The sequence below is a fragment of the Arthrobotrys flagrans genome (assembly GCF_004000055.1).
Source record: "Arthrobotrys flagrans strain CBS H-5679 chromosome Unknown unitig_9, whole genome shotgun sequence".
NCBI lineage: Eukaryota > Fungi > Ascomycota > Orbiliomycetes > Orbiliales > Orbiliaceae > Arthrobotrys > Arthrobotrys flagrans.
The window spans coordinates 1,425,949-1,482,995 of record NW_027137551.1 but is presented as its reverse complement, the minus strand read 5'-3'; the positions used below and the strand labels follow the sequence as shown (position 1 = coordinate 1,482,995).

At 40.5% G+C, this 57,047-nt stretch overlaps 8 protein-coding genes across 8 annotated transcripts; 3 read left to right on the top strand and 5 right to left on the bottom strand.

The window, feature by feature from the left end:
- Positions 1-5,844: 5,844 nt before the first annotated feature.
- DFL_005786 (uncharacterized protein) lies at positions 5,845-7,382 on the bottom strand (the record flags this gene model as incomplete). Its single annotated transcript, XM_067635097.1, has 2 exons — positions 5,845-6,970; positions 7,027-7,382. The coding sequence occupies 2 exons, from the start codon at positions 7,380-7,382 to the stop codon at positions 5,845-5,847; spliced, it is 1,482 nt and encodes a 493-aa protein (XP_067489563.1).
- A 1,334-nt stretch (positions 7,383-8,716) lies between these two features.
- On the bottom strand, positions 8,717-9,059 carry DFL_005785 (uncharacterized protein; the record flags this gene model as incomplete). The annotated part of the gene is made up of 3 exons (XM_067635096.1): positions 8,717-8,768; positions 8,826-8,912; positions 8,992-9,059. The coding sequence occupies 3 exons, from the start codon at positions 9,057-9,059 to the stop codon at positions 8,717-8,719; spliced, it is 207 nt and encodes a 68-aa protein (XP_067489562.1).
- An 8,984-nt stretch (positions 9,060-18,043) lies between these two features.
- DFL_005784 (uncharacterized protein) lies at positions 18,044-18,541 on the top strand (the record flags this gene model as incomplete). Its single annotated transcript, XM_067635095.1, has 1 exon — positions 18,044-18,541. The coding sequence occupies one exon, from the start codon at positions 18,044-18,046 to the stop codon at positions 18,539-18,541; it is 498 nt and encodes a 165-aa protein (XP_067489561.1).
- Positions 18,542-22,721: 4,180 nt separating this feature from the next.
- On the bottom strand, positions 22,722-23,417 carry DFL_005783 (uncharacterized protein; the record flags this gene model as incomplete). Its single annotated transcript, XM_067635094.1, has 1 exon — positions 22,722-23,417. One exon carries the CDS (start codon positions 23,415-23,417, stop codon positions 22,722-22,724), a length of 696 nt encoding a protein of 231 aa, XP_067489560.1.
- Positions 23,418-37,170: 13,753 nt separating this feature from the next.
- Positions 37,171-38,896, top strand: DFL_005782 (uncharacterized protein; the record flags this gene model as incomplete). The annotated part of the gene is made up of 3 exons (XM_067635093.1): positions 37,171-37,852; positions 37,943-38,578; positions 38,649-38,896. The coding sequence occupies 3 exons, from the start codon at positions 37,171-37,173 to the stop codon at positions 38,894-38,896; spliced, it is 1,566 nt and encodes a 521-aa protein (XP_067489559.1).
- A 347-nt stretch (positions 38,897-39,243) lies between these two features.
- DFL_005781 (uncharacterized protein) lies at positions 39,244-41,202 on the bottom strand (the record flags this gene model as incomplete). The annotated part of the gene is made up of 7 exons (XM_067635092.1): positions 39,244-39,501; positions 39,574-39,774; positions 39,840-40,097; positions 40,166-40,191; positions 40,277-40,440; positions 40,508-40,965; positions 41,137-41,202. 7 exons carry the CDS (start codon positions 41,200-41,202, stop codon positions 39,244-39,246), a joined length of 1,431 nt encoding a protein of 476 aa, XP_067489558.1.
- Positions 41,203-41,487: 285 nt separating this feature from the next.
- On the bottom strand, positions 41,488-46,187 carry DFL_005780 (uncharacterized protein; the record flags this gene model as incomplete). The annotated part of the gene is made up of 24 exons (XM_067635091.1): positions 41,488-41,506; positions 41,567-41,719; positions 41,786-41,801; positions 41,877-41,881; positions 41,981-42,018; positions 42,079-42,504; positions 42,579-42,615; positions 42,679-42,809; positions 42,873-43,069; positions 43,190-43,265; positions 43,339-43,566; positions 43,628-43,764; positions 43,868-43,977; positions 44,036-44,287; positions 44,357-44,492; positions 44,572-44,775; positions 44,831-44,936; positions 45,013-45,087; positions 45,161-45,216; positions 45,296-45,345; positions 45,415-45,539; positions 45,620-45,735; positions 45,811-46,047; positions 46,175-46,187. The coding sequence occupies 24 exons, from the start codon at positions 46,185-46,187 to the stop codon at positions 41,488-41,490; spliced, it is 2,943 nt and encodes a 980-aa protein (XP_067489557.1).
- A 3,067-nt stretch (positions 46,188-49,254) lies between these two features.
- DFL_005779 (uncharacterized protein) lies at positions 49,255-52,502 on the top strand (the record flags this gene model as incomplete). Its single annotated transcript, XM_067635089.1, has 10 exons — positions 49,255-49,622; positions 49,730-49,806; positions 49,878-50,376; positions 50,465-50,542; positions 50,616-50,818; positions 50,898-51,212; positions 51,290-51,382; positions 51,446-51,745; positions 51,830-52,087; positions 52,189-52,502. 10 exons carry the CDS (start codon positions 49,255-49,257, stop codon positions 52,500-52,502), a joined length of 2,505 nt encoding a protein of 834 aa, XP_067489556.1.
- Positions 52,503-57,047: the final 4,545 nt, after the last annotated feature.

Below are 57,047 nucleotides of genomic sequence, written 5' to 3'. Positions count from 1 at the left end.
CCATTTAATAAGAGTCTCTTCAGCGTCACGACGTAGAAAATATATGAAAGGGTAGCCGCCAGTAGAACGCCGAAAAATCTCAATACTCATAGAGTACTTATTACGAAGATCATCAAGATAGCTCTCAACGAGCTAAAGAAACATCTCAGCAGTCTTCCAACGATGCGAATAACCATCAAACGCCTTATATAATTCGGAGAGATATATCAGCTACGTTTTAACAACAAGAGTAAAGTCGGATTTATCAAGAATATCGCGGGAAATATTATTGAGCTATCGCTGAAACCAAATCATTAGTTTAACCTTCTCGATTCGTCCATCGCAAAGTCTTTAGAGGCCGTTGAATATAAAAGAAAATATATACTTAAATAAATAAATCATTAGACTGGATAATTTAAGAATTTTTAAGTAAATATCGCGGTATGCTTGAATAATCTCTAGCGATGTCGAGGTCTGACGAGAGAAAAGGATATGATAAACTTCCCGCCCTACAAGCCCTCCAAGACGGGCATATATCATCTGCACCGTCTGGAAGAGTAAGGCACGAGGTACCACAACGCGTAACAGCCTCCTGCCATCCGCAAGAATCGCAGCAGCCATCGGCATAATACAAGAAGTTTTCCCTATCACTACATTAATGACATATATAATACTTTAGAAGATAGGTGACATACCTTGCCCTATATTTATTTGTAACACAGAGTTATTTCCGCTTTCGGGCTAAATAGTGGCGTGAGTGATTTCGACTTAGTCTAAACAGATCAAAATATTGCCGTCAATTTCTAAATAGTCTGGGAATTCTAAGAGTTCCCAGTTCTGGTGCCTTATATTCTGCTCCTCCTCTATAAGTTTTTGATTTTTTTTCCTTTTTCGATATGTCTCAACTCGAATAAGCTGTTGGATTTCTGTGATCATTAGACCCAAAAGTATCAAGCTTTCTTGCATACCATGTCCAAAAGGTATTTTGTTACACAACCGAATTCCTTCGAGTAATAAAACAACGGTAGTACAAAGAAGCATATTACCCATTTTTAACCAATAACTAGTCCGTCTATCTCCTTCAATTACCTCTCGGATGCTCGAAAAATGAAAGTTCATTTGCTCGAGGCAATAAACAATCTCTAGCTCAATAGCAAAAGGGAATCTCTCAGCATTTCTTAAAGCTACAATACCAGAATTATTTTTAAAAGATCTTAAACTTTATCAAAGATCTTCGGCGTAACTTTTCCGAACAACGAAACCTATATAACCAGTATAATAAATAATACTCTCCAACTCTTGCATTTCCTTAGTATCTAGTTGCGGGTTGGGTAGTCTTAGCATATTTTCAATATTATAAGACATATTTTTATTTCATTTTGACCTAAGGAAAGCTTTAAAGTCCATAGAAGAGGCCGTAGGGCCCGGTAGCCGAAAACACTCAGCTAGGAACATACATAATTCGAACTTCGGGGTTTTCGTATTCCTTTCCAGTACTTTTAGAGCAAGCAAGCTTAGTGTCGGAGACTCTAACTATCTATTAAAGTTATTAAGAATATCTTAGACCTTTTAAATATAGTTTAATAGCCCAAGATTTAAGAATAGGCGAGACCATTCCGGACGAATAATAAGGAGAACTTGTGAGATATCAATAAAGTCATTATTGAATGTGAGTGTTATTGTAGAATAAGGACATGGCCATTAATTCAGAAGATGATCGATTAGTCTCGTAAGCTCAACATCAAGTAATGCGGCGAATTCCATTTCCGCAGTTTCCAATTTTTTCTGAAGTTTTGCGTCCGACCTGAAACTAGTAGATGCTTGAAAAACAGGCCTAGTATAAATCTTGCAGTACAGCTTAACGAGTACTCGAAAGATATCCGCTATAACATTTTCATTTCTATAGAAGTTATTGAAGGATGTCCCCATAGACAAGTCGCAAATTTTCAAAACCGAATTCGTCGTAAATAATATCAAAGTTCGAACTATATCCATATTAATTTTATCGTTGTACACTAGGGTTGCGAAAAGAAACATAAGCTTATATCTCTCTGCTTAATTGCTTGACTGACATAAAGATAGGAGAGATCTCCAGAAGAGCAGTAAATCGATGCTAAACTTATCACTGAAAAGACTTTTATCAAGAATGACTTTAAAGCCGCCGATATTCTGCCACTTTTCTAAAGTAGCTGCGAAATCGCTCTATAAAGGAAACGTATCACCCTAGTCATATAAATAATAAGTAGCTATATAGACGTTCTGACGTGCTATCCGGTCATCGGTTGACTATCCCCGAGTCTGGTATATAAGATTCTGATTAGACTCGGAGGGATCGTTAAAAAAAGTTCGCTCATATAGCCCTCGGCGTTGTTTGCTACGCCTATATAACTCTTCGTGCTTACGTTCGATATCAAGAGGTTTGGCTTTTTCTTTGCTGAACGGTTTCAGCTGCTCTAATTTCGCCATAATATCTTTAACAAAGAAGAAGAAATGCTCGTTTTGGGCATAGCTTCGAACATATTTGCTCCAAGTTACTTTTTGCATAACTTTGAGCTCAACAGGATAATACTCCCGGATCGGCGTAAAGCCCGCGATCAATTCTAAGAGTGGATAATAAGTTAGATTAATAGGTTACCAAGGTTGGGAATATCCCGATTTCAAGCAGTAAAGAGCCTCCTCAGTTCCTGTTCTCTTTGTTAAAGGGTCTAGAACTATAAAGGAAATATATACTGTGAGGTAGTGATATGGTCTCTAGGAGACTACCAGCTATCTAGCTGGCCCACCAGCTATACATAGGTAAATGGACGGTATAGAGCGGTGGGCGGTAGGCCCGCCTATAAGCCTGAGGGAACACAAGTGTCTATTGGAAGAAAGGCCTAAATAACAAGAGCTCGCGCTTGTGGATAAAACATAGAATACTGTAAACTGGTGAATGTTCGTCTGTATGTGTGTATGTATATGTCGTATGTAAGTAAGATGTCCCCCGACAGGACCCAGCATAGCAGATTACAATTTATAGACAAAACGAATGGGTGCGCCGTCGCCAAGCTGTGTTGAACAATAAAAAATACAACAAGTCAAGTCCACCACTCCTATACCACCTTCACCACAATACGTATATAAGTACCTTTATGTATAGTAAGCGCGGCTCGGGAGAACAGTCAACACGCCCCAAAATAGTATTTATTTAATAGCGGCCGTAAACTTCAGAGTTAAGTATATCGACTTCAACATAAGGCCCATCTAGACGGCAACATAGTATCTTCAGCGGAACTATGACACTCCTCAAACGATTATTATTACTATTTTTAAGTACAATCTTACTTCGCAGTCCATACCAGGATTCAGCGTCTTAGTCTCCGTCGATGTAGGCCTAAAGGGCTCTGCTTTCGAGCAACCCCATGTTGTTTATAACTCAGTTGAGTTCAAGTCTCTTGATTTCTATTTTAAGAGGCGTCGTTTTATGCTGAAAGACGATAAGATACTTATCTAACTTAAACTTGTTGAATATAGAAGAAACTTTCTTAAATAAAGGGCAGAATCGATCGACGAGTTTCGCTTCTCGGCGGAAGGCTTCTCTGGAGTTAAGGTTGATAGTCCAGTCGCTTTCTCTCCGCTTCCAACAGGCCGTCCGACAAAATAAAAGCCTTCTTTTGAGGTCTAGCCAGTGATAGCAGTCGTCTAAGAGCGGTGCAGGTAAATTATCGCCAATATTTTCGTCTCGGAAGACAGATACTGGTACATACTCGATAATATAGGTTTTATGTTGATAGTCTGTTGGGTCTCTCCATTCTGCTCGTACGATAACTTGACCCCCTCGGAGTCCGAGGTGGACAGAATTATGAGGAATAAGTACAAGTATTTTGTAAGTCATTTCCGATAATCTCAACAGCACAGTCAAGAGATTACGATTACCGAAGAGAGCTTGAAGAATCGGATTATTTCTGTGTTCCAGTAGGAGCTGACCTAAATGCTTTCCGTCAAGAAGTAGGTGGCCTTCTAGTAAATAGAAAAAAACTACCTGCGCTCTCTTCGTTCTTATTGCACAAATGTCTATCCTAACCCACTACTCGTTAGGACCCGAAAGCATCTTAGGTTCAGAGTAGCGAAGCTCGGGGCCTTCATCTTCTTCTTGGGCCCACGCCACTCCTACAGCGGATGAAAAACCTGTAGGGTGGTTCTTAATTGCGGTCCGAAGCAGCCCTTTGATACTATGCACGATCCTCAAATCACGTATCAGAGCATTCCTCAAATTCGAGGGTAAGGACGAAGGCTTTGATATAAGGCTGTGCTGTAACGTGACTGAGCACTCGACAAAGAATCTGAGCTAATTAGAGTCCAGTGGCAAATTTGTATGCTGCCCATTTACGAAGTACGTTGACCTTCCCAGTAAAGCTGCCCATAAAGAAAACTCGGAGAAATTCTGCGAGGAGTCCGTCGTCTCAACGGCATATATCTCAAGCTTTAAGGCGCACAGCCATAGCGAAATAGTATCTCGAACTTTAGATAATATCTTTATTGCCCGTTCGCGTTACTCTAGGCATTCAGAATAGAGTTGCCAAATATCAATAACTCTCAATAGCAGCATAATCAACATGTCCATTCCATAGACTTCCCGCCAATTTAAAGATATAAAATTCAAGCGGTATTCCAATTAATCGAATAGTTAAGATGAGAAGTAGGGCTCCCGAAAGATTTTGTGGACCATACAAAGGGGCTCCGCTAGAAAGGATGATCCAGCCTGATAAATAAAATAACGTACTAACAAAGTTATTACCTCTAAACTGAAGTTCAGACTCGAGGATGCAAGCTCCACTAAAATAGAAGAGTGCCTTCTATTCCAACCCCCAAGATTCCTTAGTAGGCAAAAAATTCGTGAACGTTCACTCCTACCGGGCAGCGAGTTTGGCTTGCAATAACATCGTACGATGAAGGGGGATTTACCGAATCTAATTCCTTACTAAGAACGAAGAAAAGCAAGCTTTCGAGTATTAAGAACGGAAAGTAGTAATAAAAACTAGTTGATAAGTTTAGACGCCCCAGCTAAAGCTTAGAAGCAGTATCAAAGTAATTCAAAGCTAAGCCATTTGGAAGGCAGATCTTCTCAAGGGTCGTGGGAAATAAAACGTTTACAAGATGTGTTTATAGAAATAATTTTTTAGTTAAAGCTAAAGTAACTACTGGGGCCGAGCTTTTAAAGAATGGAATAAGCTTAGAATACTGGTGGACGAGAAGGCGTAATTTACTTTAAGGATAATTCCCAGGTAAAGCGAGAGTTGAGATAATTCGCCAAGAGATATCTCGGTACGCTGCAAAAGCTAGTGGGTAGGCGAGCTTAAAAAGTATCGCGCGTAGGTGAGGTCCGTTCTTGGGAAGGGGGTATTCGTCGGCTTTAATTTTGATTCTTCTGGCTTTTCGCCCAAGACAGCATCTGGTGCAGTTCTTATCATCATGGTGCTGCACAGGTGGCGTGTCATTTGAGAGATAATACTGGCAAGTAAGGAGGAGTATTTGATTATTTAGACTCTCGTACTTATTACTCTTTTCTCTCCACTCGGCTTCCTTCCGAAGGCGAGCCGCTTCTGCTGCGGCCTCTATACGGCCTTGTAGCTCCTTGAAAATAGGCCCGGCGGCAGGTGAATCTATATATCTTTCAGCAAAGCACCCCTTTACTGGATCAATAAATATAGAAGTAAGGCCCGTAGCGCCTTGGACTCGACGCTGGAGATAATCCCCGATCTTTTGAAGTCTGTTTAAATTTCAAGCAGCTTTGATATAGAGAGAGTTAAGAGTTTTTGAAGTAATAACAGGATAGAATTGGGTCAAGAGAGGGAAAGCTTTGACTGTATATCTATCGATAGCTATCTAAAGCTCCAGAATGTTGAGAATTAAACCAGAAAAGGCTTCAGGCATGCCCTTATACAAGTCATTAACCTCATCAAGGTATTTTCCTAGCTGCTTAGAAATCTGGATGCACCTTTCCGCGATATTATCGGCTAAGCCTGTGTAAGTAGTGTCTACGTGCCGGAGAATATCCTCGAAAGCAAAGTATTTGTAATATTTGTCTGCGAATGCTGCAAAATCCCTCCTCGCGTCCTTTGGTACTTCGGGCAATCGATTCGATTTATAGACTACTTTAGTAGACGCGATATATATTCCAGGGTCACCCAGGATATTACTTAAATAACTGCCGCTGTTAGGTAGCCTGAGAGTGGTATCGTTGGAGTCGGCGTACCCGGGAAGAGGATCAACACGACGCTCAATACTCTGGCGGTACTGGCTCCAGACGCGTGCAATATGCTCATCAACCAGGTCGTTGACGCTGACAATCCTTTGATTTAGTTTATCGAAGAAGTAATCGTAAACTTTCTTAAGACTTTCCGGCGCTTGGGTTTTCGCCGCTTCTAGCTTCGCCATCCGACGACAAAGCTTTGCTTTAAGGATGGTGCTCCTTTCAGGGTGGGTTTTATACAGAATTTGACGAAGGAATGACTGTAGAAGAAAGCATTTCATGAACTTGTATTGAATCGTTCCGGCCTCGGCTCCGGAAAGGTATTGTAGGTGTTTTTGCAAAGCAACACGCAGGATCAGCCAAGTAGGATTCCTCCTCCAAGGATTTACACTGTCATTCCAGCACACGTCATCACGAACCCGTTTCCGAAGGATGCTAGGGGCTATCGCAGTACCGGTCGCTTCCAGTAGGGCCATCATTAAACAGGTAATGATACTCGGGTCAACCGTATCGCGGCTCTCCCATGCCTCAGAAGACGCCTTGTTGGTCACAGCGGCAAATCTTTTGATGGACTCTTTACTGGCTTGTTCAAGGAAAGATACAATTTCTTGCTGAAACCCAAGGGTACGGAATGTCGAATACGGGATGGATACCGCAATAATGGGAAAATCCCACTGTAGAGCAGATTCAGCCTCGAGAGCTTTCTGGGACGTAGGGGAAGTCTCGAATGCCTCGAAAATTATGGAGCCGCCCAAGGGTCTATCACTAGATTAGTATACCTGAGGAAGAGAAGATTTCAAGTGTTTTGACGTTACTCAAACTCGCGCCGAACAATTAAGGCAGCATTCTGACTCGTGACTTGGAGGACGAGCTGTTCTCCAAATCCTAGATGTTGAAATAGTTGAAGAAGGATTTTCTTGCTTAATATGCCGTCGATATACACTTTTCGGTAACTAGAAATGGATTTGTAGACTAAAGAGAACTCCTGAGAATACCGATTGTCGGTGAGACTTTGGAATTCGTGTATTGCTGTCGCTGTAATGTTAAGAAGAACGCTAGATATGGCATCTACGTCGCTATCCTCCTTTCCGGGAAGCTGGGCAGGAAGGACGATGTGATTGAAGACAGCCTCAAGGACGAATGGTTGGCTTTGACCTTGAACCTCTGTCATTGGGACGACAGTGATGATCAATAAGTCGTCGGAGTCTAGGTACGACTTCCAATTTAGTATATCTATTGTAACAAAAATTTCGAGATTGTCGTGATGCACCTTACAAGGATTGCGATATCGACGTCGACGTTAGTGAGGTTGGTTATTCAATTTGGTTGCTGGAGCTGAAGAGATTAGGGTTGATCAATGAAGGTTGAAGTGTAGAGTGGTTGGTGAAGTGAAGAGGGTAAATGAAGTAAATCAAAGTGGGGAGGGAAGCTACTCTGACGGAATGCCTTGGTAAATGTTGGAACCTTGGAACCGAGAAATTCCGCACTTCACCTAGTAGTATTAGATTGGAAGCGGTTCTCTAAGATCCTATTGGCTGTTTCTTACCACTGTGCAGCGATTTACGTGCTTGAACGAGCGTTTTAGGAGCTGTGTGGCACAGTACTCGGCGAAGCTGTCGACCTGCAGGGGAGGGATTATATATATAATTACCTAATATCGTGCCTGAAGTCTCGATTGTCTCGCCTAAGTACGCGAGTCGAAGGCTTCCAACACAATCGTTGTAGAGAGCCTTGATAGCTATATCAAGACAAAGCTGCCCAGGTTTTCACCAAGGTCAATACTCATCAACGTGTAAGACAACGCCAAGTCTCGCCCAGCCTCCCCAAATCGAGAGGATTCCTAAATCCGCTAAGGGCGATATCTCATGTCACACAAATTCTATCAGGGGGTCCCGATAATCTCAGATAAATATCAGAGTGTCCCCAATTTGGCGTATCATCTCAGCCTGGCTTCAACAACTTTCTTCTCCCAGGAGATGCGGTTCGTTGTCCTCAAGTTGGGCTCTTATCACTGCGACGCTTTTATCATTCAACGTAATTAGGGCAAGGTGCTGGAATTACCAAATTTAAAACTAGAAGAAGCCTGAAGCGATCATCAAAGCGTTTGAGCATAGGCTAGTTGTATATTCCCGTACTGCGTAAGCGTCTTGCTAATAGTGAGCATAGACCAACCGTCGACACGCTAATACAATACGCAAACTTGGATCGAGTGCCTTTTTTCGCTCAGTCCTCCATTATCGGGAAAGTGGATAAGAAAAACCGTATCAACATTAGCCACGGATTATGTTAAGCCCCTCCCACATCTCATTCTGGTTTTGGGTCCTCAGAACATTTACAGGAGGATTCAACATCGAGTTACCGTGGTGGGAGACATTGTGTTGTTTGTGACACTAGTATTGCGTCGTTCCCTGTTTTGGTGCTGGTGCTCAACAAACACCTCGCAGCAAGGCCTTCACGATACACAAGAACGCGAGATGCCACCCCAAGAGACTGCCCAATCTATCATTAATTGTCTCCGACTTCCTCGGCCAAGGCCCCGAAACGAACCAATGAATACCTATTAATATCAGCCATCTTAATCTCACTCTCATACATATTTATCCTAGGCACCTACGAGGCCGTCTCACCCTTCAAAGCGACAAATTTCCCCCATAACGACTTGTACAATGCGCACGGCGAACCGAGGTATGACTCCCTCGTTCTACAGCACAATCGTTAGGCCATCGCTTGAAAAATGCGGCGGATGTATTGGCGAACCTGATCTAGACTTTCTCATCTACCCGCTTGGGTTTGGTGGCCAGAATTGAGGTGGAGTGCTGAGTATGGCAGACATACGGTTGGGGAACATTGCCGCCAGAACGAGGATGATGCACTGGAGAAGATTGTAGAAGATGGTTAGATCCAGCGGGCAGCCGTCTTGACGACCCCCCACCAAAGCTAGGAAAACACACTAGGTATGGTCTCAAAGCTCACCCAATCACTTATTCGCCGCGACGTATCCATATACGTCGCTAACGCTTTGCCGTGACAAATTCGAAAAATCGAAGCTAGTGTTACGAAATACCCGGAAGTCAAATGATTTAATATTATAATACGACGTTATAGCCTCAAAGAACCAAGTAATGAGAAACAATATTATTAAAAAAAGTGTCGCTCGGCAATTAAATGTCCTATTCCAAAATAAATGTTTTCAGGCTAGACCTTGATTAGGCCGCCTTCTTGTCTAGTTATCCTTGATGCTAGACCCCAATGCGTAAGCTTTGTCAGTTGCGCAACAGGCGCTTCAAATCGATAATATACCGCTGTATGGATATGCGCTCTTCTCGTGTGAAAGGGTATTATGAGAATGAGGACTAGTGCACTCGATGGATGTATATCTTATTCCGAAGCTTCCTTAAATACATGAACTGGTTACACGACTACGCTAGCTATTGCCAACTGTCTCCCGGACGCCGTAGGTCACGTGCTTATATATTCACGTGATGTTTCCTGAGGGCTCACGCTTTATTTCGGCTATAAGGATGGAGCGTTAATTCCGATATATGCCGGATATAAGAACAGTCAAGACAAGAAGCCCGTAACGTAATCCACCCACCTGCGAGATGTACCCCAACGCGAGATGCTAACCGTGTTAAGATTGAGTAGTTCTCTTCGTCAACCCCTTATTCCCTCCGAAATTTCTATCTTCTTTCTGTAGATTCGTTCTTCTCTGTATTTACCATCAAAATTTATTAATTTTTGCTCAAAGCCTAAAAGTGGGTTCTTTAAATTTATCGAAAATACCACCGATTCGACGTCGTAATATCGATTTGAAGAAAGAAGAAAAAATTCATCTAACATTAAAAACATTAAAAACAAGAAAAGTATCATCCTTAAAGCATGCAGCAAAGAGTTATAGCGTATCAGTATCGATACTAAGATACCGATTTGCCGGCCAAACTGCCTGAGGAAACCGCCAGTTTCAGCATAAACAACTACTTATTTAGGCCGAAGAAACAGTTTTAGCGAAACATATAAAGAACTTATAAAAGTCTAAGTTTCCCTCCAACTACAACATTCTTTAAGCTATAACAGGGAAAATGATAGGTAGGCCAGTAAACATAAATTACTAGTATTATAAATTTCTAATATGTTATCCTCAATTGACAACAGTCCGCAGTCACTTATTAGAGTCAAAACATAAAAAGGCGAATAATATCGAATCAATACTACATTAGTTCTATCTTTATAACAAAATCATAAAAACTCATAAGATTTTGAACGAAAACATATAAAATATAGATAAAAAAAAGTTCATAATTAGATTTGAAAAGCCTGAAACCATTATAATACCCACATTCTACAGAAAGCAGCGATTCTATACTCATAACACTACTCGAGAAAGTATGATCATAATTGTTAAAGGTTCTACAGCTCGTAAGTACGCTGGAAAGTATGTAGGTCTGTGTATATATGATTGATGATCGATCGTCTAGATCTCAACACATTGTAGATCCGCTTGTATTTATAGAGTAGTACGTATAAACCCGGTATTATGCCTTATATAGTATATTGTAATACCCCAGCTCGTATATAGAACGTAGACGGTAAGAATCATTATATTACGATGTGTCTTATAACTTCGTATAATTACAATCTAGCAGGATCTACGGCATAAATTGTAGTAATTTTAATGCTCCGTTATATTCAACCTATTATAGTTTTATCTAATTGTAGTGCTTGCGCAGCTCGTAGTATAAAGCTACTTAATTATAAAAGGCGCGTAATTTCTTAATTATAAAGTATAGAATTGTTGTGTTTATAGCGGTACGCTTTAACGTCTTATAATGATATAACTGCTATAATGGCCTATAGAACCAATTGTTCCGTATGAATATTAGATTAGACTATACGCTTACTGGCGCTTGTTATATTAATGTAGATTTATGCTTTGTAGCGAATAGTTGTAAATTATTGTGTATATTATTGCATATAGAAATCTTTATGGCTCTAGAATCATTATCTAGAACGTATGTAGTTCTGGAATTATAAGGGCGTTTGTTGTAGTTATGCAATTTACTAGATTTTATGCTATATTTCTAGCTTAGAGTTATGCTGTATGGCTCTAAAATTAGTGTAGACATCTAGAGCTGTTCTGAAGAAAGAGAAGTACTTAACTAGCTGTTATTTGCCTTGTTTACTTTTTATTCTTTTATATTTTTAGCTTCGTTTATAGCCTTAGCTTACTTTATTATTACTATTATATTATTTTATATCTTTATAGCTTTATAATATTATTATGTCTGCTGTTGTTGCTAGTCACCTTGCTTATGCGAACGCTATTCTCGCTAATCTGGTATTATATATTTGTGCCGTACTTTGTTAGCGATGCTTCGATGACGGTTATTTATGTATTGTATCTTCAAATACCCGTAGTAATAAGTACAGTTCCTGTATAAAGGTAAACTCTTTATACACGTGGTATAAGTTCTGTAATCCTATACATTTAAGAGCGTAGATGTTAATTTGTATTAAGTATGGTGCGTTAAGACTTCTTGCGCTTCTGGGCCAAGACGCAGTTTTGTCGTTTGTAATCTGCTAGCGCTTATAATCGTTCTCAAAAATCCTGTCATGTATTAGACTACGGCTTCACAGACGCACAGGCACAGCGCTAATACGCTAAATGCCCTCTATGGCGTAGCTCTTAGTGGCCCTTCACCGTTATCAAATGACTGTATTGTTGCTGGAGCGGTATGGGGGCTAACATTGGCAGACGGCACGCCTATGCTCTAATTTACTTACCTTTCTGCTAACCTAGACGTACAAGACCTGCAGAACTAGCTGGCTGCAGTTAATACAGTTGTGACTATAGCTAATATAGCCTTAACTGCTTCTAATATAGCACTGGCAGCTGCTAATACGGCTCTAGCAGCGCACGGAGGAGGTGCAGGTGGTAGAGCTGGTGGAGTTAGTAGAGCTGGTGGAGCTGGTGGCGCTGGAGGAGTAGTAAGTAGAAGTGCTACCCATGCTTAGGTCATCGCTGCGGTTGACGCGGCACGAGGTATTCCAGGTGGTGCAGCTTCCCTGCCTACTTTGCAGGATATAATGGCGGAATTGGCCTATTTACGTGGCTGTACGGATGCGTAAGTTATAGCTTTAGTTCCTAGACGGTACGTTAGCTAATTTAAAATAAATTTAAGATGTAAAATTATATATAAGTGAAAGATGCTATTGCTGGAGGCGTAGCCTTTCTGCCTTAGTACCTTGAGGGTCTTATCTTTTGTTTGTTTATTCTACGCGGCTGTTTGTTTTATCTGAGATTTTATATAATATAAAGTAAAATAATATTCTCATTTTTTTAATCGAGTAAATTTATGCGCGTAAAATGATAGTTATGCGAACTGGCTGATAGAGATTTAGTTAACGTATTCGCTAGTAACTCCTTGGAGTTACGATACTTTAATTTGAAGATACTATTCCTTATCTTTTCTCTAATTTAGAAATATTGTAGATTGTAATGCTTTGTCTTCTGTTAGTTATTACTTGTTGTATTTACAGTTATAGCGGCAGTATTGTCTATATACAAAACTATAAGGGGTAGAGGGAGCGTTGTCTGTAGTTGAAGTAATACAAGAATTAAAAATAATAGTTTTTGAAGCTAAATTTCTTTAGTTTTTATATAATTAAAAGCTATTACTTCTGCTTCAGTTGAGGATTTCGTAATAACTAATTATAGTTTACTGTTTTATAAAATAATGCTATCTTTTAATAGGTATATGTAGTTAGATGTTAATTTTCGTGTAATATTCTCTAGTCTATAGATTTATACTTAATCTGAATTATTATACCTTTCTAGCAGTAGAGGTAGATTTTTCTTATTGATTATTTTATTATTATAATAGAGTAACTACCTGTAAGTGGTAGATAGATACTAGTAAGCTTATATTATTGTTTTTTAATGTTCTTCCGTAGGCGTATGAGTATATTGTCTTAACTTTGTAACTGTATATGCTAAGTCAGGTCGGCTATTTTGTACGGTGTAATTTAACGAGCTAATTATACTTCGGTAAATTTCGTGATTTTCTTTATTAAATATAAGTTAGAAAATATCCTTCGATAATCGTACATCAGAATTTATAGGGGTTTGTCTTGACTTATTATTAAGCATACTAAAACAATCTAGAATATTTTTATAGTATTTTTTTTAATTTATTTATAACGTTCTAGAAGTACGATTCCTTTATATTTGTAAGTCTAAAAATCGTTTAGCTTTATCTATATTCTTGATTTCGTATATTTTTATTAGATATGCTTTCGTCTGCTGTATTATAATTATATCTTTTAAGAAAATTAGAAAGTCATCAACGTATATGATTATAATTATACTTTTGTAAAAGTACAGGTATTCATCTACTTCGCTTCTTGTTATTTTATATGGAAACTCTTCGCCTATAAGTATATTATTCAAATCTTCGTTTTACAGATATGGAGCCTGTTTCAGGCTATATAATGACTTTAACAGAAGCAATATTATAATTCTAGTTAGCGCTTTATAACCTGCTAGTAGAGCGATAGATGTTCTCTCCTATAAAAATAAAGAAGCATTTAAAAACGTTGTTTTAACATTTAGCTAATAAACCTTTAAGTCCAAAATTGCAGTAATTACTAGTAAGGCTCGTATGATATGTAAGTTGACAACTAACGCATACGTTTCTATATAATAAATGCTATAACGCTATTTATAGTTTTTTATTATTAATCTGGTTTTATATAATATTCCCGAATCTGTATGTTTCTTAGTGAAGACCTAGCGTATATTTATTAGTTTAATATTGTACGGTATTTCTGAAAACGCAGTTTATGTTTTGTTATTAGTAAGCGATTTTATTTTTTTTTGAATTATAACTAGTTAGCTTTTTTTTTCTTTACTAGTTATAGTTTTATTATAAGATTATAGTAGATCGAGGTTAATTAAGGTATCTTCTGCAATTATAAAAGTAGTAACTTTGATAATTCTTACGTGTTATAAGTATCTGACCTTAAAAGATTAAGTAATTATAGTATATAATATACGTATCTTTTTTATCTTTCTTAGTTTTTTATTGTGTTATAGCGCGGTTTACTCTTTTACTTGTTTAGTCTTAGTAATTTTATTATTAATTATTTCGTTTACGATTATTGGGTTATCTGGCTTTCCTTATTATTAAGTAGATAAGGTATTAACTATTACTATAAAATTTGGCTTTTTAATAAGTTGGCCTTCTGGTAATATGGTGCTAATATACTATTAGTTGTCGTCGTATATTTCTCTGATGTTAAGTTTATTTTATAGCTTTATATTCTGCGGATTAGAAAGTATAGGTATTAATAAGACTGAGGCAACGTATGGCTTCTTCTAGTAGCTGAAATCTAGGAAGTATACTTTATAGCTTTCTCGTATGAGAGTAGAGTTATCGATGAATACTATATTTCTAACTATAGAAACGTACTTCTTTGAGATATTCTAGACTCTATATTGTTTTAAGATACGAGTGTATTCTAGAAATATGCCTTTCTATGCTTTATATTAATTGAGGATCTTTTTGCGTTTCTTCTTAAATACTGTAATATATACTAGACAGCTAAATAGATATATACGGGTATAATTGACAGGGTTTTTATTAAGCTGTTTTTCTAAAAATTTAGGCGTTTATTCTCCTTTCTTTTTGGGAGATATTAGCTTGTTGCTTGTGAAGTAGGCTGTAGATAGAACTTCTTGCCAGAATACTTTTAGTAAGTTAGATTCTATTAGAATTATAGTAGTAAGTTCTCATAGCGTCTGTATTGCTTTCTCAGTTATACCGTTCTACTTATGTGCGTATGAGGCGGAAGATTCAATTTCGATGTTGTATTCTGCGTAAAAAGTCTGTACTTCTTTTTATATAAACTCTTTTGTATTATTAAGGCGTATAGTTATTACTCTAAATTATCGACCGTATTTATGTTTTATTATCGTTACGAATTAAATAAAACGTACTTGATATTCTGAACGACTTATAAACATCAGGAAAAAAACATGTTTCCATCCTGCCATCCTAGCAGGGGAGTTTCCATCGCGCTCCATCCTGTGCCATCTCAGTATTTTTAAGCTATATAATTGGTTTAAAATTCGCTTATTTTTGTTGTGGTTTTTCTTGAACCAATCACATAGCAGAAAAAACCGCGATGGAAACCCCCCTGCTAGGATGGCAGGATGGAAAAATGTTTTTTTCCTGATGAAGGACCTTATCTATTTATAATGAGTAGTCTTGTTTACGATTATAAGCGTATACTTTGCTTATTAATATAGCTTAGCTATAGGATCTAAATGACGTTTATACAATAAAACTATTACAAATAACTCTACTATATCTATGTGTATACGCTTTAAAAAATATGACTTCTTGGAGGTAACAGGATCTAGATTTAGGCGTATATTAGCTTTAAATAAGAAGTATAGCTTGTAAGTTAAATTCCTCTGTTTTTTAAAAAGTACTTTAACCTCAGCTTAAGTTATACTTCTGTGAACTATTTTCTAACTGGTATGACTTAATTTCCTGTACTATTTTAATAATTCTGTAACTTCGGTTAGGAAGATATGATCTATAATTACTCGATGCGTTAATAGCGTTATAGCTTTTAAAATAAAGAATCTATCTTGTGCTTTCTCAGGCATGTAGTATTTATTACTATTTTTCAGTACGTAGAAGCTTATTTCTTTATCGAAAATTAGTTGTGCTATGATAAAATTGTCTTTCTTAAGAATATTATTTTAAGGCGTAAAATATATGCCTATTCCTTTTTTCTATAGTTTTTTGATAGAATATAGGTTTAGAGTTATCTGGGGCGCATATAGCACATCGTGTACTTTTAAGATAATAGTATTGGTTTTTATAATAAGAGTTTTGTATCTTTAAACAGGTATAATTAAATTATCTCCTAACCTTATCTTTCTTTTTATATTAAAAGAGACGTAGATTTTAGATATAAATAAATTATAATCCTTATAGATCTAGTTGTTTATGTCTAAGTCTATATGCTATGATTCTCCAGAAATACTTTTATAGGTATTTCTTTTGATATTAATTCTATATACTGTTGTTACGTTACAAGGTTTAAAAACTGTAGAATAGGAGGAAACGTTCTTCTTAATTCTCTAATTTAGAGATTTAAGTTTTGGATGCTTAATAAAGTAGCGTTTTTTTGGGTAGCTTGTGCCTCCATAGATGCCGTATGGAGGGTAGATTATCTTATTCTTTTTTTAAAGAATCATATTCCTAGCGCTAAAACCAGAACCTGCGTTTCTTTTGATATTAAAATGAATTTTTTTTTTTGTATTACCCTCCTTAGTTTTATTATCTTGATTAATTATGTGTTTAAACTTTCGTTTATTTCCCTTATATGCTGCTAAGCCGGTAGCGTTCGTAGTTAATAGTAGCATAAACGTAAAAAAGGCTTAAGGTTTAGTACTTTTTTTTTCTGACTTTCCATATTTATAAGTATTACGTCTATAGTGAAATAAGGTTATTTACTTAAGAATATAATCTCTCAAACGTTCGATTGTATATGTCGTTTTATTAGTAGTATTCGTCGTATAAAACCATATAACTGTATAAATATTTGTTAAAGGTTCTACAGCTCGTAAGTACGCTGGAAAGTATGTAGGTCTGTGTATGTATGATTGATGATCGATCGTCTAGATCCCAACACATCGTAGATCCGCCTGTATTTATAGAGCGGTACGTATAGACCCGGCACTACGCCTTATACGGTATATCGCAACACCTCAGCTCGTATATGGGGCGTAGACGGTAAGAATCACTGTATCACGATGTGTCTTGTAACTTCGCATAATTACAATCCAGCAGGATTTACGGCACAAACCGTAGTGATCTCAATGCCCCGTTGTATCCAACCTGTTGTAGTTTCATCTAATCGTAGTGCTTGCGCAGCTCGTAGTATGAAGCCACTTAGTTATAAGAGGCGCGTAATCTCTCAGTTATAGAGTATAGAATCGTTACGTTTACAGCGGTACGCTTCAACGTCTTATAATGGCATAACTACCATAGTAGCCTATAGAACCAACTGTTTCGTACAGATGTTGGATTAGGCTGTGCGCTTATTAGCGCTTGTTATATTAATGCAGATTTATGCTTTGCAGCGAACAGTTGTAAATCACTGTGCATATTGTTGCATATGAGAATCTTTATGGCTCTAGAATCATTATCTAGAACGTACATAGCTCTGGAGCTGTAGGAGCGTCTGTTGCAGTTATGCAATTTACCAGATTTTATGCTATATCCCCAGCTTAGAGCCATGCTGTACGGCTCTAAAATTAGTGTAGACATCTGGAGCTGTTCTGGAGAAAGAGAAGTACTTAACTAGCTGTTATTCGCCTTATTTGCTTTTTATTCTTTCATATTTTCAGCTTCGTTCATAGCCCCAGCTTACTTTATTATTACTATTATATTATTTTATACCTTTATAGCCTTATAACATCATTATGTCTGCTATTGTTGCCAGTCACTTTGCTCGTGCGAACGCTATTCTTGTTAATCCGGCATCATATATTTGTGCCGTATTTTGTCAGCGGTGCTTCGATGATGGTTATTTGTGTATTGTATCTTCGGATACCCGCAGTAATAAGTGCAGTTCCTGTACAAAGGTAAACTCTTTGTGTACGTGATATAAGTTCTGTAATTCTATGTATTTGAGAGTGTAGATACTAATTTGTATTAAGCACGGAGCGTTAGGGCTCCTCGCGCTTCTGGGCCGGGATGCAGTTTTGTCGTCTGTAACCCGCCAGCGCTTATAATCGTTCCCGGAGATCCTGTCATGTATCAGACTGCAGCTCCACAGGCACACAGGCACAGCGCTAATACGCCAAATGCCCTCCATGGCGTAGCTCTTGGTGGCCCTCCACCGTTATCAAATGACTGTATTGTCGCTGGAGCGGTATGGGGGCCAACATTGGCAGACGGCACGCCTATGCCCCAGCTTACCCACCTTCCTGCCAACCTAGACGTACGGGACCTGCAGAACCAGCTGGCTGCAGCCAACGCAGCTGTGACTACAGCTAATGCAGCCTTAACTGCTTCTAATACAGCACTGGCTGCTGCCAATGCGGCTCTAGCAGCGCACGGAGGAGGTGCAGGTGGTGGAGCTGGTGGAGCTGGTGGAGCTGGTGGAGCAGTAGGTGGGGGTGCTACCCATGCTCAGGTCATCGCTGCGGTTGACGCGGCACGAGGTATTCCGGGCGGTGCAGCTCCCCTGCCTACTTTACAGGATGTGATGGCGGAATTGGCCCATTTACGCGGCCGTGCGGATACGTAAGTTATAGCTCTAGTTCCTAGATAGTACGTCAGCTAATTTAAAATAAATTTAAGATGCAAAATTATATATAAGCGAAAGACACTGCCGCTAAAGACATAGCCTTTCCGCCTTAGTGCCTTAAAGGCCTTATCCTTTATTTATTTATTTTGCGCGGCTATTCGTTTTATCTAAGATTTTATACAATATAAAGCAAAATAATATTCTCATTCTTTTAATCGAGTAAGCCCATGCGCGTAAAATAATAGTTATACAAACTAGCCGGTAGAGACTTAGTCAACGCATCCGCCAGTAACTCTTTAAAGCCACAATACTCTAATCTGAAAATACCATTCCTTATCTTTTCTCTAATCCAGAAGTATTGTAAATCGTAATACTTTATCTTCTATTAGTTGCCACCTATTATATTTACAGTTATAGCGACAGTATTATCCATATACAGAACTGTAGGGGATAGAGGGAGCGTTATCTACGATTAAAACAATACAAAAATTAAAAATAATAGCTTCCGAAGCCAAATTCCTTCAGTTCTTGCATGATTAGAAGCTATTACTTCTACTTCAGTTAAAGATTTCGCAATAACTAATTGCAGTTTACTGCTCTATAAAATAATACTACCTCCTAGTAGGTACACATAGCCAAACATTAACTTTCATACAATATCCTCTAACCCATAAGTTTGTGCCCAATCTAAATCACTATACCCCTCTAGCAGTAGAGATAGATCCTTCTCATCAACTATTTTACTATTATAATAAAGTAACTACCTGTAAATAGCAGACAGGTACTGATAAACCCATATTACTACTTTCCAATATTCCTCCGTAGGCGCATAAGCATACTACCCTAACTTTGCAACCGTATATATTAAGTCAGATCAGCTACCTTGTACGACGTAATTTAACGAGCCAACTATACTTCAATAGATTTCATAATCTTCTTTATTAAATACGGGCCAGAAAGCATCCTTCGATAATCATACGCCAAGATCCATAAAAGTTTGTCTTAACTTGCTATTAAGCATGCTAAAACGATCTAGAATGCTTTTACAATATTCTTCTTAATCTATTTATAACGTCCTAGAAGTACGATTCTTTCATATTCATAGGCCTAAAAACCATTTAGCTTTACTCATATTCTTGATTTCGTACATTTTCATCAGGTACGCTTTCGTCTGCTATATCATGGTTATATTTTTTAAGAAGATTAGGAAGTTATTAATATATATAACTATAATCATGCCTTTATAAAAGTACAAGCATTCATCTACTTCGCTTCTTATCATTTTATATAGAAACTCTTCGCCTGTAAACATATTGTTCAAGTCTTCATTCTACAGGTATAAAGCCTATTTCAGGCTATACAATGACTTTAGCAAAAGCAGTGCTACAACTCCAGTTGGCGCTTTATAACCTACTAGTAGAGCGATAGGTGTTCTCTCCTGTAAAAGTAGAGAAGCATTCAGAAACGCTGTTTTAACATCTAACTAGTAAACCTCTAAGTCCAGAATCACAGTAATCATTAGTAAGGCTCGTACAGTACGTAAGTTAACAACTAGCGTATACGTTTCTGTATAATGAATGCTATAGCGCTGTTCGTAGCCTTTTACCACCAATCTAGCTTTATATAATATTCCCGAATCTGTGCGCTTCCTAATGAAAACCCAGTGCGTATTCATTGGTTTAATACCGTGCGGTACCTCTGAAAGCGCAGTCTATATCTTATTATCAGTAAGCAATTCTATTTTTTTTTGAATTATAGCTAGCCAGCCTTCTTTCTCTTTACTGGCTATAACTTCATCATAAGATTGTAGCAGATTGAGGTCAATTAAAGCATCTTCTGCGGTTATAAAAGCAGTAACCTCGATAACTTTTGCGTGCTGTAAGTATCTAACCTTAGAAGATTGAGTAATTATAGTACGTAACGTATATACTTTCTTTATCTCTCTTAATCTTCTACTGTGTCGTAGCGCGGCCTATTTTTTTACTTATTCAGCTTTAGCAGTTTCATCGTTAATTATTTTATCTATGATTATTAGGTTATCTGGCTTTCCTTGCTATTGAGTAGGTAAAATATTAACTACTACTATAAAATTTAACTTTCTAGTAGGTTAGCCTTCTGGTAATATGATGCTGATATACTGTCGGTTGTCGTTATATATCTCTCTGACGTTAAGCTTGTTCTGTAGCTCTATATCCTGCGGATTAGGAAGTATAGGTACTAATGGGGCTGAGGCAACATATAGCTTCTTCTAGTAGCTAGAATCTAAGAAGCATGTTTTATAGCTTTCCTATATGGAAGCAGAGCTATCGACGAATACTACGTCTTTAACTATAGAGACGTACTTCTTTAAAATATTTTAGACTTTATATTGTTTTAAAGTATAAGTGTATCCTAGAAATATGCTTTTCTATGCTTTGTGCTGGCTAAAGATTTTCTTGCGTTTTTCTTTAGGCACTGTAACGTACACCAGACAGCCAAATGGGTGTATACGGGTATAATTGATAGAGTTTCTATTAAACTGTTCTTCTAAGGATTTAAGCGTCTGTTCTCCTTTCTGCTTAGGAGGTATTAGCCTGTTGCTTATAAAGCAGGCCGTAGATAGAGCTTCTTGCTAGAATATTTCTAGTAAACCAGATTCTATTAAAATTATAGCAACAAGTTCTCGTAGCGTCTGTATTATTTTTTTAGCTATACTGTTCTACTCGTGTGCGTATAGGGCGGAAGATTTAATTTCAATACCATATTCTATATAGAAAGTTTATACTTCTTTTTATATAAACTCTTTTGTATTATCAAGGCGTATAGCTATTACTCTAGATTATTGACCGTATTTATGTTCCATTATCGTTACGAATTAAATAAAACGTACTCGATATTCTAAACGACTCGTAAAGAACCTTATCTATTTATAGTAAATAGCCTCGTCTACGATTACAAGCGCATATCTTGCTTATTGATATAGCTTAGCTATAGGATCCAAATGACGTTTATACAGTGAAGCTGTTGCAAATGGCCCCATTATGTCTATATATATACGCTCTAAGGGATGTGACTTCTTAGAGGTAGCAGGATCTGGATTTGGGTGTATATTGATTTTAAATAAGAGACATGGCTCGTAAGTTAGATTCCCTTGCTTTTCAGAGGATACTTTAACCCTAGTTCGAATTATACTTCTGTAAATTGCTTTTTAATTGGTATAACTTAGTTTCTTATGCTATTTTAATAATTCTATAATTTTGGTTGGGAAAGTATAATCTATAGTTACTTGATATGCTAATAGCGCTATAATTTCTGAAATAAAAGATCTATTTTATGCCTTTTTAGGTACGCAGCATTTACTATTATTTTTTAATACGTAGAGGCTTATTTCTTTATTGAAAATTAATTGTGCTATGATAAAACTGTCTTTCTTAAGGATATTGTTTTAAGGTGTAAAATGTATGCTTATCTTTTTTTCCTACAGTTTTTTAATAGAATATAAGTTTAGAGTTATTTGAGATGTGTATAGTATATCGTATACTTTTAGGATAATAGTATTAGTTTTTATAATAAGAGTTTTGTATTCTTAAATAGGTATAATTAAATTATTTTTTAACTTTATCTTTCTCTTTATATCGAAAGAGATGTAGGTTTTAGGTATAAATAAATCGTAATCCTTATAAATTTAGTCGCTTGTGCCTGAGTCTATATGCTATGATTTTCCAGAAGCACTTTTACAGATATTTTTTTTAATATTGGCTTTGTATACTGTTGTTACGTTATAGGGTTTAGGAATTGTAGGATAAGAGGAAACATTCTTCTTAATTCTTTAATTTAGAGGTTTAAGTTCTGGATGTTTAATAAAGCAGCGTTCTTCTGGGTGGCTTATGCCTCCACAGGTACTGCATGGAGGGTAGGTTATCTTATTCTTTTTCTGAAAAGTTATATCCCTAGTGCTAGAACTAGAACTTGCGTTTCTTTTGGTATTAAAGTAAACCTTTTTTTCTGTATTACCCTTCTTAGTTCTATTATCCTAACTAATCATATGTTTAAACTTTCGTTTATTTTCCTTATATACTGCCAAGCTAGTAGTATCCGTAACTGGTGGCAGCGTAGACGCAGAAAAGGCTTGAGGTTTAGCACTCTTCTTTTCTGACTTTCCATATCTACGGGCATTACGCCCATAATAAAATAAAGTTATTTACTTAAGAATGTGATTTCTCAAACGTTCGATTATATATGCCGTCTTATCGATAATATTCGTCGTATGAAACCACATAACCGTATAGATGTTGAAGTGCTGATCTCTGGTTTCGTCTAATACTCCTCTGGCAGCATTAATAAGACTTGACTGTGGAAAGGTAGAAGGTGAGATATCGCTTCTTTCTTTTTGTATCTGTATAACTGCCTCGAAGTAACGCGAAATAGCCGTATGCATGTCGTATTTCTCCAGCTGTACAGTAAGAGAGAAAAGACGGTTCTCAAGCACGTTTATGGCGCCTTCGATGTCAGGCCTGTACCTCTCCTTAAGTAGATCCATCATAGCTTTGGGTGACAAGCCAGTGAGGATATTATGTATGTCGTCATGAACCGATTCTTGTATAATGCCGCCAGCGAATGACTTAGCTGCTTCGTACTTGTCTAACGGTTCAGCGTCTGCAACGTCTACTGTTTTAGCAGTAGACGGGGAGGCCTCAGCTTGTTCCCTGGTATCTTGTGAGGGTCCTGAGGTACTGGCTGGTGGCGCTACAGGGGTATCGGCAATGAACTTTGACAGTTTATAGCCATACTTCATGTGCGATCCCAGCACCTGCTTAATTTTATCGAGCCAGACCTGGTAGTTACGGCCATTTGCGGTCAAGGTAAATCTGCTTGGGAAGGTAACAGATGTAGACATTGCGTTCTGAGAGGTATATTATGCAGCGTTGTATCGAGAATTTGAAAAGCGGGGTAATCTTTGCGATTCTGAGATTACGATCGGTAAAAGTCTGCAGATACTGCGGTAAAGCGTGAAAACAGCTGAAGCACGTTGTACTTAGTTGGTAGATACTCTTCCTAGGATCAGGAAGTCGTGCTGATAACGTGTTAAAGGTTCTACAGCTCGTAAGTACGCTGGAAAGTATGTAAGTCTGTGTATGTATAATTGATAATCGATCGTCTAGATCCCAACACATCGTAGATCCGCCTGTATTTATAGAGCGGTACGTATAGACCCGGCACTACGCCTTATACGGTATATCGCAACAATATTAAAGTGCTGATCTTTAGTTTCGTCTAATACCCCTCTGACAGTATTAATAAGACTTAACTGTAGAAAGATAAAAGGTAAAATATTGTTTTTTTTTTTTTATATCTGTATAATTGTCTTAAAGTAACACGAAATAGCTGTATGTATGTCGTATTTCTTTAGCTATACAATAAAAGAGAAAAGACGGTTCTTAAGCATATTTATGATATCTTCAATATCAAGCCTATACCTCTCCTTAAATAGATTTATTATAGCTTTGGGTGATAAATTAGTAAAGATATTATATATATTATTATGAACTAATTCTTATATAATGCCGCTAGTGAATAACTTAGTTATTTTGTATTTGTTTAACGATTCAGCGTTTATAACGTTTATTATTTCAGTAGTAAATAAAAAGGCCCTAGCTTATTCCCTGGTATCTTATAAGGGTCCTGAGGTATTGGCTAGTAGCGCTATAAAGGTATCAACAATAAACTTTAATAACTTATAGCTATATTTTATATGCGATTCTAATACCTGCTTAATTTTATTAAGCCAGACTTAGTAGTTACGGCTATTTACAGCTAAAATAAATCTGTTTGAAAAAGTAATAGATGTAGATATTACGTTCTAAGAGATATATTATACAACGTTATATCGAAAATTTAAAAAGCGGGGTAATCTTTGCGATTCTGAGATTACAATCAGTAAAAGTCTGCAAATACTACAGTAAAGCGTAAAAATAGCTGAAGTACGTTGTACTTAGTTAGTAGATACTCTTCCTAGAATCAGGAAGTTATGCTGATAACGTGTTAAAGGTTCTATAGTTCGTAAGTACGCTGGAAAGTATGTAGGTCTGTGTATATATAATTGATGATCGATCGTCTAGATCTTAACACATCGTAGATCCGCCTGTATTTATAGAGCGGTACGTATAGACCCGGCACTACGCCTTATACGGTATATCGCAACAATAATCGAGTGTATATTAGTAATAAGAGAATATTATTCTCCGCTCGTTATTTATTCAAGCAAGGTTCATATTCTCGATTAACACCGCAATTATAAGAAGAAAGAAGGGTGGCTTTAAAATATTAATAACAAAAACATAATAAACAAATATCTTTCTTTAACTTAATTAAAAAATTGCTTTCAATCTACTACCGCTCGAATCGCCGGAGACTTAAAACGACTACTAATCCTTAATAATTATAGATCCTACGTTACTATAAACTTTATCAACTTCTATTTTAAAAACAAAATTATACTCCTCTGTCTTTCGCCGTATTCTACGTACTACATCAGGAAAAAAACACATTTCCTTAATTCTATCGGATGGAAGCCCTTTCATCCGATGGAACACTTTTTCATCGCGCTCTATCGCGCTCCATCGCGCTCTATCGCGGTCCATCTCAGTCTATCGCGCTCCATCCTAATAGGGCCACCCGGCATCCTAATAAAACTGACATGGGTCTATATAAACTCTTCATTTAAACTTCAAAATAATATTCCTCTTCTTCAATATCAGATCCATTATCAATATCGATATCTGAATCTATATTTTTATCGTTATAAGAATAAATCTCATTCCAGGTATTAAGATTGATGTGGGTATTGAGAAGATATGAACCGGTCCTATAGGAGATTAAATAAGCCAGACCCAAAATAGCTCGAATTGGAATGATATTTCGATAAGATTGATGGTTTTCTTTTTCATAATCTACTAAAGGATGCTTGGTGAGGCGAACGAAACTATGGGGGCTCTGTATAGTTCCCCCAGCGTATGGCTTGAGCTCAGTGACAAAAGCTAGTTGAAAGGTCTTATTACTAATTGTATTATGGATAATTAATAACAATTCTAGCTTAGCTACTGCCTTTTCTTTCAGATTTCTATATTGACTTGTACGAGACTTTTGGAAGATGATGAAGTCCTTTCGAGGACCCTTCTTTTGCCAGTTTAAATTAGTTCGAATAATATGATTAGTAAAAACATTTTTATGCTGAAAGTCCTTAATCGGGACTGCGAGGGTCTTGTATACTTGCGCTCTGAAGTCTGCTAAGGATGAAGGATGAAAGTCTGGTCGAAGAAATGTCTGGGAGGCCGGTAAGGTTCTTAAATAGGCATATAACGCTCAGTTGAGGTCCGGTATAGTGTATTCACGCTTAATCTGATCTATTGTAACCCATTTGCTCTTATTTTCTGGAGATTTTAAGACTACTTTAGGTTGTAATTGAGTTGAATTTGTAACTTTAATTGATGGCGTATTATATGGTTCCGTATGAGCCTTTACAGGGCCGGCTGAGACTGAGTCAGCGTGATTAGAAATATTAGAAAATAAATATTAATAAACATACTATTAATTCCTAGTCTATTCTTGCGGTACTGTTTGCGCCGCTCTCTAGTTGGTAACGAATCTGAATAGACCTTCTTAAACCCATTGATTTTCTCCCCTTCTTTTACTAATTGTTTGAGATTGAGAAATCGTATTTTAAATTGATGTTTTCGATATCTGTGTTCTATTATTTGAGCGTATGTATCTCTGTGATTGGATTGAGCCCATCCCTCTTTGAGCTGTTCGACATGCGAGGCCTCTCCTACTTCTGTTGACTAAGTATTTAATTGACCAAATTTTTTGATGGAATCAGTAAAATGGGTCATTAAATGTATTTTAATAAAATTAAAATGTCTTATAGCCATTAGCCCCGGTTAGTTCCTAGAGAGCCCTGATCAGGAGAAGAAGAGGGCTGAAGATACTTTTAAGTGAGCTTACTATTTTCAGAAACCTCTAAGGAGTCTTTACTACTTTTATCTAGAGCTTTATCGCTGGATACCGCTCTTACTATGCCTGTAGCTGCCTGCTGTGGTCTTGTTCGGGCCCCCCGAAATTCTCTGAAGATATTTTTCCCATTATGAAAGCTTTGCAACTGGTTTTGCATATCTATAAGAGTTTGTTCAGTATGTGAAAGATAAGTTGTATATAGAACAAAACTTATTAAAGCATTTACATAGTTTATCGCCTGGGCGAAAACAGGCCTCTTAAGGCTCGATGGATCCCTCAAAGCGCTCGCTAAAGTCGCAATAAGAATCTTAATAACTGATCTTATTTCTTTTCCTTGCCACTGGGAGACCTGTGTATAGCCTCTGCAGAACAGTTGGAATCCGGGATAGGCTGGTGCAGAAGCCCAGTACTGATTGAAGAATTGTAACCTTTTATGTTTTTTTAAAAATTTGATTATCTATTTCATAAGATGTTTTATTATCCCTAAGTAAATGTAGTGTAGGAGATCCGGCTTATGTAGGTTTGTTATAGTAATTTCTAGATCCAAGAAGGCCCCTGCCGAACCTATCACTCCCTCTAAACGTAATTGGGCTTTTCTAATTTTATCACTATTATCTAATTGTTCAGAATAAGAGTTGTAGTCCCGTACAGGATATCCTAGGCCCTGATTGAAATCTTGGAGAGCCGTAGTCGGTACCGTATAGATAGGGCAGGTTTTAGGAATAATACTAAGAAGATTAATATGTTCTATATGATCTGCTAACTATTTATATAAACGAAAATGATATATTCGCTGATATCCATCTCCGCATCCCATAAGTAGGCCCGTAGGGTACATATTCAGAGGTTTTAAGATTTGACTTATAAGATTCTGTATTTTTGAATTAATTAATTGCTTCTCCGACGGCCGCAACGGGCCCTTCTTGGGCGGTATCGGTAGCAAAGCGAGCAACATCCAGACGTTCTTAGAAGGCTAATTTCGATATTTCGAGTTGATATTACCAATTGAAAAATAGATTGGCCAGGCCTTTTTGTCACCAGAGAAATTAATGAGATAGGTCGTGTCGGAAGCACAGAAGATCGGTACAAGGCTATAATCAAACAGTAAAGATTCCTACTGGCTATGCTACTAATCTGCTATCCATAGTTCTGTATATTGTCTTTCTCCAGATTCACTATAGACTTTTTCAGGTATGAAGTGTATCTCCTGCGCGTATAAACGTTGCCGCAAGAGATACGCGATGACTTCTATAAAATCTCGATAAAAATATTTCGATCCTGAATGACCTTCAATTTCAAAATCAAATACATTTTGTTTGAATGAATTTATTCCAAGACTTTCATCCATTTCCTGAATCATTTGACGGAGGCTATAAGCAGACTCGAATGACTTTACATCGACACTTCTAGCGCCTGAACCTATTCCATAATTAAAATACCGATTAATTGCCGTTTGAAAAATATCTTCTTCGATAAACCATTTTGCCAATTTAAAATTCTCTAAGTTAGTAAAAGGGAACCATGGATTATTTTTTATCTAAACGATTATCGGATCTGAGAAGGCACCGAATAAAGCTCCTACATCCTTGACCGGGAGAGACAGCCTAGAAATAAAAGATTCTGGTTGATTAAATTGTCAAGTACTTAAATCTTCTGATATTTTGTTATTTCGCACAAGAAGGCTCTCCAAGGTCGCTTTTGAGTGATCCAGGTCTTCCTCGGCACTATTCGCGTCTACTGGCGGTGTTTCTTGAAAGATAATAGTCTGATTTACCCCGCTTTCTAATAATGTAGAAATGAAGGATTGATGTTCTGTTTCAATGTGTTTTTCGTACCATTTAAAAGATCTAAATGAGGCTCGGGGGCAGATACGACACTTAAAGAGGCCGTTAAGAATCCTAGCCAGTTTCCTAAGGTCTAAAGACATAATATTGCCGATTTATTATAAAGGGCGAGTATGGCGAGATATAAAGTTTAAAGATTCGGTGATTGCAGGCTAATCATAGATCTTCACTGATCTCAAAATACAACACTACAACACAATTCCCAACATTCATTCCGATCTTTATTTTAGTATATTTGTAAGATCTGGAGGAGGCCGATACAAGACCTCAAAAGGTCTAGAAAAAGAATTCCCAGGCCTGGGCAAGCTGGCGAGGTTTTCAGATATATTTACTCTATAGATTAATATTTGCTTTAACTAGAAAACTAAGTTTTTAATTAAAAGTATAAAGGTAAGGAATATTACGTGAGATCGTTCCGTTGGGCGGGAAGCAGCATAGAAGCTTCTACAGCGCTATATAAGCTCTTTCCAAAACCTAAGGATTCAATATAAGCTATCATTTCCATGTTCCACAGTATATAGCTTCAGCAGCCCGTGGCTGTACCCCTGAAGCAATATACAGGGTGTGCATGCATAACTAACAGAATTCAAATTTTTTAATTTAATTAGAAGCATAAAGCTAAGGAATACTACATGAGATCGTTCTATCGGGCGAGAAGCAGCATAGGAGCTTCTACAGCGCTGTATAAGCTCCTCCCAAAACCTGAGGATTCAACATAAGCTATCATTTCCATGTTCCACAGTATATAGCTCCAGCAGCCCGTGGCTGTACCCCTGAAGTAATATACAATATATACATGCATAGTTAATAATATTCAGATTTTTTTAATCATGTATGATAAACTGAAGCTTTTTTTTTAAAATACCAAAACTTATTCTATTAGCCTCACAAATCTCTCTTCCGAAATCATACATCTCCGCACCAAAACTATATCGTAACCTGCAAAATCACCTAGATTTTAAACCAAGACCTCAAAATTAAAGCCCCCCCCACCTGATTATATAAGATGGCAGACGGAGATTATGGTTCCCGCACGGTCAAGTTCAAAGCCTCCTCGCAACCATAGACAGTTGATCAAATTCGAACCGAATTTTTAATATTTAAAGCCAGCTTTAACCTAGTATAGTTGGCGTTACGTAAAGATGTTAAACAAATCCTCAAGAATCAGATATCGCTTGTCTTTACAAAAACTAAGGTTGGTACTAGAATTATTTAGCCGGCGATTCTTAAAAAAGTTCGTTTTCTTCTTTATTTTACTCATATTACAAAAGAGCTTAATAACCCCCTTCCCGCCACCATTGACCTAGATAACGACGATGACTATAAAGCGGCTGTACGAGCCCGCGAGACAAAGATTCGCGCCATTAACAAGATAGTAACCGCCTTCGGCAAAAAGCTAAAGTCGAAAGAAAAAGCCAAGATTTTAAAGGCTAGGGCTCCTATTAAGAATACCATCACTAATAGTACCGATACGGACCCTGACGCAGCGGTTAAAACGCTTAATCAGCTTTATCTAAGTCAAAAAGTTTTTAAAAGGACAAGGAAGAGAGAGTTGGAACTCTTAGTTAACCTGAAACCAAACCAAGAAGAACTTAGTAAGCCTTCTAGAGATCCGTTTAGGCCTTCCTGCCTACTTAAGTTTTTTTCAAAATCCAAAACTAATATAATTTATTTATAGACTGGGTTAAAAAACGGGTTCGAACTATTTGCAACCCTCCGAGGTTGGTACTAGGCTGGTTAGTCGAATTAGATACTAATCTTGGTGTTTTGGTTGCCGGAAATCCGCCAACTGCTTTAGCAGATTTCCGATATAATACGGCAGACGTCGCTAAGTTCACTGGTTTGCTCAAACAGCCAACTTTAGCTAGTTTGAAATCACTCTTCAACAATCTCCTTTAGGTCGGTGAAGAGCCAAGGTCAGTCTGGGGGTTCACAGAGGATAGAACGATAAAATATAATCTACCAGAAAATGAACCTATAGCAACGGCCATAACAGTTGGTAGAAGGACCAATGTAGTTCCTGCTAGTATACATTTGCATACCAATGCAGATGTTTTAACTTAGTTAGTTCGTTGTTAAGATTTAAAGGCCGCATATTTGGTTGTGGTCCTTTACAGAACTGGTAGAGCTAATTCACCACCCCCAGCGCGTCGACCCTGGCTTAATACCCCAGATTTTATTTGATTATATTATATTAAAAGATTGGGTTATTTTTAGACCCTATATATGTATTTTATATATTTGGAATGAAAACTGCTCGAGGCCTACATAGCCCAGCTAGGAAGAACTTCAGAACTGCGCTGGTTAGCAGTTCGATCAATCAACATTTCCATATGTGGTATTTTTGTAGAATACTAAGCTCGCGATGATAGTTTGGTAGTGAGAACATTATTACCTGATTGGGATCTACACAGCACTTTGGTATCCTACTCAAAAAAAATATCACATATCACATTTCATATATCAAATTAAGATATCTAGCCCCTTTTTCTATTTCTCCCTAAACAATCATCAGGATATTCGTAAAGTTCTACTGCACGTCGACATCGAACTGAGACATCTTTATCATTTTATTAAATCTTCAAAATTTAGTCTCTATCATTAGCCAGTATGTATAGTACCTGAACAAGCCTCTATCATGCCTAGGAAGCTACAAACTAAAAATGCCAAAATCACTAAAAAACAAATCAAGGCCCAGGCAAAAGCGACACATCGGGAACCAGCACCAGCAGCACTACCAACAACCCGTACAAAAACCTCAGAAGTCGACACATCCTCTACAGTAGAAACAGAGAAGTTTTCAGACTTATCTCGGGAAAATTTAATACGATTACTTCTTAAAACATAATAGCCCGTTCCTGTTACTGACCGGGACCAACGGAGTACTGATCCATCTTCATTTTTTATTCACCTTTTATATAGGAACTAATTTTTTTCAAAGTTATTTTGAATAATCCGGTAGAGGCAGATACGGAGCCTTCAGCAGAACCAACAAGCCAGGTAAAAGCAGACATAGAGCCTATAGCAAAACCAGCAGAACCAGCAAAACCACAAGAGACTTTAATAGAGTCACCCACAATTCCGACATTTCAATAACATCAATTAGAGAAAAAGACGGGACATCGTTTGTTAAAAAGATCAAGTAAGTTAATATTTAAATAATTCTTTTATTTTTATATAGGCCCGTACTGAACTGATATAAGCAGATTTAAACTTGATAACAGCCACCCGAGCAGCATCTGAGGTCTCCAGTATTACACCATCTCAATCCATTTCTTAATCGGGTTGTACGGAACTGCTCGAGACAGCCTCGGTCGTAAGTCGTTCTTGTAAAAACCGAACTAAGGCGACGAACATTCCACTGATATATACTGAATATTTTAATCTTGTTTGCATAGATCTCCATGTCTATTGCATTACAAAAAATCTATTCTCGGACACTGAAGAGGTTCGGGATGTCTGGGAGCAGATATTTGCCTCTCATGATCTTGCTTCGGCCCCTTTTCTAAAGTCAGTTCAAGTACAAATTAAACAGTTTCTTTTAAGTTTTCGAGGTCATGTAGCAGACGCTACTCGAAAGATTATCGAGTCCGAATATATCCTCCCCTTCTCTATACCGGCTCAAGCAGAATGAGTCAAATATCTTCTAAAAAAAAACAGGTTTCTTTCTAAAAAGGATTTCTGGGATATAAGTCAGCCAAATATTCAAAGCCGCAGCAGTTCTGTACTAACCTCAGCAGAAGCCGAGTCCGCCACTATTCTCTTCTCCAGTTATACCCCAAGTACTAATTCGATATTTCTGTAATACTTCTAATGGTCATTAGGTCAAAAATCCGACGCTATATCAAAAAGTAAATAGTATCACTATCTCCTAAGTCGCTACAGTTCTATAAAAGGCTTTAAAAAGACTCGAAACCGGTACTATCGATTCAAGTTGTACTTTGAAATCTTTAAATAGACAACGTAAATAGAATCCACCTATTCATGGAGATACAAGGCTGACGCAGGGCCACTCCAGACCAATACATGATCTATTTAGAATTCTGAAGAACTCGTCGAGAATTATATCAAACCAATATCATATCGATGCTATTAGTACCAATCAAGCAGAAACTAGACGCGTTCGGGGTCTTCAAAGACAAGCACCACGTCATTAACATTCCAGAGAATACCCAAGAATCATTAGATATAAAGGATACTTTAATTTTACAAATTAAAAAAAATATTAAATCGGTAAAAGATGCCGACAACTTACGAGAAGCCCGTACAGATCCAGAGGGTGCCACTGAAGACCCCCAAAAGGCTAATACATCTTCCCCCCTTTTTTTTTATTTTGAACTTGATACCCTTAACTAAATCATTGATTTCTTATTTATTTAATGATGTTATGGCCCTGTATATATCTTTTCTGTCACGAAACGTGCAGTCTGGTTCTTATGAGATATCCGACTGAAAAGTTTAATGTTTATTATAATTTTTTCAACCGTATTTTTATTATCTCAGATGGTCGTATACAGTGCCTCCGTAGATCCGAACAAGACGCATCCGATAAAGATTATTTTTAAGATAGAAACCGTTCCTTAGGATATAAACTGTTCTTTAAGATGAAAACTATTCCATCCGATACAAGCCCTTCTTAGGATGGAACGGGCTCCTTAGGATGGAAAGGGTTCCTTAGGATAGAAAGGGCTCCTTAAAATGGAAAGGGCTTCTTAGGATGGAAGGGCTCCACCCGGAAGGCAGGTTTCCATCCTGCCCATCTTGCCCATCTTGCCTTAGGATGGGCAGGATGGAGCAGGATGGAAATGTGTTTTTTTCCTGATGTATCTTCAACCTCTTAACGTCAGACTCTTTAGCCATTACGCCACCGCTTATAAGAGAGAGGTAAACAAATATTTACATTTTAAAGATATAACGATTAAAAAACCTAAATTTAAAAAGCTTATTAATATTACGCATACTAAAACGTTTACGAAATACTATATTATTGGCGGTTAAAAGGGAGCTGAACTCGTCCCCTTCAACACTTTACAAGTTTTAGAGAAATTACCTGAATTTTAAAAGGGGGACCACATCGAATCGCTACGTGAAATCATCTCAGAATATAAATTATAGCTACTACAAAAATCTGGTATTCAGCCGTTTCCAACGCCCCAATATTTACGCACGCTGCAGACTTATATTAATACAGTGGATATATTAACTACGCTGCATCTTAGTTCTCTACTACAACAGCAATATAATAAAATTATTAAAGTTGCAGCCAAATCCTTCCCCAGGCGTAAAGTTCTCGAAGTAACTAATAAAAAGTTAACTAAAATATTAAGAACGAAACGAAATAAAAAGAAAGAAAATAAAACTCATTTATTAAAAACTGTAAGAAATCGTATAGAGACTAGTCGAGGTATCAAGGTAATACACAAATGTCACAAGACGAGGATGGTGTACTAGTATGAATACAGATTGATACTTAAATTATTGCTTGGTTTTTAAATACATGACAGCGAATATAGCAGTTTAAATAGACAATTAACAAAGGAAATAACAAAGTAAACTGGACAGGAGTTAAGTCTGAACTAGACGTTTAGATATACAAAATGTTAAACTAGATAGGAGTTAAAACTATATAGTTTGTTAAATTAGATAGGAGTTAAGTCTGAACTAAACATCCGGATATATAGAGTGTTGAACTGGACAGAAGTTGTTTCTGTATAGGTCGGGAAATCTGTATAAAGCAAGAGCCTAAACAGGCCCTATATTGCACTTATTAAAATAATAGCTGTAATCTTGGTCTGCGAGTTTCGAGGTCTAAATCTGGATACTTCCTTATTCTGGATCTGCAATTTGTGTTGCGTCGTATGGTTTTTCTTCCAACCACAGTATCGCCTGGATGTTTCCTATGGTCATTCTGAGGGCTCCTCCGGCCGCCTGGATTTCTGCTTGGAGTTCATTATGCTGCGATTGCTTTGTTACAAAAACAAAGATATTAGCAAATACTGAAATTAAAACAACTATCGAAATAACTGAAAAGCAAATAACTACTCGATCTCTAGGAATATCTTTACAAACCTATAACGCCAATAATAGGCAGCTTGATTATACCCAGCAGTTTTAAACCTAAACTCTAAAGGATCAGTAGCACCCAAAGGAGGGGTTATAGGGGTGCCGGGACAAATTACGTTGTATTATTACATTTTTTTACTTTTTTCAACGAAAACCATCGATTTCACAAATAATTTATTAATTTTTTTTAATAATAATGTAAAATTAGTTAATTAAAATAGTTTTCACCACCATTTTCACGTTTTCGAAGTCCCGGAGGCATTAAATTTTGAATTTTCAGTGAAAAATAGCATCTCGCGTTAGGGTACATCTCGCAGGTGGGTGGATTACGTTAGCTCCCACTAGTTCCTACTAGTTTCTACTAGCTTCCAGTAATTTTTACTGGCTCCCACTAGCTCCCACTAGCTCCCATTCGTGCCTCATGGCTGCCGACCCCACTGGTTGCCGCTTGTCACCTACCTTGGGTGCCCTATATTATTAATACCCACTATATATTCTTCTAGACTTTTTATTTTTTGTGTGTATGCAAGGTCAATAGGCCATCTTGTCGGATTGGCAAATGTTCGCTGTGGCTGGCATTCGCAACCCTTAATTTAGATATCCACCCATCAACCGGAGCTCGGTCGCAGCGGCCGATAAGCTGTTTAGCTTAGCTACCTCCCATAAAGCGCGTATGATCACATGAACATTGTATTACACCTCGCTGCTGCTGAATATTAGGAAGGGAATGTTGGTTACGACCGGCCAGAACACTGGATGGTCTTGGAAATTTTGGATAGGGATGGATAAAATTTGCAAACTCGAGCATTGAGTCCACTACAATGATGTTTGAATAAGGTAGCACTATACACATCCGTTGAGAAAACGAAGATTGAACGGCCCTTAAGATGAAATCAATCTGTTAACTGCGTGGAACATACGTCGGACCAAAAGAGTTTTGGGATGATATTGAGACCCCGTATGCAGGAATGGGTTGGCAATTAAGGCCAGGGCACCAAGAGGCTCGAGTCATGTGATCCATTGCATATAGGGGTGCCCGACCGCAAAGGAGGAGCCTTATCAACAGATCTCTGTAGCTTTTTTCCAGCTCTTCTTCGTAACTCTTGTAGCCAGGAAAGACCGAACGTCACGCATCCTCTCTTCGGAAATACCTTAAAAGGTATCTCCGCAGCAACCAAATCGCGACTGAACGGATCCTCGGAACCAGGCTTTCTGCCAGCATAGACGATAAAAGCAAGAAATGTTTTACGATTGGGTTGAAGTTACGAATAAAAAGAAGAAGAAGAAAGAAGTCAGGTGACATTACTTTGCTTCACAGTATTTATAAAAGTTTCAGCCAGCTACGAAACCAAGCCTGTGGAAGAATCATTACATTCCGAGCCGGCAAATCCTTAGCGAGACGGATACTGCATATGATGCTGAGTTCCAGAAGACAGGGCTCAGCGCAACCTGAGGTCCACTTGGAGATAGGTCGTGGTCCTTGGTCGGTTTGCTTCCTCTCGTATGACCGTCCAAATTCGAGCTACTCGACTTAATAGACCCTACTAATATTGAATCTTTCGCTTATGATTTATCCAATTTTAGCTCCAACCAGGTGAAAAAAGAAAGGGAGGGCGGGGAGACCGGCGAGTCTTGAGTGAGTGCAATAATCACCATAGTTGATCCTGTGAGCAGCGGGTTGAAAATAAAGTTCGTCATGTCGGCGAGGAAATATCATCAGCTTCGCTATATATGGTTGAAGAGCTGACCATAAGAAACTTTGGATAGAGCTAAAGCAGATTGTTACACGGTACCAACAGCTACGGCCGAAACTATTCTAAGATGCTTGTTGCCTGTACTGTTAACTCTCTAACCCATTCGTTCCTAGTTAGGGCGATGGTACGGTCTTGACCCTGTTTATTTTTAAAACAAAATATCCGCCAGGAGGCGAAGGACGGGCTATACTTGCGCTAGTTTAGCGCTGAAGGTGGGGCACGACAAAACTGACCCCCACCAGGCCGCCAAAAAAAACTCTGGAAGACATGTGCGGCGAACAGCTCAGCGGCAATATCCACCCACTAGTTAAGTCAAGCTCCTGCTCCAATCACAGCTAGGTAAAAATCGAAAACTCTAGGGAGGAAGCAAGAAGGCTTCTAGACGGTGAACAGAACCCTGCGGGCGAACAATTATTTGGTGACAGAGAAAATCTTAGCGCAAGAGGGTCACTGAGACCCCGCAAGCCCAAACCCTTCTCAGGCCACTTATGAGGCCCAATCCTAAAACTTTGTTAGGCTATGTAGCAATCAGTTGGACTTTCGACGCCAGTCTCAGCATTAGTTTCGACGCGTTGTGTTGCGATTGTTGGATAACGCAATGAGGGTGAACCCCACTCGCCGGCCTCCTGATCGAGATTAAGCCTGGCATTAGAAGCTGGGAAGTCCGGCAAAGATTCAGCCGCAGAAGCTAAAGTGCTGGCCTCGAGGCTACAGAAGTGGAATCTAACTTTTGAGCAGCTGTAGATGAACTTGCCATAAAACCTGACTCGCACGAGTCGGCATGCATTCGAGCTCGAGGCCAACAAAGCTTGGCCTTGGCCATGACAAGCTTGGTTCTGCGATCAAGGATTGTGTTGTTTAGGCTGTCTCGAAATCCAGAACGCCTGTCTGACAGCACTTTCGAGGCTCCTCTTCACAAAAGCCATATTGTCACCTCTTGAGCGGCGCGAATCGTCGCCACTGACCTATCGACATCACCATGAGCGCGTCCAAAGCCACATTTACCACCTTACCGCCTGAGATACATATGAGGATATTTTCGTTTATCGAAGCACATTATTTCCACACGGGAAAGATCCATGCGTGGAAAAACGATCTCCTTCCTCGCGAATTCAAGCAACTGGCGTTCATAAATCAACAATGGAGGCGCTTAGTCATCGGCATAAAGTTCCGGCGCCAGCATCTTCTCCGGACTGAAGATGTGCGAGAATTTGCACATTTTATTTCAGGCCACCCGGTGGTCACCGCCTCTCTACGCGATTTGACAATTGCTGTCGCGCATACGGACCTCTCCGAACTCTTGGGATACATCTCGAAATGGTCCGAGGAAGGATCGAGACTTCAAAGACTGGCTATCGGATCGCATGGAGGGACAAGTCACACCCAAGTTGCGGGGACCCAAGAAGGCAGCAGAAAGTATACATTGTTTGAATTCTCAGATTCATCTAACGCAGAAACCGGATCTTCCGTACCGATTGCCGTAGACAGTTTGGACCTCAAAACCAGCATCCCGGATGCATCTAGCGACTCAAATCAAATTCTTCAGCTCGGAAACCGATCTATGGACGCGCTTCTAAGTAGATTAGACGGGACTAGGTCTCTATGGCTTCACGTATATGGTGTATCTCGCTCGAGGAGATTTCTACGAACAATGTATAACGGTAATTTTCCTGCCCCAGTGAAGCGCGGCTCTCATCGAGCGGTCCCCGAGCCTCAAGCAAACATAATATACTAACTCCCGTTCGATACAGCTGCTTGTGGATATATAGAGTCGATAATCAAGCTTCAAGATCAGAGCATGAAAAATTTGACAACCCTTTCACTTACTTACCCCATCAACATGCGACGGATGCCTTATAGCACATCTACTAGATCCTTCTACTTAGATGAAAACATTGATGAAAGAGGCGATCACCTGTCAAATCTACTGCGAAAACTATCAAAACGCCTTAAAGAAGTGATGATAAGCTATGATAGGGTCACATCAGAAATTTTCGAGCCGAGGGACGGCGTCTTGTCTGATGGAGAAACTGAGGATTGGCCGTACCTACACACATTCCGTTTGTATTTCTGTGACATCGATGCCTACGGGTATAGGAGATCTGAACTTCAGCCTAGCGCGCTCCAAAATGCGGAGGGCGAAGAAGAAGATGACGACGAAGAGGAACTCGAACCAACGGACGGCGACCAAGAATACCAAGATATCCCGAAGGACGATAACGACGGCTTTGATTGGCTCAACGCAGACATCATTGATGACGTGGTCAACTACGAGGACGATAGGGACAAGCGGACAGCGACTTCCGGGGTCCGCAGCTTTTACCTAGCGGCGGCGAAGGCTGTCGCGAACAGAATGCACGGCATGCGATTTTTCCAGATGGATATGAGTGAGTCTTCCCGTGTTGAAAGCTAATCCTAGTTTGGAATCCCGGCTTACCTGAGAATCCGCTTTTCAAGATCTTTCCTTCGAAAGCCGTGTACTGATGGGGTACAGCAATCAATCACTAAACCCCAAGGAAGCAGTATTTGGTTTAATAGATGGCAAGCAAGTGTCGATTGGATACCAAATCTTAGAGTCTAAAGATTTACCAGAGAGTGAAGATGGAGAGAGTGACAATGAGCTAGCTCGGATCTTCAAGGAAGGATTAGGCGAAGATGTCAAGATCAGGTACAGTTTTCCGCCGAAGGGGGACTTGGTCTCGTAATTAGAGTAGTGTTTTTCGATTTAGTGGCGTGCTCGAGTTTTTAGATGGGAATTCCAGCTCCTTGCGAGAGCTATGCAAAACTATCAAGTATTTCTCTCTATACATTTACGCTATGGAAAAGATATACTTTACATGATAGGAGGAGACAGCCAAATTAAAAAATTTTAAACTTTCGATGGGGAAGAAATTCAAGGTCCACAGTGAAGTTTTTGCAAAAGAATTTAAAAACTAGCTGTAAAGGTGGCTATGTATATATATATACTTATATATATGGGCTTTTGCTGACAACATGAGGGCCCAACGGAATCTCGCGATCAAACATTCAAAACTGCTCCTTCAAGGGGTACCTAGGGGGGTATGCTCGGATTGAATGGCAAGAATGTATTGCGGAAAGAGGTGCTCAGAATATAGAGTGCCAGTCTGTCGTCGATATCATCCTGAGTCTCTCCTGGTCTCGGGGTACCGTGGTCTCGCGTCAATGTCGCCAAATTGTCGCGCAGGAACTGCTCACCAATACGATTGAGAGTAGGGACGGTTATTTCCCTTACGTACCTATACCAGGCGCTTGATAAAGCAAATCCGCCCGGCTGGTAAGTCAGGACGCGCTGTAAGGTCTCGTGTTAGTTACGCTTTCCTAATCAGTAATCATGAACATGAAAGCAATGTGTGAAACGCACGCTAGGAATATAGACACGCTCTAAGAAATCGAGCCCGGCGCCCATTCTGCGGACTTGAGCTTCAAAGTTCGCCTGGACGGTAGGTTCTCTGAGGTATTTGAAAACCAATAAACACGACTTCAATACAGTCAGTTTATTCCTGAGGGTACGGTTGGGGTCTGCCATATATTCGGTCGTGCGGACCGTTCCACCTCCCATTAACTACATATATGAGACATTCGATTAGCTGTTGTAGGGTCGAATGCCGTGATTTGGATCCAACTTACACTCATTTTGACTTTATTGGTCGGTCTTTCTAAAATGACAAACTCCCCCAAGTTATTGGCATAGAAATCGGTGTTGCTCGGGAATACACCAAGGGCGAGAATATCGATAGGTCTGTATAAACCATTACCAAGGGCGAGTTGATAGAAATATGTCTGAAGTACGCCGCAAGCACCGTCTCGACTAGAGCCGATATTGTTGAGGACTGCAAAACCCTCTCCGCTGGCATTGTCAGTGACCCAGCGCCAGAAAGAATTGAACTAATTCGGCCTTGTTAGTATCTGCTAGCCTTAAGCGCCTTAGAATTATGATTTGATGAAAAACTTACAGTTTGAAGCTCCAGTATATGCTCGGCTGTAAATAGAATCATCAAGAAGAATCAGTCAATCTTTGCTGTACAACTTGCACGTCTAATTTTGTAGGCTGAAGGTTAACTTACTTGCCATGTGAAGATTTTGGCCGTTTCGTGCAGGAAGCATATCAGTCAGCTCGTACGTTCGCAGATAAGGAGCTTGAGTACAGCCTTCTGATCTCTCGTATACCGTCATACCCCTGACCTGGTTAGGCCAGGTCAAGTATTTGCCGGTCTTCCAAGTGAAGGAGCTATTTGCAGCCAAATATATTAGTCTCTTAAAATATCCGGATAATATGCCAAGGGGTGGACAAATACAAGCCGTCGCAAACTCTCCTCCAGGTTCTGGAGTCGAAAGGTCCGTGTTGCGGACGCGCAGTCCCCATTGGCGCCCAATCAGAGACAGCACGCGGATGTGCACGTTCCCCGAAAGCTCCACGCCTCTTGGCAACAAGGCCAAAATGACGCCAATACTCCTCGTCGGTCAAATTACCACCATCTGCTTGGAAGGCCTTGATCGATTGGCCAACTTCCTCCAGAAATTCGTCATGCCAGTGGTCGTCCGACCTCTTTTCAAGCGAAGTGGGTGTCGGATCATCTTCTCGGTCTCCATAAGCATTGGTAAATGCATTGGCAAATTCTTCTCCAAGCTCTTCATCACAGGGACTACCACCTTCATTGTTACCACCTCCCGGACAGCTAAAAGAGTTTGCAAGATTATAAAAGGTTCCACCGGCACGTTTAGCAAGAGAGCGACGTTTGGTATGAGAGTACTCCTAGATCCCAAGTAGCGATAATTCGTTTTCTGCTCCCAAGGTTGTGTTATCCCAAATATACTCGCGTTTTCGCATCTTATTGCTAGAGCCAGAGCTGAAGCTATAGCAAGTCAGCAACGAAATTATTTTTTTGCCAATATTAAAGAGGGGTAGAACCCTTGCCGATAATACGATATCCTTAAACCCAGCACCGCCGTTTCCTTCGATCTCTCCGGTGAATTTTGCCGCAACGCCCATTTTGACCCCACTGCAGCCAGAGTCTGCCTCGAGGTTAACATAAAATTCACTTGGAAAGCGACCTTCGATGGATAAAGACGCAACTGTGGATTCTGCTTTAAGACTTCCAATCGATAGTTGAAGCTGAATATAAGGAGCAATACTGAAGGTTAAACTTCCAGTCGTAGTTACTCCAATTCTCTTGTTACCAATGATTTTAAACGATCCACCTTGAAGATCAGGATCGTCCGTCGGAACTCCGAGCTTATGATTCGGGAAGGAGTATCCATATTTGGAGTTGAAGTTTTACTCCCAGTTGACAGTACTATAAAATAGTCAGTACTATGTATCTTTACTTATTAGCGATGATGTTAAATGAGCCTACGCCGATGTAGTCAAATCTCCAGATAAGGCCATTCTCGTCCTAATAACCGGCATAATCTCGAGAATTCTATCAAAAGTTAACAACTCTAAGCGACCCCTAATATAATAACTTGCTGTGTACACCTGCCCTTTAACATTAAAGGCATCACCGATGCTAAAATTTACCCAGGTGTCAGTATCTAATATCACACACCTAGAATCGTTCAGATTTTCATCTTACTTAATATTTACGTTAACTAATACCGAATGATTTAAAAATTAGCTCAGGGATAATATACGGGTAAGGGCGTAGGGGTGGATCATATACATACTATCTCTAAAGAAACCAAAGGTTATTTAATCGAACTTGAGGCGTCCAATTAAGCTTAGGTCAATCCCCATAGTAAGAGTAAGATCATGCCCAAAGAAAGCATACGACTCATCGAAATTAACACCACTAGTAGTAAATTTTCCCTAGAGCATCTAGTGTTAAATCTGGATCGGCTATATTCAAGTCTATGACGGATAACTTACCACAAAACTGGCACCTGCCATAACCTTAGCAGTTCCTTCTACTTTCATGCCTGCGGATGCCTCTCCTTTGAGACTTCCACCATTGAAAGTGCAAGTTTTCTCTACCTGGAAGAGCTTTTTCTCCAATTTGAAATCCCATGTTTTATCAATCGTCGTTGTCAGCTCCCAATCTAAAAGGAGGAGTTCCCAGAGACGCTCCCAATTTGAAGAAGTTGTCGAATGAAATCTGGGGTGGAGGGCACGAGCATCGTGTTCACGCCAATTTTCAGCGGTACGCTTCTCGAGAACATTCGTTTCTGGGTGCACGGAAAGCAATGACTCCCACGCTTCGTAGAGCTCATCGACCGTGGCAACGCCCTCTGAGCGTTTGCGGAATGGTGCACCTTCTACAAATGATTCAAAGTACTTGTATTGAGAAGCGTAGTCCTATAGTGCAGTGGAAATCAATAAAAATTCACAGCGCACAACTTCCTAACAGCGAGGATGGATGTGTGACTTACGATTCGAACAGAGACATCACTTGCGTCTCTCTTACGTCTAATGAAAGAGGTCAGCATCCTTCATATGGCCGAAATCGTAGGGCAGTCTATATAAACCCACAGATGGAAGTTGAAGTCAAAGGCAAATTCGTAAACCTCAGAGGTGACATCACGTGGGAGGAGGCGGCCTGGTAAAGTTTGATCCTCTGCTCTCTTGAGGTGTATGGCTCTGACATACCGATTGCCCGTACACTTTTTCACACATTAGTTTCGTCTCCACCTAAAAAGCTAGCGCAATAGTTTGACAAGACTTACGTGAGAAGGCATTTTGACAAAAGTCCCTTCTACACCTCCTTCGAGTTTGAAGATTTGGTTACAGTTTTCAGGGTCTCCCCGGCAAACGGCCTTAGCCTTGTGAATACCATTGTCGCCTTCACGAGGTATAGGGCAGTCGAAGAGCTCCATATGTGAGCCGTCTCTCTTTGAAAATGTGCTAACATCGTCCGCCGGTCCTACACGATCATCCACGTATTAGTCTCCGCATCTGGCCAGGCCCGCTTTCGGTCTCACGGCCGGTCTGAACCACATCAAAATAATATCTGGGAATATCCCAGTAGCACTTAAGTACTTACCAACGACGATGACCATAGCAAATGGTCCCTCTCTGGGGTTGGGTACGGTGTTGTCGTGGAGGACAAGCCCATATGCCTGAGCGTTGGCTGTTAATGTCTGGGTTTTAAATCCGACCTCTGATTTCTGAAAAAGAAAAATGGACACTTACCGGGTCGTAATCGGCTGGCGGGAGAGTTGGGAAAACCATGCTCAAGTCGACCGGAAGGAAGCTGGAGTGCCCTTTAGGAGCGTTACAGCATAGTGCCCGTTGCCTTCCCCATCTGCATTGGCCACCAGCATCGCCTCTTGAAGACGTTCGCAACTGAATCTGGTCTGTTCTACAGACTGGCTCTACGCAATCGGCACCGTGCCCCGACCAGTTACAAGTTTTGACACCCTTTTGAAGTCTGATCAGCATATTGTATGTAGTTTTTTCGAACGGCAGCGCAACCACTCACAGATTTCTTCGTGCAGCAGAAAGGTTTTGAAACACCCCTCCCGCAACCATTGTATTCTTTTCCGCCGTCGATAAGCTCTGTTTTATCGCCCATACCACTACAGTCCGTAGCGCCGCATTCGCCGTAGTCGCATGCCTCTAAAATTTGGGTATTTTCCACCTCACAACAGAACGCTCTTAAGCCCCTACATGAAGAATATTTTAGGACCCTTGTGCAGAGAGACCAGCAAGGGTGACTTACTTGAGGCAGGAACGCCCATTATCTCCCTGATTGTCGGCGACCATGAAAACTTCTCCATCATGGCATCTACCGTTACAATGACCCTCATTACCTCGCCAATAGCACTTGCTCTTATTTGGGCGACTAGCGAATGGGCAACATAAACTTCTTTGTTTGTCACCACCGCACCTTTTTGGGTCAAAGTCGGCATCAGGATCATGGAGTCGATCCTTATTCGCATTATAGATCTTATCCGTAATCGGGATGTATCCAGCGGCACAGTCGGACCCGCAGAGACCGGTAACGTAGCAATCTCTGGGCAGCAGATCCGATTCAGGGATAGACTGAAATTCATTTGCAGTGAGAACGTTTTTTCCTGTGACGGCCTTGATAGCGTTCCATTGTGTATCATCTTGATCAACGGCCCAGATGAGCATACCACTGTGCTCGAGGAGTTAGTGACGAATTTCAAGACACGTTAATCACTAGGGCGGGGATTTTGCAGCTTACTTCAAGCCTCTTCTGTTTCCAAAATCAACCTTCGCTTCGAAGGTAGTCTTGTCATCATAACTAATCCAATTTCCAGAACCCCAAGTAAGGTACTTAACTTGAGCAGTTGTGTCGAGCTTTGGCTTCGCTCCACCAGCTAGTTCAACGAAAATTAAAATTAGACATCCCCCCGGGAATATGTATTGATTTTAGACATATTTTTGATTGTCACTTACATGCAGCGATCAGAGATTGGATTTCTTTAAAAGACAGTATTCCAGCGGTATCGGTACATGGACCGGCATCAGCAGGTCCTTCGAAAGGACATCCAGGATCGGAGCAGCGAGAATTCTTCAATTTGAAACTTCGGCCATAAAAGCCAAAGCCCAAGTGAACTTTACTAGACGGCACATTGGTTCTCCAAAAGAGGTCGAGAGCCACTAGAACAAAGCAATTAGAGTCTGGAAAAGATTTCAACTATGCTCCTCAACTTACAGTCAATTTCGGTCATATTTGTATGTCCTAACACTTGTGGGCCGATTGGGTTGGTACTATCCCAGATACCGTGCAGATCATAGCTCATAACATTGATAAAGTCAACCTAGAATGAAATCGGATTAGCTTATGGTCAATACCAGCTTAATAAGAGAACATTTTATAAGAATTGAATATCCGACATTAGGGTGAATTTTTTCTAGGTCGAACCATCTCAGGTACCAGAAAGATGTTGGTGCTGTAAAACTCAGGCCGAACTATTAATATATTGATATCTTGTCAGTATACATATTTGCATATCTGGCACTGTTAAATTTCAATCTAGCAAACCTTCTTAGGATGAGCTTTAAAGGCGTTATTGGTTTCCTTCATAAGAGAAACATAGTCTAAAAGGCACCAAGCAAATAAGCACCAATGGCCGTATTTTTGAAATGCGACCCCGCGATAATGGTAGCGATTACATACTCTCATAATCGGCTTCCTGGCCGCCACGATCTGGCGCGCCTGGATATTCCCTATATTATCTTTGATTTAGCTAGGCTGCCCCAGCTGGGTGTAGGGGGAAAAAATTGATGTTGACGCACCAGTCGAGATCACAGCCATCAAAACCGTACTGGGTCATAAATTTGATCATGCTGTTGATGAACTTGGTTCTCTTTGCCTGTGATGATGCCAGATCAGAGAATACCGGCTGCCAAATCGTACCGTTCTATATTCAATTGCAATACCATTAGTATTAGCTCTCCCCGACTTTATTCAATGAATTCATGAATTATTTTGAAAACCTACATCATTGAACGTCCATCCACCAACACTGATCCAGACTTTGAGGCCTGGGTATGTACTTTTCAGTGCTGTTGTACGAGAGAATAGTTTTGGATCGATATTGGGTATTGGGATAATATCTAAAAATAGTAGGGAATCACGTAAATTCTCCAATGTTGTTGTTAGGAGGAGAATCTATATTATTATTGACATACCATAGATATCGGGTGTGATAAAAGCAAAGGCAAAGTTTAGATAGGTCATTTTAGAAGCCGGGACTTCTTCCGGCTGCATCCTGCTACACGTCTTCGAAGTAGCTGCCCAAGATTCATAGTAGCCGATGACATTCTTTCTCACATTACCCCCACCAGAAGGGCGGCTGACCTCTCCGCAGTTGCTTTGGCAGTTGTCACCACAGAAGTCACTAGTGGTACCGCAGAAACCGTGCTGACCTGAATGTTGTTGCCAAGGGGTTAGATATATATACCAAAGCGTGAAATTAGAGCATCCAAGTAGGATTTTGCACGTATAACTTCATGGCTGTTGATTAAAGACCGCACAGTACTTACTGCAACATACGTTCAATGGGCATGTTTTGCCTGGTGGCTCGGCATACTGCCCACATTCGGCTTTAGCATCGCAATTGGAACTACAGCCTGTACCACAACTTAAAGGTCCATATCCGCACCATCCGCTGCAATTGAGAAAATCGGTTTAGATAAGCATTTCGACATTCATGAACTTTATCTAACGCTCGAAGCCCGGCGCGCGCAGACACCTGATATTCTATATCTTACTTACGAGGGACCGCAACAGGCTCCATTATGGCACGGTCTACCTAAGCCGCAGCTATAGTCTTAACGCTTATTTAGGCCAGCGTGGACTTTAGCATTCGATAGATTTTGTGATATAGCTTTAACGTGGCCAGGGTCGGTTATTTCGTAGCGTTTAGCGTGGTGTCGGTAGCAATAGTCAAGAGGGCCAGTCGCACGGGCATCGACTACTCCGAAGAGCGTTATGATGACCGCTAAGCTTCGTAGAAGTAGAGATCTCATGATTAATACGAGCTACAATAGCATTGAAATGCCATATAAATTAGAAAAAGAATGTGTGTATGCTTGAACTCTACAAAATATCAGAGAAGATAGACATCACTAAAAGATAAACTTTAAAAAACGCTCTTGCTATATCAGAAAGAATAATACACAAGCTTAGAGCTATCAGTCGTTGATTTTATCCTAGGGAAGATGATATAGCGGGCAAGGAAGAGTATGCTATCATATCGTGGAAGTCGACTTATGATTGTGAGCTCATCCAAAATCATATCTGCTGGTCTACTGGCGGCCGAAGATTCTCAAGAATTTGGGAATCTTGGACAAGGGTAGCTTGTGAAATCGACACGGCCCTGCTGCATATCCAATTTCCACTGGACGTCTTCTAAGACCATGTTTCGTGCCGGGTCCAGGGCGTAGTTCCTCATGTATCCATGCTAGTATCGGGCGGTTGGAACACTTCAAATGCCAAGCTTCGCGTCCAGTCGCGTTACTCTTTAAGCCCCAGACCTAGTTATGACCTATGAAGACCGCGAGGTAGAATAGTCCCGGTAAGTTTCGGATTAGGGTTTCGGGGGGCACAGTCGGTTTTGCGAATCCTGACTAGACCCGCCTTCTCGCTTAAGCTGAATATGTTTCTTTTGTTATTTTTCGTCTTCTATGATCATGCAATCGGCAGATATCATATTGATAAATTTAAATTCCAAAAAGCAATGTGGAGACACAACGTACCGAGCCTTATATTTCGGGTTCGGCCGGCCGGCAATAACTTCGAGGATCACCAGACTAATGAGATAAGCATGGTATTCATCCAACCTATCATCTATAGCATAAAGTACAATACGGCTTTCGAGTGCTAGAAAGAGATTTGAGTCAAGAGGCATTGCATGCCGGACTTGATTGGAGGTGATGAACTGTCGGTTTAAAATCCCAGTTTGTCGCCGAACCGAACAATATATGCGATACCTCGGCGTCTACTGTGCCATACTTGGCGTCTACTGTGCCGTAGTACGCATGCGGGAAACAATTGCCGGAGCGGATGCCCATACGCACCAATTTCAATATGGCGTTGAAATCCGTCATTGTGCATATTTATACGGGTGAAGCCTTGTTCAGATGGCACCTTACCCGAAACCCCTGAGTCCTAACTCCATCTTGGGACTTCAATCAGGATTGCGCGCGAAAGTGGCGTACTTCTTAGTTTTGCGTTGGCTATTGGAAGAGCTCGGCCGGCCTCGGCGGGATTCGAAGGTACCTCATGTTGAAATTACTACGCATACGGGACATACCTCAATATTGATCAATACTTTATGGTCTAGAGCCCCCACGGATAGTGCGACTTGTAATACCACTGTCAAAAGTTGTCGAAACCGGATTCGAGGCTGGTCGCAACCGGCCCTTTTCAGCCAGCTATTGTAACGCAATGCATAAATTGTAGAGCATGCAAATTGATGGTCGAGATGAAGTTGTGATAGGCACAATGCAGGAATGGGCACACTCCCACAGACCCACCCGACCGCCCATGTAGTTAATACAATTGTAGAATATTATTTCAACTTAACGTTTCATATGGGCAGGCCGAAGCGACAGCCAGCCGCCATCTTTTGACATGACACTAAGCTGATCAGCTACCATCGCGCTAGCGATTGAGTGGCATGTAGGTACCTGCATGTTCCCAATTTTCCCTGCGGAACGCATCTGTCCCACACGCGCGCAGGCCAAAAGGATCTCGGCAGTGGAGAAAAACAATAAAATTTAAAAAGCCTGCATACATACACACAGTGGACTTTTACTTGGCATAATTGAACTCGTGGCCGGTCCGGTTAAATTCAGATTGCTGCCTATCTCTGGACCAGGCTTTCAGAAATCAATATGGCAATGAAAATTCTTCTCGGGAGAGGGGAAGAGGAGCATGGGCCGGGCTCTAATCGCGCCAAATCAGTCCGTTTCAAAGTTATCTCCTTTAAATTTTGCCAACAAAGTTTTTAGTTTTCTAACGGGCCGAGTCGCTCTAGTGAGCCACTCCGCTCGTCAATATGCATATAGCTCGAGAGCCGGTACCCGACGCGAGGGTGATTTCCTTCCGGCAATATCCTAGTCTATCTAGCGAAACGTTCGAGAAAATTTAGCATGCGAGTGTTCACACCCTTACCCTATAACCAGTCAGGGAGTCACCCTGTCCAAGCCGTTCGGCATTCCTCTCTTTAGCATGGGTGCGCGCGAGTTCCGCGATAATCAACTGTTACTCCTCCACTTTCGAAATTAACCCGATGACCGTAAGAGGGGCTTCATATCAGTTTGAGAGCTCTCTTAACCTAATCAATGTCTCCAAGTTTCAAATTTATCCTTCCGCACCCCATTTCTGGGCTTACCTCTATTACCGCGCAGGAAGGGTCTTACGGAGGGACAATTGAAGTTGCTTCTTTGTATCTCTTGTAACGGAGCCGGCACGTCTGCGCCCAGCTCATTCTTTCCAGATATCTTATTTCATGGTATCTACTGAATCAAAGATATCAGCTACCCCAATGATATCCTGATTCTAGAGAATTTCTCACCCTCAACAACCATCCCCTCACTACTGTCTTCGAATTTCTGAAGGCCGAAGACATGAGATCAACGACCCTCCTTGGGCTTCTTTGCGTCAGCGAAACTGCACTCGCGCAAGTCAACCTGTACTGGGAGGACTTCACGGAAAAAGGCGCCAGCACTGCATGTAATAATGCGCTTCTCGCAGAGATAGCTTCTTGTCCATATGAACTCGCCAGCGAACCCAACTCTCGAGAGTTCGAAGGATTTGTTCTGACGTCCCTATGTTCGACTGCCTGTGGCAACAACTTGGCTGCCTATGTCAGTAACGTACAGTCGGCCTGTGGAAGCTGGGTCTATATAGACGGAGTTACAAATCTCGCCTATTCAGCTGTATCGCTAGCCAATTACTATGTCTACGGACGGACTTTGAGCTGTATAAAAGATTCGTAGGTTATGACTTTACCATCGGCACCAACTGAAGGCGGCTTGAATTTTCAAAATTCTATAAAAGGATTATTGGGCTTACATACTGATAATTCTTCTTCATTAATAGAGACGGCGATTGGTGTGGCACATCGACTACTGAAACTACACTTGCTCCAACAGGAGTCGCCGCACTGTGTAAAGAATGTAGGTTAAGACTTCAGAGAATATAAAATGATCCACATGGTCTGCAAGCTAACATTTGGTGTTTTCTAAAGGTCTTTTGAAAAATCAGCAAGCTGTCCTAAACAACGAATTCGGCTACGAGGACTCGTTGGATGAAGACTTCTCAGCCATCAAGTCCAGCTGCTCTGTGACCGGGTATCCAATCGTTAAACCAAGTCCTGTAATTCTCAATAGCACTACTACGCATCCTGAGGTTACTCCAACATGTCTTGGAACAACAATCCCAATCCCTTCTGGTGCAAACTGTACCGATATATCCTCAGCGAACCGTATTAGCACCCTGAATCTCCTACAGGCAAATAACCTAGGGGAGGGTTGCGGAAACTTTCCTACTTCTGGAAGCTTATGTTTGCCTGACATTGGACGATGCGATGTCTACCGGGTCCAACAGGGCGATACTTGTAACAGCGTTGCATACGCCTTGAACCAGGGTGTTACCGCGGTCATGCTTCAAAGCTGGAACCCTGGTATTGATCACTGGTGTCGTAATTTTGATAGCGGCTATTTTATAGGTCAAGATATCTGTGTGAGGTAATTGCTCTCATCCCAAAAAAAATCTCCGGTGTCTCTCCCAAATGGCGGAAATTGATAACTGACCCAATGCATACGCAATGCATAGCAATCCGTATGGCGTCTTTACGATCCCAGTAGTAACTGATCCGGGAACCTCGCAAATATCTACCGCCTCTACTGTTGTGTAGGTAGCAATTCTCTTGGCACAGGCTCCTATATTCGTATTGTGTTTTATGAACTGACTGATCCTTTTCAAGGCCTATACCAACGAGTTTAGCACCAGACGTTAACACGCGTTGCGGACGATATTACGAGGTGGTGCTGGGAGACAATTGCAATCTCGTCGTCCAAAGAAACGGTATATCCATGGAGGACTTCATTTTCTTGAACCCAATGATCAACTCGAATTGCACGAATCTCTGGGCAGGTTACAACTACTGCATTCTGCCTGTCGGAACAAGTAAGTATACGAACTAAGCCCCATATATGTGTAAACCATATCACAGCAGGATTCTGACTGAGACGTTTAAAATCCGCAGTCACAACTTATAGCGGGCATCCTTTGAGTATTGAGACAAACACAGCCCCACCAACCACATTCGACTGGGATTTGTTACCCACGACCACCGAGGCCCCAGAATCGACCGAAACTCCGATGCCATTGGCTAATGGAACCCGTCTTGATTGTGCATACTACTTCGGTAGTAGTGAGTATTCAAAGAGCTGTTCAGATGCTGCAGACCAGTACGGTGTGAAGCAGGAGGATATTGAACAGTGGAATCAAGGATTGACACCTGGTTCAGATTGTGCCTTTGCTATTGGTTATCAGTATTGTGTTTCAGTTGGAGATCTAGGTACGGCAACACACATCTGACAAAGCGAATCTTGAACCCGTGGTAAAAAAATGCTGATTATCGACCACTTACCCTAGTAATACCTGAGAAAGAGGAACAAGGACCCTTGCCGCCGCCAGGTCCTGTCCAGGAAGGTGTTGTTTCTCCATGTTTTCTTTGGGGTGAAAACGGTACGTTTCTACGAAAAGCACGAATTGTGGTCCATAATAGAAGATCTAACATTGCGATATCAGTCAACGATGATTGTGCCACCTTCGTAAGCAAGAACGGCATATCCCTAGCTCATTTTAAGGAATGGAACCCAGCAGTTGGTTCTGATTGCGAAAATCTCTGGTCGGACACTTGGTATTGTGTATGGGGTCCAGACTACAACGGTGAGGATACCTGGCCACAAACTGGTGAACTTGTCACTACTTTGATACCGTCACCTACACCGGCTACCACAAGTTCAACTACCACGACCACAACCCTGAATATTCCTGGCCCTACGAGAGAAGGAACTGTGGAAAACTGCAACAAATGGGTTTTAGCAGGTAAGAATAGTCAAACTCGCTCGTTTACGTTCCCTCAAATTCGGGCCGTGTATACCTGCCGCTAACATAATTTAATACTTTCAGACACCTCGTGTGCGAATATCTTATCGGAAAATGGTATCACGATCGCACAGTTCTATGATTGGAACCCTACTGTGAACTCCGATTGTAGTGGTATGTGGGGTAGCTATGCTTACTGCGTGGGTATCTCTGGGACATCAACAACCACTACTTCCCATACAACTACGACGACGTCAACAGTTACGACCACGAGCTCCGGCGCCATTCCTGGTCCTACTCGAGAAGGAACCATTGCTACCTGTAATAAGTGGCGATTATCCGGTGAGTCTTTGACATGTCTCTTTTCCAGCTTTCATACTCTTTTGTGGCAAGTATGTTCCCAAGTACTATGGATCACTAACTCATAACTTACTATGCAAAAGACACAAGCTGCGCCAACATCCTTACCCAGGAGGGCATCACCATAGCTCAATTCTACGCATGGAACCCTACCGTAAACTCAGATTGTACAGGAATGTGGCCCGATTACGCTTATTGCGTCGGCGTTTCTGGCGCGACTACAACTACCAGCAGCGTAACTACGACAAGCTCAGCGGTTATACCGGGTCCAACTCGCGAGGGTACCGCGACAAACTGCATTCGATGGAGACTTGCTAGTAAGTACTATTTCATCTCAAACTTCACCATTCCAAAGCCTATGTTCTACAGCAGCAAGCATTATATGATTCTGTACTAACTTCGTGGGTCTACTTCTCGCAGCTGGCATAACTTGCGCAGGGATCCTTGCAGAGGCCGGCATCACAATGGCCCAATTCTACGCATGGAATCCTTCCGTAAGCTCGGATTGTGCGGGCATGTGGGCAGATTACGCCTATTGCACACTTGTAGGATAAACGGATGCGGGCCTATATAGAGCTTAAAATATTGTACTACGTAACTATTTCTTAGTTAAGCTATTTTACTTCAGGGAATTAGTTCTTTACCTTTGTTAATCTATTCTAATAATGGTTTTGATTCATCAACGGTCATTAGTGGTACGCATCCAAATCGTAACGCACCAATAATTAGCAGAGCCCCATGTTAACATGTCGCGTTTCGGTAATTATTAAAATTATTTATTTCCTTCTCAATAAATAGACGTGACAGTGCTACGCCCATGATAAAAGGGAAAAAATGCGCCAATACCGTCAAAAGGCAGAGCTATATGAAATCCTAATTACAGAACGCAACTCGATTCCCACAATATATAAAAAATACTGTAACCGCGAGAAAGTGAGCCGAAGTGGGCTTACTAGCGTAGAAATTAAAGTGTATTATGCAATCGGCCGCAATTCTTCTAGCTCTTCTAACTCTAGTTGCATTGCTTCTCCTGTTACCAGCTCAGTGTCGAGGGTGGCCTCGCCAAGATCGACTATCCGCAGCGTGAACAAGGTGTTCTGAGGGTCGTAATTTATATTCCTTAGCGAAATATCTCGGTGTAAAACACCACCCTCGTGGATTTTTGCTAAAGCTATGCGTGCAAGCTTTTTAGTACCTGGGTGCCACCCGTTTTCAAGGGTTTCGTCACAATCCCCCAAGACCTGAATACCAAACCCGTATCCCTGGTGCTTCCCATGGATAAATAGTCGCGGGATCCCCCTTGCAGATACTCCAAGCGGTGATGTCTAAGTCTCATGTTATTAGAGAGTCAAGATCTTAAGATATTTTTCTGGTGGAACAAAATATATGTAGAATGAAAGAACGATGGCAAAAGGTCATTGAAAAAGAGCGCAATATAATCAAAGAATAGAGGGGGTAGAATTTAGTTGAAGTCGATTACGTTATACTTACATCATGAACTCTTTGGAAAACCGCTCCGCCCCACAGGGATTACAAAGGTCATAGATTTTTATAATTACCGTTGCTTCGTTAACGGAATTGCTCTTCCCACGGACGACGGTGCCACGTGCTGTATAAGCGAAGTGACCAACTCTAATGGCGTCTTTAATGTGGATTCGCAGACTCTCGGCGCTGAGACTCTTACCCTTGTCGACAACGACTCCTGGCGGGTGTGAAAACTATAGCTCTCACACTACGGGCGGGTTTTTAGAAACCTATGCATGTGATCTAGCATGAAGGACAAATAAGGTAAAAAAACTGGAAAACAGTCTGTTAACAGCCTTGCAAACTAAACCAGATAGATTTTTGCAAGTTGCAACGAACTAGGAAATAATAAGTAATACCAATACTAGCTGATACAATACAGAGAAAGGAAAAAAGAGCCATCGGCACGACTAAAGTCGATACATCAAAATTGGAGAGCACAGATTGGGGTGCCGGCCGATTCGAGCTTGGTGCTGTTGCGTTGCTTTTATACCTTTTCTTCCAGCTATAGTAGTTATGGCTTGGATTGGTCTCGTTGTACTAGGCTAGCTTGGATGGTCGATAGTCAATGGCACCCGCCCACGTGCCGCCTTGAGCTCAGCGACTACGGTGTTGTAGCATGGCTGCTTATTAAAGGTGATATGGCACTTTCCAGACGGATGTAGTATTCACATGCTACAGGAATGGTTAGCGGCAAACTCAGGCCCGAAGCTTGAAAAATCTTGCCTAGCTTGTGTAACCTACTATATATCTATACTGCATCTTCATTTGATAACAGCTCATAAAAGGATCCCTGCTTTACAAGGCAAGGGTTGTGGTTTTCGGCTGTTACCAACACAGATTCGGGGGCACTTGTGTTAACAGGCACAGGCACCTGCGAGTGTTTTCTTGGCACAGAAACAAGCTTTTAAAAAGCCATGTTAACGCAGTTGTGGTAAATCCCTGTTAATTAGCAAGTCAAATACCTGGCATGGCAGGCTTTCGATGGCATAGTATATACACTGTTCAAGTTGTACCAGGAACATTGGCTTCAGCTCGTAGTTATAGGTTACATAGTACGCAAAATCCATAACCATTTTCATCAGTAAGGTAATCCCTTTTGTGAGATCAGAATAATTATTTGCCCGCGTAGCGAACGAGACTTTTACGAGACCCATCCAAAGTCTGGGCATCCAAGGTCGCAATAACCAACCGGCGGCGGACACGGAAGCTGCAGCTAACACAGAAAAAAACACCATTGGTCTGCGGATTGTGTTGCGTCGTATGGTTGTTCTTCCAGCCACAGTGCTGCGGTACCTTAGTTACAAGCACAAAATCTTCTTGTATCAGGGCTTACTTATACCATGGAAGATTGAACTTGGCCCTCGCTTCTGTAAACAATCCGCCTTACTGTGCGGTCAGTACGAAGTATGCGTTGTAGCGCCCTTCAAGTTGGCTGAAGTGTCAGCCTTGTGCAGAAATCAAAGCTCCCTATTTAGCGGGGTAGAAAACCCCGCACCTGGTCAAAGATGAACAATCAGCACTAACTAGACTCCAGCTTAGCCGTCGAAAAACCCGGCACACTAAATTATGACAGCCGAACTAAAAGCAAGCGACTACTCCGTTGGTTGGGTATGCGCCATCTCCATAGAATTGACCGCCGTACTCGCGATTCTCGATGAAACCTATCCGCAGCTCGACGCCGCCGATGGCGATACCAACTTCTACAAATTTGGCAGAATAGGCAGTCATAATGTCGTGATTTCATGTCTTCCCGCGGGGCGGTACGGGGTAACTACCGCTGGTATCGTCGCTGCCCACATACGCTTAAAATTTTTAAAGCTAAGGTTTAGTTTAATGGTCGGCGTCGGTGGGGGGGTGCCTAGCGGGGATAACGATATTCGTCTTAGTGACTTAATTATCAGTCAACCAACGGGTGTATCTGGAGGTATTATTTAATACGATTTCGGGAAGGCTATGGAAAATGGAGAATTTCTACGAATTAGTTCGCTAAACGCGTCTCTGTTTATTTTATTGAACGCGGTGGCATTTATTAAAGCCGAAAACTAGGCAAAGCTAGACTAGAAAATATCCGAAATCGCCTAGGAAATTGAGGAAAAAGATTCTAACTTTTAATATCCCGGGCAAGAAATCGATATATTGTTCCGCGCTGACTACAATCATGTCTCTGGTGAAGGGCGCCAGCGCGAAATATGTAAATCTTGTGATACTTCTAAAGTAGTATCTCGTTCGGAGAGGAAATATGACCACCCATACTTCTATTATGAAATAATAGCATTGGGAAATCAAGTGATAAAAGATGGTATTAAAAGAAATAGCATTAGCGTATAAATAGGAGCTCTCTGCTTCGAAATGGAGGCGGCTGGCCTGATGAATGATTTCTTATATTTGGTGATTCGGGGAATATGCGACTATTTAGACGGGCACAAAAACAAACGTTGGCAATAGTACGCTGTATTGGTTGCAGCTATATATGCGAAGGAATTGCTTCTCCAGATACTAGCAGGTAGGATACTTTATTACTATCAACGGTAAAATATAGACGTTGATTGCAATGTATAGTTAGTAAAGACGAAGCCGATGGTACCGATACACGTAATAAACCCTTTGAATCGTTTTATGCACCTTTTACGCCCTTATAGCGCTTTGATGTTTAGACTCCCGAGCTAATAACAACTATCTTTTGCAGAGCGAGAGAAGATTAAAGAGATTAACTTTGTCATTTTGTTCCATATGCCCTTTTTTCGAAGCAATAGTTTTGTTGGTAGGGCCGAAACACTGAAACAAGTTTATGAATATTTCTCAGACTCGAACTTTGTGGATATCTCCCGTATCTTCGCACTAATCGGGACTGGTGGAATGGGGAAGACGCAAACCGCTCTGGAGTATGCCTATCGTTACCGTCACGACTACACGACTGTTTTCTGGATTTCTGCAGCTAGTGAAACCACGATTCGTACTTCTTTTATCGATATTATGCAGCGCATTGTTAGAGAGCAGGCTAGAATAACGTGGCCTGAGTTTCCCCCCGACTATCAAGTTATAGGTTCGAAACTCGGCATATCAGGGTTAATTGACGAAAAAGGCACTATCAATGCCAACCTGAAATCGTTTGATAACATACGATTAGCCCTATTCAGTTGGTTGCAGCTGCCCGGTAATAATAGATGGTTGCTAATTGTCGACAATGCGGATGACCTGGAGACTTTTAGTATAGAAGAATACTTCCCAAATCAAGGTAGCGGGGCCATTTTCATCACGAGCCGTAGACCAGAGTTTTCACAGAGCGCAAAACAAGTAGGTTTAGAAGGTTTAGATAGCAAGAGCGCGGTTGCACTTCTATTGAACCTGGCGCACTTGACAGACTCAGGAGGTAGTTATATTGAATCATTTACTTCTCACCAATAACTAGCTAATT